General features: G+C 40.6%; 1 protein-coding gene across 3 annotated transcripts; it reads right to left on the bottom strand.

Annotated features, from left to right (window-relative positions):
* Positions 1–5,847: 5,847 nt before the first annotated feature.
* mib2 (MIB E3 ubiquitin protein ligase 2) lies at positions 5,848–57,442 on the bottom strand. 3 transcript variants are annotated; one of them, XM_083920117.1, is made up of 19 exons: positions 57,297–57,442; positions 38,231–38,626; positions 37,497–37,668; positions 27,906–28,012; positions 26,448–26,642; positions 26,003–26,145; positions 25,504–25,611; positions 25,359–25,385; positions 23,882–24,044; positions 23,170–23,303; positions 21,436–21,584; positions 20,804–20,960; positions 19,036–19,190; positions 13,359–13,485; positions 12,991–13,251; positions 9,877–10,055; positions 9,527–9,720; positions 9,286–9,351; positions 5,848–8,502 (listed from the first exon to the last, which is right to left on the bottom strand). In XM_083920117.1, exons 2-19 carry the CDS (start codon positions 38,451–38,453, stop codon positions 8,261–8,263), a joined length of 2,802 nt encoding a protein of 933 aa, XP_083776243.1. In that variant the 5' UTR covers positions 38,454–38,626; positions 57,297–57,442; the 3' UTR covers positions 5,848–8,260. The 3 variants fall into 3 exon arrangements, with proteins under 3 accessions (XP_083776243.1, XP_083776242.1, XP_083776244.1); XM_083920116.1 differs by having other exon boundaries at positions 25,281–25,385; XM_083920118.1 differs by lacking the exon at positions 57,297–57,442 and adding an exon at positions 56,425–56,467 and having other exon boundaries at positions 25,281–25,385.
* Positions 57,443–62,791: the final 5,349 nt, after the last annotated feature.

Below are 62,791 nucleotides of genomic sequence, written 5' to 3' on the forward strand. Positions count from 1 at the left end.
AAGCATAATCATGATGTAAAGATGCTTATGGACAACTGATGCTTATAATTCCTTCACGATCTGTCTTGTTTGTGTGAGGATTATTCTCGTCTCCCTCTTCCCTTTGTCTTCCTTATCATCAACGCTTTTTATCTTGCTGCTCTGACTTCGTAAAAACACGTTCAAAAACAAGAATAACTTCCTCCTTTTATAATCAACATCTGCTCTTTTCTCTCAGATGCTGTAAGATGAAACTCAGGGACTCTGTGGGGACTACACTCACCAAACAATGGCAAAAACAGCATCTCCCTCCACCCCCTTATGACACAAACCACATCAGCAGATCCTCAGACATCTCTCATCTGCTGCTGATTTTTCATTCGCATGTGGAACGAAAAGCAACCGATGCAGCGCAACTTGTTGATGCAACAACAGCCGTTAGTGACAGTGTAAACAAAGCCGCCTCATCTCGAATTGCTGGTTTCTTCCTGCTGCAGGGGAATCCATTAACTAAATCCTAAACCACAGCTGACATCTTGTGATATTTTCCACCAAAACATCTGAACCTGTTAACTGTTTAAAGTTCAGAGGACAAAGAGAGAAGCCACCACTGAACTGAGGGCCTAAAGGAAACTCTGGCCCTTCAAATGCTTTTAAAATATCATTTCCACAAGTTTCATAACATTTAGCCTATAATTTGGTGTAGTAAGTCTTTGCAGCAGCAGTGCTGTCTTACAATATCTTAATGTCTTACATTAACTCCAGTGTGTGTGTTGATGTGTTTTTATAGCACAGAGGAGGAGGTGATACACAGAGCATACCTGTTTGTAAGATCAAGTCACTGTTGGTGTGCGTGTTTTCATGGGATTGATGAGAATTATAGAATATCACCAGAATGATCCAGAATAAACATTTAAATGGTTTAAATATTTGGAGCCAGAGGAGAGAGCTGCTAACGATGTGGTTAGCTGTACTGACAGCTGGCTACTCCACATGGATCTCTTTTTCATGTAAAACCTCGAAACTAAACAATTCCCCCTCATTGTCTTTATATCCACGTTTCAGTTTTTTATTCCTCAGAAAGAAAACATGAACGACTGACAGAACAGCTGTTAACTCTCTGTAGGCTTTAAATGTGTTTCCATGTAATGTCTCTCAACATGAAACGTCCAGTAAAGTGAGAGAAGTCGTCTCTTCCTGTTGAGTCATGAACCGATGGAACAAAAGCTCCAAAGCCAAATGCTTAATGTGAACTGCTACAGAGGACGGACATCTCATGATATGGAGCTACAGTCAGCAGCAGGAGTGTATCTATGATCACAGCTCTTACAATGATGGATTACGGAGACTTTTCCAATGGTTTTATGTTCTCAGTAATGTTTCTTTCCCTAGGTATAATGTTCAGTTTATGTTTCCCTGGATCAATATGTTGAAATCGCCCACAGCTTACAGTCTACTGATGTTGTATAGGTTACCCCTTGAGGGGGTCATCCCTATGTTCCCCGGTTGCATAAGCATTCACTGATTTAATTCAGCATTTTGTTAGGGTTAGGGTTTTAGGGTCTACATACTTTAGGCCTATTTGATGTAGAATTCGGCACTGAAAGTCTGAAAAATAACAGATTGGGGAACATAGGACCCTTTCTGTGAAAAGCTCACATGCAAAGCGGGGAACATAGGACCCATGAAACATAGGACCCGGGGAAAATAGGACCCGGGGAACATAGGACCTGGAGAACATAGGACCCGGGGAACATAGGACCCGGGGAACATAGGACCCGGGGAACATAGGACCCGGGGAACATAGGACCCGGGAAACATAGGACCCAGGAAACATAGGACCCAGGGAACATAGGACCCGGGGAACATAGGACCCAGGGAACATAGGACCCGGGGAACATAGGTACACTCCCCTCCTTGAAACCTTTAACCTCAAATCTGTAGTTTTCTTGACTAAAGACATTCATAGGTGCTCAACATTCATCTCCCCTTGTTCTTGCAGCAGATCACTCTCACCAATCTCTTATAATAAAGACCCCGGGGTCAGAGATAACCTCCCAGCGGCTAGTTAGCTCAGCATAGTTGGAATAATGTAAGCAGGGGTAAACAGGTGGCCTAGCTAGATCCTCTAAAACTCACACATTAACATCTTGTTTTTAACATAGGCTACTCATAATGTGAGTATAAAAACAACATGAAAGCTAGCTTTATTTTAAGGTAAGATTGTGTCTACTGGTTCCAGAGTCGTACTGATCTTTTCAGCCAAAAGCGTGATCAGGGAACAGCCATGCGGGGCTCTGTCTGCAGGGCACAGGATCCATTGACCAGCAGCTGTGAAGCTTATTAACACGTTATTTGTTTAATTCATGAAAACAAACTGAAGTGACAGGTTGTGGTTTCAGAGAGGATTGTATTACAGACGATGACTGAGTAACTGGGCTCCAACTATCACAGGAGCTCAACTGCTCTTCATCTGTTTTTTTGTCTGATGAAGAGCACTGGTGTTCAAAACGTCACCTGGGTGCAATAAGTGGATGGTTGCAGGCCTGCAGTGTGTGCGCTTTTTAGTCACTTAAACGGAGATGTGCTGGTTTTTGGCTCAGCACCTGCCCTCTCTGGTTTGCATGTGTGTGCATTCTCCTAGTGGTGTCAATGTTCTTGTCTAATAAACACATCTCCCTGAATGTAGAGAGGTTTCGGTGTGGATTTGTCTTCAAATATGTCATTCTTTGTGAATCATCAGTGAGACAAGTCATATAGTCTTTAACTTCAATACAACGCTCTGCTTGTGAGCTGGAGGAGTGTAACATCCAGCAGCATGTCAGCGTGCAGGAGAGCGGTGAATGCTGCAGGAGAGGCAGATCTGTGAGCAGGGGCGCCCCCTGTACGCAGCTCTCTTTACCTGTAGGAGATGACTTCCAGCTCCACATGCAGACTCCTTAAGGACATATCATGGATGAAGATCATAATAAACTCCACTCACCGTCTTTTAAGAATGACGGTGAGCTCAATGGATATTTAGTTTGCTGGTTATATATTATATATTATCAGTGAGGTTACACTAGAGGAGACTTTACATATGCACCACTAGATGGTGCTCTCATCACATCCTGTCAACAGGAGCTCTGCAACTCTGGCGGACAAAAGGATAGGAACATCGTACCAGCAAAAAGAACATTTTAGAAAGATTATTTTTATATATAAAATATAATTATTAAGAAGAACAGGCAAAATACTCACAGGAGAAAGAAAACATATGCTGACTAAAATTGTTTTGGGGATATATATTATATGTAAACAATATGGACAAGAAGTACTAACAAATTATACATTCATTCATTTGAAAATTGTCAAAATATTATGTCATTTTATTTAACATCTGATGTATAACCAAAAATAAAATTCATTCATTCATTCATTCATTCACATGAGAAAAATATGAAATAAAATTTTAAAAAAGAACTAAGTTGAAAATAAAGAAGAAAATGTGAAGGTAAAAGACAAAGTGAGAGGGAGAGAAGAAATAGAAAAAACATGCATACATCTATATTTATCCTTATTTGTTATTTAAGCAGCAGAAATATATCTGAGAACTGTTAAATATATTTCATTTAACTGTGTATTTTGTTTGTTTATTTTGCAGATTGTTGTTTTGTAGATTGTTGTTTTGTTGATTGTGTCAGGAGGCCCAATGGATGTGAGATATTGATTTTTCTCCAGACTTTTCTGGTTCAGTAGCATTGTTTTCTTGGTGATATTTAGGGCCAGAAATAAGGTTTATGATTTGTTTGGAACATGTGTTGAGGAGGAGACCGGGGACAGCTTAAATATCTCTGATCAGAAACAAGCTTGATTTCTGCACATGCTCAGTTAAATTGTTTTCTTGATTACAAAAATAAGCCATATTTGAAACTGAAAAGTTTTTTATTTTAAGCCAAAAATGTAACCTTTCCATCAGATGCGGTTTTTTAGATATTGTCCCGAGATCAAATATCTCTAAATCCAAACAAGTTGTATTAGAATGACTGCTTACGTAATAATTATCTGGGTCTTTTTCAGGTTTTTCTTTGGTCAGGTTTGGTCTTAACCCAGTTTTACATTTATATTTTTAAAAACCTCCATAAACTCGATTACATGCTAAATTCAACATTTTTGGGGATGTGTTCTACCCAGGGGTTGAATTGAGATTTGTTATGTGGTTTCTGCCTTGGATGACGTGTGTGTGTGTGCATTAATTACACAATCTGATAGATATCATTTGACAAACTGTAAATAAAACATAACAAGGATAAGTTAGCTCCCAAAGACTGGAGGCAAATTGCCAAAGCCATAGTATCATTTGTAAATATAATTAAATAATTCCTTTGCATTATAGCTTGACGGCTTACCATCATTATTTTAATAAAGAAAAAGAAATGAAGAGTCAAAATACCATGAATGATTAATAATCTTTTCATTTTGAGGATATAACTGTGTATTTTATACATGTTACTGTCCCTGTACACTGGGACAGTTCATTCCGGTAACAGTGGAGACACTGTTTTATATACATTTCCCAACCTGTACATATTTCATCATCGAACCACTCAAATACATTGTTTCAGTAGTTGGCACATTTATAAAATATCAAATTTGCTATGCAGTGAAAATGATTTTTCGATTCATTGGGAACTTCACAAAAAATTGTTACTGTCCCTGGACTCCCCCTATATCCAAATTGCTGAGTGTGCATAAAGAAGGGGATAATGCTACTGCACTGCTGTATGGTGGGCAGAGCCAGTGTGTGGATGTACAGTTGTCAGTTTTGTTTAAATTCCATTTTGTCAAAAGTATAAAGCCTGAATATTTTCATTACAACAGGTCAAAAATAACAAACCAAGCAGAAGTCATTTGAATCAAAACTGATTTGAAATAACTCAGCATGGGGAAAAGTCATTTCATTTCATACGCTAATAACTTCAATAGTTTTTCAAATTGGCCGCTGGTTTTTTAAATAATAGAAATAATATGTTTTGAAATTAAACATTAAACTATCAGTTCACCAAACTGTGATGACAGACCTTACTTCACTGTAAGCTTTTAATTACACTGAATGCACACAGGTTTCTTATTAGCTTTGTAAATATAGAGAAGAAAAGCAGTGGGGTGGCGTTGTGGTCACACTGGTGTTCGAAGCTGTCCCCGTGTCTTCAGAGAGAGCGTCACTAAAGCGCTGAGTCATATGCCAAAGCCATCTGACATAAGACCATAAGACAATTAGGACTAAGAAGTGGCACGCAGCAGCATTTCACTGGAGAGGCTGCGCAGATTAATGTGTTACAAAAGCACAACCTGCTCGCCTCCTGTTTACCTGAACTCAGGAGGATCTCAGTGGGGGTGTGAAGGTGAAACGAGTCCAGAAATGTTGCATTACATCCACGTTCATGCTTCTGATCAACTCAGAAGTGTCAATATTAGTTTTAATTACTTTCTACTTGTTATTACTAGCTTCGTTTTTTTGTTTTTCTTCCTTCATTATTAGTTTTTTATACATAATTTATACTTCCCGCATAATGTTGACACTAGATTTACTCAACAATCTCAAAATCTTAGGTGGGGTTTGATGAAACTGCTCATCTTATATACGTTTAATGTCTAAAACACAAACTGCCTAGAAGAAGACATTCAAGGACAATGCTGAATATTAACTAAGGCCCTGTTTATTTGGGTTCTTTCCAGGGGTTCAGCTTGGTATCACACTGGGGTCACTTAGCTTGTCTGCCGTCTTGTCTGCCTACATTCATGAGACCATTTCCCTCCAGAACATCCTGTAAAAATCTGAATAGTTAAAACAAGGACAAAACATTTACACCAAGTCCTTAGAAAACAGTTCCATATTTATTGCAAAATATTTTTGTACAGAATACAACTGAAAAAACATCAACAGAGGAGGAATGGACAGTAAGGCCAACATCAGAACTCCAAGAGCTGAACTGTACAAACACTGAGTAACATTTGTTGCTTTGATAGTGGTTTTATACAGAAACTGTTTCCCGCCCTCGCAGCAACCTCTCCCGGGGGAGAAAAAGAAAGAACTCAAACATCTTCCACAGTTTTCGAAAAACATTATTGCCTTTGCCTGTAAACCCATCAGCTGAGAACACCAGTGGACAGTCCTTAAAATGCCTGTAAGAAACATGTCCCTTGATTGATAATGTCTCACAAAATATAAATATATATATTGTAAAAAGCTCCAAACAATATGGGAACTGATGATATTTTGGAAGCTAATGTTGCCTCAGAGGGTTCAGGGCTCTACAGTTAGGAGGCTAACATCATTAGCTCAATTTCTAACACCGGTAACTGAGTGTGCTCAGATAACACTTTTCAACTAAATCAAATATTAATGTTTGCTTTTTAAGTTTACTTCACACTGCTGGAATAACTGAACCCTCACTTGAGCTGGGAGGGATTTAGAATAGTGCGTGTAGATAAATTCGGGCGTGCATGCCCATGCACATCCTCATGCTATTTGGCACAGATGTAAAAGTTCTTTCCTCAAAGTAAAACTTGCGGTAAACGCTTCTCAGTCTCTTCGGCTCCTCTGCTTACATTTTTTTTTCTTTACACATAAAAAAAGGCAGAGGGAGACAGGAAACATTTTTCTTCCTCGACATTCAAATGTACATCTTTAACATTGGCTCTCCCAATGAAGACAAAGACACTCCTGTCTCTGGAAGTTGATCATAGAAAACAAAAATTAAATAACGATTAAAATAGATATGATTTTTTTTTTCTCATATGCATAAGCCCTTCAAGAAAACACACCAACACATTAGAAAGGATGAAGATGATGTACAATCCAGAACTCCAGAGGAGAGAGGGGGGTTTCTGCCGAAGGGGGATGTGGAACTAGAGGTGCAACACAACAATATCACGTTTTTGCCCTTCTGGTTCTATATCTTACAATACATCTGTTGGATAAATAACTAAACACGAGTATCCGCTGCTCGTTGGGGTCTCTACACCAGTCAGACGACAGACAGACAGACAGACAGACAGACAGGCTGCGGCCTTTAGACACAAACACAATGCTTTAAAGCGTTGACTGCTGCTCCAAGGTCTTTTTCATTTTTTCTTTTTTTGGAGGAAAATGTCAGTTTTGTTGCAGAAGCTCTTCTGCAAACATTCATTTCACTAATGAGAATGACATTTTGACCGTTGACAAAGTGAATTTTTGAGTCACAATGTACAACTTCATGACCTTTTCTCTCAGTGACCCTCCACTGTAATGGAGAGGGGCTTGTTAACCTGTTACAGATATCACAAGTGCTTTCAATAATTTGATACCCTGAGTAGAGGACATAGGCTTGGGGTGAAGTTCAGTAGAAACAAAAACATTTTTGCTAAGCAAACAGCAACTTAAAAAAAAGGACATTACTAATTAATACCACCTTTCACACATAAATAAGAACCTGTACTGATAGGTACATTAAAAACCACAAATGTAACCAGAGAGAAAGAAAACAACAACAACGACAAATCACCCATGACAACACGTCATTTTCAGCTTTACAATATGCATATATTCATGCATATATAGTTTATATTTCCCCTTGCATACAGGCGAGTGGCTGGGGACTATATAGAGAGCCTTTAGTTATACCAACTCCCTCTGCAGAGACTAACACTGATTATTAAGAGATTGGTACAAATGAGAGCAAACATAATTCACAGGACAGGCTGAGGGGCGAGAAGACATGGACTGATTCTGCGCAGCCTTGTAAACAAAGGAGGCCAGACAGCCAGAGGGGATGATGGGTAACAGACATCCACTTAAAGCAGCAAAGATAGGATAGATTACAGAGGTGGAGGCTGGGCAGGAATAAAGAAAAGAAGATCTGGGGGACCTTTTTCTCCTATCAAAGTCCTCAAAGTGGCAGCATCGCTTCATAACCTCGCCTAGTCTGCTTCCCGTCGGGCTCGGCGGGACAGCAGTTCTGATGCAGAAAATTAAAAGTGATCAACATGTTCCTGCCTGCGCTGCTCGAGAGGAAAACTACTCAAAATGTAACAAACGGTGGACTCTCAGCGATGTAACACGGTGTCTTATAGTAAAGCAACCTATGGGCTGAGTGAGTGTTCGACCAGGGGGAAGAGGGGGAGAGGGGGGAGCAGGAGGATGCGACAGGCAGATATGGGTCACTGGGTCTTCAAAGGTAATATCTGCCCCCCTCCCACTTCTTTCCAGGCCTCTCCCACTCCCTCTTTGGGTCGTTCAGAGCTGAGAGGACAGAGACGCTCAGACGAATAACTGGATGCGCTCGCGGATGGTCTGCCGGCAGATGGGGCAGGTCTTGAGTGCGGCGCTGCAGTCGATGCAGGAGGCGTGTCCGCACTGGAACACCAGCTTGATGTGGTTGTCGATGCAGATGGGGCAGGTGATTCGCTCCTCCATCTGACGGTAGCGAGACTGCAGCTGCTCCAGCAGGTTGTGCTGCTCCGAGTTCTCGGTGCCGGGGCTGCAGTCTACCTCTGTTTGGTCTGGGGGGGGGGGGGGGGTGACATCAACATGAACTGACTGCGTTTGAAGAATTAAGACAATATCTGTACGGTATTGTTTTCTGATGGAGGATCAGACAGCTGCAGCTGAATAAGTATGCTGCTGCTCGAGTCCTCGCTGACACCAAGAAAGTGGATCACATCACTCCAGTTCTGAGACTCTCCCTTGTGTCTGTCAAAGCACTGATTTCAAAATACTGTTGTTTAATAAAATACTGAATGGTTTATTTCTGATCTTCTGCTACAGTATGAGCCATCCAGCATCCTGCGGGTCTGCTGCAACTCTCAGTTCTTTTAAATCAAAGCTGAAGACTTTTCTGTTTGACGCTGCGTTTTATTAAATGAAATAGCCAAATTATTCATTTATTTCAATGCACTGTAACTTCTATTCTTGTATTTTATACCTGCCTCATTTTATTTTAGCTTGTTTTTATTTTATGTTCTCTTTAACGACTTGTTTTAAATGTCCTTTTAATGTTTATGTAAAGCGCTTCGAACTGCCTTGTTGCTGAATGTGCTATATAAATTAACTTACCTTGCCTTTATTGTGCGACTGGTTCAAAGATATTGAGGCTGCATACTACAGGAGCTCATAACAGATAAATCATAACTCAAAATGTCTGATCATTTCCTTGGTGGCTTGTCCATCGACACAGCTGCTTTAATCTACCATCCCAAACTGTATTTTGTCCCAAATATGAGTTCATGTAGACCATTATTTCCTTTTCCTATTAAAACATCCCAGAATAAGAGGATTCTTCTTACCTTGTCTAATCTTCTTGGTGATTGTGACTTGGCATTTGATGCATTTCTTCATTCGATGGGCACACTCTGTTTGGACAAGAACCAGGTCAGCAAGAACAGACAATGTGTGAAGAATATAGAGAAAACAAAACAAGGCCATTCTCTAGGTTTAACTCGTAATCTGCCTATTGATAACAGTGTGGCCCATCTGCTGCCATTGGCGTCATCATCAATGACGGCAATCACAGTGTCCTCCACTAACCTTCACAGGCCACGCTGTGCTGGCAGGGGCAGAAGAGAACCAGCAGAGCCAGCTCAGAGCAGATGAGGCATTCACTGGGCCCCGGCGGCGTGGGAAGAACCAGGTTGGTCATGGTGTTGGGGGTAGTGTGGACCCGCCGCAGGCTGGCACTGCTCAGGCCCTGCCCACATGTGATGGCCTGCAGACGCTGCAACCTGACAGGAAACACAGATATAACAATCTTTCACATAGATACCATTTGCATTTACAAAGGCAAAAAATCGAACTTGCTGTTTATCAAGCCAACCTATTTAGTAATATTATATGCAGGCATTATGAATGTTGACATTCATCTATTGAAAGGCATCTACCTGTGTTTCTCAGAAAAGCTCTTGATGAGCTGCAACATGGTGCCATCTGCCACCAGGTCCAGGGGACTCTTTCCCTTGTGGTTGGCGTAGTTGATGTCAGCCCCTTCCTGCGCTAGAAAACACGCGATAGCTGCGCCAACACTCAGCTCAGTATTCCCCAAAAGACCTGAAGCGCTCAACTGTGGGTACACGATGGGAAGAGAGAGCGGGAAAAACAGAAGAAGGAAGTTGCAGTTAAAATAACAAACACTCTTTTGAGGCAGCAGACCTTCACAAAAATAATCTGGTTAGAAATGATCTTGTGGAAATGATAAGAGATTACTTGGAAAACTTAGTCAAGGACACACACTGCTGATAGTGAGCAACAAAAAGGAAATAGAAGTAAAAACCAGCGCAATCCAGCTGAGGCTGATACATAAACCCAAATCTAATCAGCACTGAAGATCTCATCTGCTGACAGAGGCCAAAACAGCCCTGAGCACTGAAGTCTAGCCACCTACGTGTGTGTGTGTGTGTGTGTGTGTGTGTGTGTGTGTGTGTGTGTGTGTGTGTGTGTGTGTGTGTGTGTGTGTGTGTGTGTGTGTGTGTGTGTGTGTGTGTGTGTGTGTGTGTGTGTGTGTGTGTGTGTGTGTGTGTGTGTGTGTGTGTGTGTGTGTGTGTGTGTGTGTGTGTGTGTGTGTGGGCTTGGCAGGTGCCCAGGATGTTGAGTGGAGCTGCAGTGTTTGCGGTCAAGTAGATCGGAAAAGGACGTACTTCATTGGTGCAGTGACAGAAACACATATTGATAACAGTACTAAAAAAATTATAAAAAAAAGTGCTGCACACAGCAAAGCAGTCAAGGTCTCTTCATGAAGAATATTAATTATGGTTTGTTTCAACCCCAGTCGCCCTGGCGAAACAGATAGCTGAGGCCTCACGCCGGGCTTTACACCAGCCACGTGAGACCACGACTCAGGTGTTTTATAATACCTTTGTTAAGGTTAGGAGTTAACAATGAGCTCAGAGCTAAAATAAAGGTGAATATTGGAGTCACATTTGCTATGTCACCTGAAACACAACAGTTTTTTGCCCTTATTACAAAAAAGTTATTATTCCATTAATATTCAAGTTTACATGTTTACTTTGAGGACTTTTGTGGTGGTGGACTTGTTGGACCGAACACCGCCTCACCTTTTTTTATTCTTTCAATCACCTTCTTGAAAAGTTTGCCGTTGTCCTATTTGCACATTTCCAAAAACCTGTTGATATCCAAGTCTTTCATAGTTAATAAAATGAGGTGTTTTTCTGACCGTAACCAGGCAAGAGGGCGCGTGTCGCAAACTGAGACACATTTTCTGAATGGGCTGTGTACAATACCTGAACAATATTGTCATATCCCACATGGCCTAATCTAAAAATGCAACACTCAGAAAAAGGCCTAATTCAAATTATCCAAAAACAATATGCTGTTTGCTGTTTACATGCCCTGTATACATTTTGGAATATTGTCATATTTGGAATAATAGTGGAATATACAGTAAGTGTGCATTTAAATGTACTCAAGTTGCTATAATGCTTCTGTGTGTGTCCTGTTTAAATAACTTGACGGTGACGGTGTTGACGTGTCAGTTCATGTTTACTTCTTGTTGTTGCCAAAATAATCAATTAATGCCGGTATAATGTTACTAATGTTATCTCGGGTCCATTCAAGGGCTTCATTCAGGTAAACTCTTTCTGCTAGCAAGAGCATTATCCTTACTTGCCATAATGAGTTTAAATATCATAGTTAATTGTTGGTGACTGCATCAGAGCGATTCAAAAATGTCAAAGTGTCACTTAAAGGGCAGACATACTAGAGAATTCACACAGTAATTGACGTGCCTCTGAGGATGAATAAAGGCACGAGATTCCCAGCGGAAGTTCAAGACATCCTCGGGGGAAAAACTGACATGATGTGTTTATATCTCTCCTAAATATATCACAGACATCTTAACTAGCTCCATCAAATCCATATTTCGACAGTCATTTTCCTCATTCCCTTCATAACACCATCGCACTCGAAACGTGCCAGTATTTGCTCTGAAAAGATTAAAGTCAAAGACGAGGTTATCTCTATTTAAGAAAAGAAATCCTCTATGTTGAGACTTAGTGGCGTAGATTGATGTGGATATTAACATGTACAATTATTTAATGTTTAGAAAATGAGGCAGCAACTGCTTTGACTTGCACAGAGTGCCCCTTCAGTGCTCTCCTATCTGATGACTTTCTCCTCAGTTAACCCCTCTCTCGTCTCCTGTTTACACAATAACGCAAAGCCCTTTCTTCTCAGTAATCCCACGTGACTTCTTTTCCCTCTCCCAATTCATCCCCTTATTTACCTGGCAAAGCCAACTAACTGCTTTATCCTAAATCAACCCCCCAGACTGTTTTTGTTTACCATTACCACCCTGCTTCAATATTAGGTCTGCTCTTATTCCTCAAGCCTGTATTTACCCTGCTTTGAGTCTTTTTTTACCTTCTTAAGACTGCATTAATCCTCCCCCGCCACCTTTAGTCTTAATCACCCTGCCTTTCAGTGTCTATGTACCCCTCATTCAGTCTATATTTATTCTTCTTTGAATGTTTAATGGACTCTTCCTTTGTTGTGGATCGTCTCTTTAGTAACAATCTCTCGGGTTTCTATTTACACCTATCACCAGACTCAAGTGTTCAGACATCTCTTGAGAGTTGCGTTATCTCTCTTTAGCTCTTTCAGTCCAGGTAATGCATTATTTGCAGCTGTAGTTACATGATAGCTCCTTCCCTTATAATGAAGAATAAACTTAAATAAAAAAATAGTTTCTGTGGCCTGTAAGTATAGGCAGATATATCATTAGCAGGCTTGGTGAAGTACAGTATAGTAAAGTAGTACTTCATGTGTTTTATCACTACTTTGATGAAAAACAGCCAGTTTGAGCTTTTCAATCAATCACAAAAACAATGCTTTGTGTTGATGAATGTGCATGTACATACCCCCAAACACTACAAACAGTTCTTGGTTTGATAGTAGTTTCTTAATGCAGCCCTTTACTTTAAAAATAAGTAACAGGTTTTAAGGACAACAACAACAACACGGCCCTCCCTGCCAGTTCTCACCCTGCAGTAGAGCGATGAGGAGGAGCATCCCTCGCTGCTCTCTTCGGTGCTGCTGGTACCGACGGCAGGGCTGAGCATGACATTGGCCAGCTGCGGGCGTAGGAGGGCAACGTGCATGGCCGTGTCGCCGTCCTCGTCCTCCATGTTGACGTCGGCACCCTCAGACACCAGCAGCTGCACCAGGTCGGTGTGGCCCTGGGTCACCGCCAACTGCAAAGGCGTCTGGTTCCGGTTGTTGCGGATGTTGATGTCGCAGCGTCCCTGCGGAAGAGGAGGTGAATTAAATAAAGAAAACAGTGATGGGTGTATAGTGTATTGTGATGAAACAGCAGCAATGAAGAAAAGACTGATGTGCTCCTTCAGCTCACCTCCTTGACGAGGATCTCAGCGACGTCCCGGTGGTTGTTGAGTGAGGCCAGATGCAGCGCAGAGAAGCCGTCCTCCTTCTTAACGTCCACCAGCTGCCGTGCTCTGGCCAGGATCTTCTCTGTGGCACTGCCGCCAGGACAAACAAGACCCAGTCAGGCAGAGTGCACAACACAATATCACATCAATCAGCACCTCACAGCTCAACACAACTGAAAGCATTAAACGCTAAAATCTTTCAATTTTAACCATCCTGTTTGACATTTTGTCAGATACCGGCTTGTTATCTTTAATGCGAAGGGAAGAAGTTCTGTGAAGGATGACACCACGCTCAGTGAAGTGAGACTTTTACAACTGCTTCTGTGATTCATGCAGTGGGCTGATGCTGCAGTGTGAGGCCGGCCTGCACTAGCTGAGCTGCTTTATGACGGGTGAAATTGAAGCTGACAGTCTATAGCGAGCTCCCAGGAGGCTGGCAGGCTACCATGGAGGCTTTAGTGCGACGTGACCCGACCTTTCTATGGTTATTTGGGCTAGCTTTAATGTTAGCTCTGCCCAATTTCACTGGTTGCTGATAGATGAAGATAGTTTTCAGATGAATCAAAATATCAGAATGAAGCAGACTGAGTGACAGCACAGAGATGATTGTTGTAATGTTATTTTAAACCTAGTAGATGCATTTCAGATGCATCACAGAGGGCTTGACCACTGAGAGCATGTATAGTCCCTTATGGTCAGGATCTCCTCTGGGTGGATTACTAAGGATGAAGGCTGTTGGCGGGGCATTGTGTTAGAGGTCATTTGTATCTGCAATGCAGCTCCGCATTTATGTGTGGTGAAGGTATTGATAGAGAGAAATATCATTCCTGCTTTTACATCGTCTCCAGAGCACCTCCGTACCACCTTCAATAATCACTATTAATCCTGTGTGTTCATGAATATTCAGACATGGACTGACGTTTTGGAGCAGTTTTGTACAAACACGCCTTCAAACACAACAGCTAGAGGGCATCTGTACTCGAGCATGCTGCTGATGACTTTGCTGGAGACTGGAGTCATCATTTGGTTATTTTTGAGAGTTTGCATCATGCGTGTTTGTAACTTGCTTCATGATCAAAGGAGACGAAATGTGTCGTGATGAGCGTGATTCTGGAAGTGACAAAAGTAATGAAAAATTAAGGATTTTATGAATAATGAGCTATGAAAGTAAGTATGTGGTAAAATCTATGCGATGCGTGTCAGACAGTTTACAGTGCAATCAAAATGCACGATGAAACTTCAGATAGACAGCAGTAAATAGGAAGAATAGAGGAAGCTATTGGGAACAAAAGGGATCAGGGGAAAGGGAGGAGGAAAAAAGGAAGCTATGAGGATTTGAGACCACAGGAAAGAGGGAGAGATCAGTAAACAGACTAACTCTCCTATCCTAGCTATCCATTTGTGTCGTCTGTCAAGCTGAAAACCCCAGAAGAATCCTGGCTGCTTGCCTCATTTCTTTTCTTTCCCAGGACTGTTTGTGAACTTGGCCTCTAGCCCTCTTTTTCCATTTCCTCACGATAAATAAATACGCTAATAAACAAAGCATTCTCATCTTTCTGCCACACAAAAAAAAAAACGGGCAAAGCTGCTCACAGGAACTCCAAACAGTGTTGCGTCAAACAAAAACTCTATGACAGTAAATCAATCACCAACTGACCAAAGAGGGGAAAGATCCAGGCAGAGAGGCAGATTATACTTTGGTAGCAGTTTTGTTTGAATTCACTCAACAAAGATGAATCTAATCTTAAATAGAAAATAAACTGTGATGTATTTAAACTCAGTCTCATGCTTGCACACATTCACACTGTATATTACAATCTGCATTTAAGCCAGAACCAACACACAGCAGCACCTGTGCTGTATAAAAGTGCTGCTGGTGATATATGAATGAACTGGTGAACCATCCCGAACACTGTAAATCCTGTGCCTCTACTTTTGGCGCAGTGGCTGATGTCAAGCTAAATGAATGCAGCCTAAACTCCCAGCACTGCACATATGACACTTGCCAGAACAGATCGGACTTTTATTAAATGACTGTCTACTGCGACCTCCGCTCACGTTCTTTTTCCTCTCTCACTTGCAGCTTTTTCCCCCTCTGCTCAGTCGACATTTGAACACTTAACTGCAGTCATGTGCAGGACTTTGAGATTAGATTTTCTGCAGGATCATTTTCAAGCTGTGTACGGTGAGATGTAAAGGGGATGGATGTTGAAGTGGTGAGGACGTGTGGATCACTGGCAGGTCAGAATTTAGCACTTCAAAGCTTTCCTTTGATGAGAAAAAGGATTGACTTATGGTCATTTTTCACTGGTTTAGTATTTGACAGACCGTAGAAGTGGATGGTGGAGAACCTGCAGGAAAATTTACCAGAGGACCAAGCTGAAAGTATCTACTAATGACAAAAACAGGACTCACACTCTTTGAAATATTATTTTCAACATTAGTATCCATCAATTTACAAAAAAATGCACTTTAAAATGTTCCAATTGAAACTTTGAATGAAGTGGCAGAAAATTTATTGTGATGCTGGTGTTTTTCATTCCTGCTTCCTTTCCTTAATGGCACCTCTTTAAAAAGAGCCAGGGACCATTTTCCATTACATGCTTTTGTTTTAATTTTGGAAGGAAAGTTCATACGAGGTCGTAAAAGCCCCAGAACAGAGAAGTAGGAAGCTGTTCATGGGCAGCCTGATGTGTTTCATGACCTGAACGCAGATCAGATGTTCACTTGAATAAATAAGAACTGAAGGTGGTTTTCAAATCATTTTACAGTAATGAATCTGCTGAAAATAGCCATGGAAATAATATGACAGGTCAGATCAACACAGGTCAGATGCAGTAATGTATGCAGTCATCAGCACAGTGCACAATGTAAACAGTTAGGGCTAAAAGATTATGGCCAAAATGACAATCATGATTATTTTGACTAATACCAACATCACTGTTGTTTGTAATGATTACTCATTGATTAAAGGGACAAATATCTTTATTTATCTTTCACATTTAAATAAACAGAGTGCTGACTTCACTTCCATATTGTGCTACATTCCTGCTAATGTTTCGATCTTTGCATCAAAATAAGACTTGGCTTTATTCACAGTGCATTGGAAACAAAATAGAAATAAAATTGGACCCAAAAGGGACTAGCTGTTAGCCCCCTGCTTTCACGAGGAGAGAATGTTGTGAGTGCGGTTTACGCTGTGTGTGATAAAAGACGTCACTGCCAGAGCGTTAGGCTGTCAGAGCTAGATCGTCAGTTTAACAAGTTGGACTTGAATGCCTCACCGTGATGCTCTCTGGGGCAGACGCTATTCAGACCACAGTCAAAGTCACACCGCTCCAGCCAATTGACACCTGCACTGTTGTTGTTGAGGATCCATCCAACAACAACCTTAACTGAACTGAGGTAAGATGACAGAGCTTGCCGCTCACAAGAGTTGAGACCAGGCTAACCGCTAATCCTCATTGGTAAGCAAACGTGCCTCTGCCTATTCTCTCTGGTGTTTGAAAGCAACCCTTACGTGTGTTTTCCTCGCTTTCAACCTCTTCAGCTCACTCTAGGTTAGGACAGATAAAAGCCATAGTTTTAACCCCCCAGACCAAACTAGTTCAACACATATTACACTTCTACTATGTACTGCAGCATTCAGAAATGTTTTTCACAGGCTGCCACGGCTGGGTGCGAGCACAGTGACGACAAAGCTTCCCAAAAGTGACGCCAAAACATCTGACTGGATCGCCCTGTGGTGGCCCACTTGACTTGATATGCAGTGGAACAAGCCTTTTAAACACCAATATCACAACATTCAATTAACTATTAACTATTAATATTAATCGATCTTTACAGTATTTTTTTAGTTAATAGCAGACAATGCTATTTCTCAAATATGGAGATTCCCTGCGTTTCTCTGTTGTATATCATATTAATATGATCTTTGGCTTTTGTACCAAAGAAAACATTTAAAGTGTCACCCTCACTTTCAGAAACTTGGATGAACATTTTTTACTATTTTCTGACATTTTATAGTCCAAGTGATTAATGGAGAAAATAGTCAGAAGATAAATCAATAATGAAAATAATTGTTAGTTAAATATTTCAATTTTTTATTAATCAATAACATTATTTTGAAATAAATTCAGAGTACTGTGAGAACTGTGATCATTTCTCTCCATATTTCTAGGCTGTTTTCCTTCTCCCTCCCAATAAGCACTGTGACACAGCAGTAACACAAGCCAAGCCATGAAGGCTTTCACAGCTGCTGAGATGATGAGTAGGTATTTCCTGGGGTAAAGGATCTAGTACACAGTTTGGTTGTTTTTTTTAAACTTTTTGTTCAGTCATGAATCCCTGGTTCTACACTGCTGAAAGATTACTACCCTACATGTAGTTTGACTTGTCCTCCAAAACTTTCCCAATGTGTAGGGAATGCGTGCCTGATATTGGCTGCCGGCCTGCTGACAGCAGCAGAAGCTGTGTGGGAGATCAGCTCTCGATCTGTGATGGAAAGTGTTGACCTTTGAGACCTCATTTGAACACACAAGAGAGATTCCCACACACACCCCCATAACCATCATTTCCGAAGCTCACATCAGCTACGTGCATTCAAACTACAGAGATGCTGAGAACAACTGAGCAGACATCAGACTCATCTTAGAGATGCACACTGCTAATAAGCATTACATTTATTTGGTGCACACATGCTTGATGGCACGCTGGATGTGAGAAGTGCACACCTAGAAAACATGGTTTCATATGTCCATACTGACCGGCTAACAAGCTCCCATTATAGTAATTTACTGTCCAGATGTGTGTGGTTTAAAACATATAATAAAACACTAGTGCTCATTAGTCCCTACTTTTATTATTGACTTTATTAACCATTATCTAATTGTGGTAAATCACATGGAATATTTTCCAAGCTCAGTCCCAAGTAGCTGTATCAATGTTTAAAGTCCCACTCCAGACACATTTTAAAATATATATAAACTTACATAAACTCACACTTACTTCTCCCCAAGTTGAAGCAGGCCGGAAGTGAAAGAGAAGTGCGCAACCCGCCCATCATGATGACTTTACAAATCTGAGAGAATCGGCCTAAAATCAGTGACTAGCAGAGAATGGTAAATGTAGTTAGCCTCTTTTATTATTTCCTGTTGCTCTTTAGCTTGTAACTGTCAGTGGCTGACAGCTATGATGGCACTGTGTTTTTCGGTCTGTCCGTTGTGAGCTGAAGGTTTCAGGTTTTTTTGCCAGTGTTGCGTCAGTCATACCCCCATCGAACATGGTTTCCCCTATTAGACAGTGATTTGTTTATGGATTAATGACATACATACTAAAGCTTAAATTGCAGAGAAATCTCCTACTTCAGGAAAGGAATGTGAAAACACCTAATTTTATAGGACAGACACTGAAGAAAAACACATTTTGGAGTGGAGGGGGGCTTTAAGATGGTAAAGTATCATAGGATGCAGTTTGACTCATCCTAGATGATGACAGAAATTTCCAACTATACTTAAGTACCTGGGTACGTTTGTGTTTCAACAGCTAATGTAATTTCAGAATACTGTATGTGTGCTTCCTGGGTCACAGCTAAGCTTTGAAACAAACTTGCAGAAAGTTTCGGATGCGATTTCGACTCACAGTTTGTTTCCTTTGAGGGCAGCGTGGTGCAGCAGGTTGAAGCCTCTGTGGTTCTGCTGTGTGAAGTCAATGTTGGGCACCAACACCAGGATCTCGATGATGTTGCGGAAATCTTTAGCGATGGCGTCATGGAGTGGTGTGTCCCCATACGAATCCTGATTGGGGGAAGAAGTGGCACAGTGAGTCAGGCTGTTGCACATATTGGAACTAAACAAGTACTACAGGTTTTTGAGGCGTGTTGAGACACGTCGACACAGCTAAATGTTAAATACCTTTCAAATTGGTTATAATGGCAAAAGTAAGCATCGCTGTGTTTTAGTAGAGGGAAGCAGGGAATGCAAATTTGTTTTCCAAACAGCATCATTGATCACTGAGTATCTTTATAACTCCGCTTTGGTCAACGGCATTCTACGGTCTGTTATTTCTGAATAACAGGCTTTGCTATGGACGTAGTTCTGATCATAGAAGAGAACCATTGTCATCATTATAATATTTTTTTCTTTTGTGAGTAGCCATGTAACAAGCGGGAAAATGTAGAGCAAGCAAGTCATTTTTGCGAACTGAACCCTTTCAGGATCATTCTAGTCCGGCATCAACCTGTCTGGGTTTAATTTGCAATAATATCGCCTGAAACTTTTGAACCTCTCCTTATCTCATGAACGAAATTCTGTGTCGAGATTGATTGTCGGCCATTTTGAATTATGCTAAATCTATTTTTTTCACTACTCCTACACATTTTGAGCAATCGTTAAATTGATACGGAACATCTCTGAACCAAGCACATTTGCAGTGATCCATACAGTTTTGCTATAGCTGTCACTCAAAGTTTGCTCAAATGCTGTGGGCGGGGCTTTTAATGTAATGTCATGAAAGAAATGTCATGAAACCTTTGTGCTATTGCAAGCACATTAGGGACATGAGTAGATACGATATCTAATTGGACATGACAAATTTGGTACAATTTGTCCAATCAGTAACAATGAAGCAGCCTCATCTATAAATGGATGGAATCTCTGCCGTCAATGTATGTATGCATGACTGTCCTTCACATATCTCAAGAAACGTTCATCCAATCGACTTCACACTTGGTCGGTATATTGCTGAGGACCAAAGGAGTTCAGCGTTGAGTGCGATCAGATAAGTGGTTCTCGAGAAAACTTTCGGCACTTCCAGGGGCCAAACAATCGGCCCACTATGAACTCACATGCCCTGAACGGGGCATTTTATGCTTATATTAGTAGTGTGATGGATGCATGTGGCACAAACAATTACAAACTGTGAGCTACAATACTCTATGTTTTCATCTTGGCAACCACACCACTCAAGCAGAAAGAAAATGCTGTTAGTGAATTGGATGCAGGCATGTTACACAGTCTGGAAGATGGCCCTACACTGCTTTAATGAGTATTAGGGCTGAAATGAAGCAGAGTCACAGTCAACACTTTCCAGGCTATCCAAGCTTAGTAGTAGCAAGTACATTCATTCATGACTTTCATAATCTAAGTATGGGCTAAACCATGAAGTGGATGGACTGTGCCATGCACCTCTTATCACACATGATAACAATGTGAGCAACTGGCTAATCATTTCAGGTCTACAAAGTCAATGTTACACCGTACCTACTACTAAAACTACACCAGCACAGTTTACACTCATATTTTAGAATCAACCAATATAATTTCATGTTGTTAAATAACATGAAAGAAGTGAAATACATGTTGTTAATCAAAGGCCAATCAGAGGTGTAAGGCATGCCAGTCCCTCTTACCTGGAGATTGACATCAGCCGAATGTTCGGTCAGCACTCGCACCACATCGGTGAAGCCCTTGTTGACAGCAATGTGAAGTGCTGTGCACATGGCGTTGTTCAGGAGGTTGACATTTGCCCCTTTGCTCAACAGAAGCCTTGTGATCTCTGCCTGATTACTAAACCCAAAGACACCATAAACAGAAAAAGACACAGATTAGTCCTTGAGGTCATCCGTTGAGTGATTCAACATGTCCGAGCAGTGGTTTCATTTAAGTTAATTCAAACCAGTACATACAATTTGAAATGCTAATTCCCCACTGGAAGCTACACAAAGTTGCATGTTAAGTTACACAAATATCACCCTTTTCAAACCTTGTCATTGTCTTTGCATGGTGAGATTTTGTGAAATGCTGACTTCCTGAGCATGTGTTAATGTGATGAGATACAGCTGACTGATTAGGCAACACTTTAATGCTGTCACTTCTGTTAATGGATTATCACATAAGGATGAAAGAGACAGAAGAGCTCTACTGTACACCTGTCAATCTGCAGGTCTTTCTAAAGCCACAAGGAGAAAGCTGCATCTTGTGTGTGTTACCTTTGCATCTTTGTACACACAAATGTATGCAGGCAAACTGTGTGTGTCCTTACCCGAAGGCAGTGTAGTGCAATGCTGTGTCTCCATCTTCATCCTTGACCTCGATGGAGCTGTTGGCCTGCAGCAGGGCCTTCACTACTTCCATGTGGCCTTGATGAGCAGCAACCTGCAGTGCAGTCTTGCCCTGGTTCTTTATATCCACCTGCCAGGAACACAAACGTGGTTGAAGATTCATCACAGGTGAAGAGGGCCCCGACAACGACAGAGCTGGGCATCGACTGGCTAGAAATAATCTGAGCATGAACAACAACCACGTCTGTCATACACTTCAAACATAATCCTAATACGTAGTGGAGTCATCACAGAGTAGAGACGTGGTCAGGAAAAAGAACAAAACAAGTGCTTATAATTGACTCTGAGTTTAGTGTGCAACAAGTTTTCTTTTCTCACTAATTCTAAATAACAAATACGACTCAGACAATTGTATACATTATAATATGAGTCATGTTTAAAGACAATTATAATATGTGTTGTATTACAATATAAACCCACAGTAGGTCATAATAATAATAATGTGTAAATTATGGTTGGTATACGTACATACATTTACATTCAATAATCTGCTGTTTATTTTAGCAATTGATCGTTTGGTCTATAAAATGTCAGAAAATGTCCATCCTAATTTCTCCAGTCCAAGGTTGTGTCTTTAAATGTATTGTCAAAAAATCAAACAGAGAAAAGCAGGAAATATCCACATTTGAGGTGCCCTTTTTTTTTTAAAATCAAAAATGAATTTTATAATGAATCAATTATCAAAACAGATTTTATATATATATATTTTAATATATATATATTTTTTTTTGTTGATCGGCTTATCGATTAGTTGACTAATCATCGCAGCTCTGAATATTAAATACTTTATACAAAATTAGATATATAGAAAAAGAATCATACATGTTCATACATATTTAGCATGAAGTTCAAACTGCAGTTGCACATTGTGCTTGAACCAGACTCATATGGGGCAACTGATTGATTGACAATTGATTAAAATTGACTAGAAAAACAGTTCAGAACGAATTTGATCATCTCTTAGTTGGGTCACATACACATACAAACAACTACAACGGTCTATTTTCTCTCTATTCTCTGATGGGTCAATGTTACCGGTCCTATGATAAAGCTATTTTAACGCCTGATAAAGTTACGCCTGGCTACAGTACATTGATCAAGATCCATGTCATTTCTCATATTTCTCTCTATTCATTAATAATAATAATAATAATAATAATAATGTTAATAATAATGAGAAGAAGAATAATCAATTGTTTTTCATAGCGCTTTTCTAAGTGCTCAAAGACGCTTCAAAAAGAATACACACAGACACAGACACTCACACAGAAGCCGAGTAAACAACACAACAATAGCAACAATAGCCAACACATTAAGAGAAAGAAAAACTGTCTGTATACATACAGTATATACATACAGTGTGGAGTCACTGGCATTACATACACAGTACTATATTCACTACAAGGATGAGTGGAATGACAAATGCTGTGCTGTAGCATAATAGCCCAGAGCCAATAGTTTGAATGATATTAGAGAGGTGTGTGAAAATATGGATAGTCCAGAGTCGTTTCATCATACGGACGGGCCCCTTGCCTCATCTGATTAACCAAGTGACTCTGGCCTTAAATTCCCCACCCCCAGTCTTGGTGTCCTGGTGGAAAGAGCTCTTGGAACAGGCAGTGAACTGTAGCAAAGCGATGGAGTGCTGCATTTACCTTGTCAGGATACTTCTGCACCAATTCCCGCACTTTGTTGGCACTGCCGTGTGCTGCCTCAATGACTAGCCGGCTGGGATTGTCCTGCTCCGTGGACTGAGACAACAGCTTCTCCAATACCGAGATGACAGTACCTGGACAGAGACAGAGACAAAAGGATTAGTTTAGCTTAATAAGTCTGATGTGAACAGTATGATTGGTATGATAAGAAATGAGTCCCAAAGCTTTCCAGAGGGCTAAAATAGCAGAGGCATGGGTTAGCTGAGCTCAATGCTAAACCACAGGAATGAGTCAAAATGCCCTCCATGCAGTGAATTCCGACCAAACAAACATTCACAAACACACACATCAGTGTCAAGCTCCCATCTGCTGAGGTGAACACATGCACAGAACAGATTTGGTCATGATTATGAGACTGCTGGGATCTCCTGACATGATGACAAATGTCTGCTGTGCTGCCAAAGCCCCTCGCTGTCAGCATGCAGGATCATGACATTCTATGGAGAAGAACATTTCAAGAAATTACACCCCAAGCACAAATTGCTGAAAAAAAAGGCAGACGGGAATGGTCGTTACTGTTGCAGCCTGTATGTGAAAGCATGGCAGAGGCAGAGCTGCAATGAGGGCAGGATGGATGGTTGAATGCATGCAGAAGGTAAAGCCTGCGCTGCAGAGTTAAAGATGAGCCCACTCGTCTCGACAGAGGCCTTACTTCCAGATTCGTTGGGGTTCTCAGCTGTCATGAGGTTGGCGTCCACCTCCACAGTCTGGCCCGAGAGGCACGCTGGGTTGAACGTCCATGTCTGGCCTCCAAACGCCACCCGTAGGTCACCATCCGCGTATACTTTCAACACCTTCCCGGCCTGGCCAAGCACCTTGGAGAAAACAGTAAGTAAGGTTGATGTGGCATTGGTCGGTAAAAGCAAGGGAGAAGGTTCAAAGGGACAAATATTGAAATATAGAATAAAAAATTAATCCACCAGGAACTATTTATCTTTTTTAGAGAAGTGCCTCTTTAGTTTACGTAAATATCCAGGCCACATTATAGGAAGCACCTGGAAACTTGATTACTTCCTGATGTACTATACACTTATTTTTCAGGAAGTAGGTCACTTTTAATTCTGAGGGATGCCAAACAAAGTCTTTACTTTAGCAAACAACACTGTTAACATCATGCACACAAACAGGGAGTAAGCTGGAGATACCAGAACACAGAGGTGAGACGAAGTCATTGTTTTGCAAGTCTCAAGCCTTAGGCTACATCCACACGCTTGTTATATCCATTAGCACAGTTTCAGAAATAATCTCTGTCCATATCAACACACCCAAAGAAGCATACCACAGACCATTCACATAGTGTGCCAGTGTAAACACAGAGTAGGACTGATAACAGAGATGGGCACGACAATAGTCGCAAATTGGTAAATAATAGCTTCTTCTACATTTCTAATTAAACACCAGTTGTCAGGGCTGTCTTTTGGGTTTTTTTTCTGGAAAAAGGTCATGTGATATGTGTGCAACAGAGAAGGACACATCGGGACCCAATCAGAAAGCATGTGTGGGTGTCTGCATCCCTGTTTTAAAAGGCTTCTGTTTCCACACGTCCAGATTAAAAATAACTAATAATAACTAAATTGTCACAGCGTTTCCAAATGAAGGGGTTCTAAAACGGCGTAGTAGTGGCTTTAGTGTAGACGCCAGGGGTAAACATAGCAATAGATATTAGCTTTAAAATGGAAAGACATTAGTGTGGATGTAGCCTGAGTTATGAAATCCCAATACAAGTAGCACATCCAGACATGAGGCCAGAGTCAAGACTTAAAGTCCTAAACACATTATCATGCCCCTTCAAAAAATGTAATGTCCCTTATAGTAACAGATGGTGTAGTAAATTAATATAGTTAAAATTAATACCTGGGTGGCCATCCCAAGTCAAAACACTTTCTTTTAAGTTATCATGATGTTAGTCTGAAGGTTCATAACACAAGTCATGAGACCCTCGTCCACACCTCTGACACAGCATGGCATTAATACAGCCTTGATAAATAGGGCCGAAACACCATGAAGAGTTAGTACTATCAGGCATCTATTATCAGGCTAAATGAGCATACAGGAGCCATGCTGTCTGTCCACTCTCCATGGCCAGCCTGCAGTCTCTTCACACTCTCGATGTCCTCCAATACTCTTACTAGTTCGCCAACTCCGAAAGTGTTCACCTAGTGGAGAGAAAGATGGAAATATTATTAACAAACAGATCATCCTCCACTCCTGTTAAAGTGAAGTTCTGAATCATGTAAGATCCTACAGAAAGAAATCTCGTGGGTAACTCCGTACCTTGGTGAGGGCCCCAGGATGGAAAGTCCAGCGGATGTTGTTGCTGTACTGGACTCTGACATCCCCTCGGTCAGTGATTCTATGAACACTCCCGATCCGGCAAATGTACTGCAAACACAAATAGGCTGTGTCACCCTGGGTCTCCCTCTGAAGGGCTGTGACCTTAATGTTCCCTTTAGCAGCTGTGATTTGAGAGTTGGATGCTCTGTTTCCTTTCACTCTGTTGCACGTCAACGTCCATCTGAGCCATTTATATAAATATTCTGTTTGCCAGGCTCAAGAGGCACATGTGTTTTGCCTGTGAGGCCATGTTTGTCTAAAACATAAAGAGCACATACTATGCACAAAGTACAAAGAGTTCATTGCAAAAACAAGGGAAGTTCACTTTGTACTTCTACGCTATAGGGGAACTCAGCAGGGAGTTATGTAAAGCTTTCTATTGTTAATATGTTTGGCACTGTGTGATTTGTCTGTCTGGCAGATGGGAAGACTTTAATACCTCAGCCATTTTGGGGTTCCAGCCTCCGTGTCCCTCCTGCATCTGTCGCAGGATGTCCACCTCCAAAAGACATTTGACCTTGTCACCCTGCTGGAAGGAGTGGCCGTCAGCACTCTCCTGGCGCTGCAGCTCTGCATGCTCTCCTGCATGGACAGGTGTTATGTTGGAGACTTACAAGGATTTCCAAAAGCCAATACTAACCACAGTGGATTTGTAGTCAGCATGTCTGCTTTCTGCAGGCATACATATTTACACTGTTTTAAGGTTTTTGATTAACCAATTCCTACATCAAACAGAATGTATTTATAGGTTGATGATGAAGCGGAGGGCTGACCTAGTTGTAGTAACATGACAGACCAGATTTTTCATGAAGTCCAATATCTCTCATATACACTGCTTTTCTCTGCGAAATAAATGACTTAGAGTATACTGTACTTTGTCTTACCGAGCTTTGGTAGGTGGTCTTTGTAGTAGAAGCCTCCTTGGCTGTCAGACACGTATTTGAGGTCTACCTTTCCCTTGTGGCCCATTCGGTAGACATTGGTGGTGCCATTAGACCAGGTGACACTGGCCACGCTGCGACCAGACTCTGTGTCCCAGCCGCGAATGTCCACTACCTTCCCAACCTTACCCTCCCCGCCTACACACACATGATCGATCCACACACACAAACACACACACACAAATATGCAAGAAACAATAATGCATCAGTGTGTGGGACAAGAGGAAGCTAAAGACAAGTTTGCTCATTAAAGAAAGGAAAGGTTGTTAGATAAAGAGGTTGGAGTTTGGTGTGTTTTGAGTACACATGTAATCATCCATGATAAAATTTGACAAATGCGATGACAGGTGAGAGGTATGTGAGGAGCAGTTTCCCTGTAGCGACATAAGCTGACAAGTTTCATTCACTTTCATTTTCTAGAGCCGGCTCAGTCCTTAATGATTTCTCCATGAATCAATACAGTTCCCCTCCTTGATTCAAACACAAAAACAAATCACCATTAAACAATAAAACATTTCACATGAGGATTTCAGATCTATACATGATGTAAGGACATTCTTGTTAAGCCATTAAAGGCATCGAGCGACCTCAGTGCCTTATCACACCAGCTAAACCAGTGACCCGTAAGACTACATGGTGGGCTGGGGGTTTCTGAGCATGCTCAGAGCTTACCGCATACACCATTTAAGCCTGATGAGTGACTTAACCAAACCGCAGGGCGTTGATTTCAAAGACACCAAAAGGACATTTTGACTCATTCGCTCCAGCCCAGAAAAGGCAGCATTGCTATCCTCAGAGATAAACCCCGGACCAGGAAACATTAAGACATGTAAGCATTCCCTCTCTCCCTAATGGGAACATTTGAGGGATTTAATTGAACCCACTAATGTGGAAGATTGCCTTACAATTATTATTTAAACTATTCCAAACATCATCATGCTGTCTGTGTCTGAAAGAGAACAAAACACCAACAGTGTAGACCCATAGGTTGTCACATAATGTAAAGCTGCAGACATCCACAATCTACATTCTCTACTTTCTTGCAACACAGACTATCTTTTAAGCGAATGGACTTCTCAGTTTATGCCACCAGACAGGGCTGGAAAAAGAAAAACAAAGAAGATAAACGTTATGGAATGAGGACTCCATAAAGACACTTGCAGACAGGCACATCTGTGGAGCAGACTCAGCTGAGTCACTGGCAATATAAATGCACGCAGACACATACAAACAAGACATTTCTGGGGTTAATGAGAAGTGAGGTTAGAATGTTAATATGGGTCATGGATGGTGAAACACTTTGATGAGGTACAGCTTCATGCTCGAGAAGGTAGGGGTGCTGCTGAGTTGGCAACACCAGGTTAGTGGTTAAGAACAGTCCCCGCCACACAAACCACTCACCGTCTTGGTTGCCCCAGTCCCAGTCAGGTCCACGAACCACTTTAACCCCTTGGAAGATTCCTTTGAGGATGATCCGCGGGAGGTTCTGCCTCGGTGCCAAGCTCACTCTGTGATAGGAGCACGGAGACATAGCTGAACAAACTGCTCTACGGACCATTGAAGAAATCCTTAATACAAAACTTGGTCCAAGTATGCACGTTCAACCCAGACAAAACATGTAAAGCCAAGGCAGATACGAGCTCCAAAAGACAGAAATGATGCTGCATTGCAATATTTCAGAGAAAATATTTACTTCATTATATACTGATCATGATTAGGGATTCCAAGTATTAGGTGTAAACATTTGTCAGCCATGTATCAGGCTGATAATCAATTACTCATTATAAGCTTACGAAATACAAATCATCAAAGAAAAAAATGACCATGGGCAATGGCTACATTTGCTGCAAAACCACAATACATTCATTGTATGAATCATAAATTCAAATTTAGCAAAATGCTGTTGTCATGAAAAATTCCAATAACAGATGAAGAAAATCCCAATCAATTAAACATAATTTTTACCACTTTTCCAAACAATGTGATACCCACATTCAAAAGTATCAATGCTATAATAAAAAAAGAGCAGATCTAAAATCAGATTTCCAAGCCAAGGCTGCACAAACGAAACAACGGGCAAGAAAATCAATTTTCTGAACCAGCACCGTGTGCAGGTATTTAATCTATTTTTCTATAAAAGGGAATAAATTATCCTATTTTTGTGTAGGCCATGGAATTTTCCTTCTTTTGGTCATGGTATTGAAAGAGGTATCAAGTATTGTTTTACTTAATACTAGTATTGTATCAAAGTTTAAAATCCTGCTATCATGGCAACCTTAACACATACAAATGTGTGTTTGTAACCAGACGACTTCTCATTGGTTTAATGAACAATTTCTATTCTGTGGTAGTTCTTCCAAGTGGCCAAGCGATAAGCAGGATATACCTGACTTACAAGCTCTTTTTTCTGACAGGATTTCATGAATGTGAACGGCCAAACTCAAAAAACAAATAGAGGAAACCCGTGCATAGCTGCCGACATCAGTCAACATTTTATCTAACAAACTAAACAACAGCCTCAACTGCAACTACAGATTCAGACACTCAGGTAAGACAGTCATATCCTCGAAATCTGACATACCTTATGGTAAAGATTTGATCAGATCTTGGTGCAAAGGAGCTGCCTATTCCCATCCTTTCTTGATGAGCTTTTTGGATAGACTCAAAGTCATATAAAATCCAGAAGTGGTTAAAAGAAAAGAAGCGTGGCTAGAGCTGTCGTCATCAGGGAGCCTCATAGAGGCTTTGCTGCTCCTACATCTTTATCTCATGCTGGGGTTTTGCCTAAAGTTAACCTTGGCTAACTTCACGACCAGATTTTCCAAGTTCCTGGGAAACAGCCGCACATTTGGCTCATAGAGCAGATTGACAGTAAGTCTCAGCATGGGACCGGGCTTGGACAGGTCTGTATCTGTAAACAAAGCCTTGAGCCTAATCCCGGGATAGCCAAGCTATCAGAAAGCAGGCCACCTTAGGGCACAGTGCATGTACATGCCTGTATATGTGAATGTGTGTGTATCTAAATACAGCATACAGACCTTTGCTGTCAGAGCACAAAGACACTTTCTTCTTCTAAAAGCCTTCTTAAAACGTTCTTTTATAGAAAAGTAGATATTTAATATGTTGCTCTGTCTTTTCATCCCTCCTTGGCCATTTTATTTTATTTTTTTATTTTAACCTCTGGTGTTTTATGTTTTCATGATCCTCTATCTCTGTCTGTTTTTCTGAAAAGCACTTTGTAAGCTTATTAAGAAGCATGCTATATAGATAACATTTATGATTATTATTTTTTATAAATGAAAGTATGAGAAAAAATGCTGTACATACAGTTAATAAGGTCTGTACAAGCATGTTTTCTTGCATTACACCAATGCATTCAAATTGATTGTGTTGCTGTACTAGGATATAAATGCTACAACTGTGATAAGGACAACTAAAACAATGTTGGTTACAGTACCAGACTTCCTGAACTTGCAGTATTGAGGGTCAAGAAGAGAATGCAGCAGGGTGTGTCCTGATTCAGCTCAAATGTTACAAGAATTATTAGTAACTAGTAAAGAGGATGTAAACTAACAGATGTCCCTTGAAACATGACCTTAGAGTTTGACGTGTTTCTCTTCTCTGAAAAAGACAACAGCGCTTTCAAGGGATCAAGATTTCTAATCCTGCTTGGCAAAATGTCACCACTGCTCCCAGACAGGATCAGGAAAAGAGACCTACACCTACAGGAAACACAGAAGGCTGTGTCAGCAGTCGGCCAAGGGTAAGTTTGGAATAAAGGCAGTGGAATACACAGAATAACCATTTGTTTGGCAAAATCAAAAAGGTTGGCACCTTTACTTCAACTGCGACACACTGCAAGGGCACACTGATACACATACATCAAGACGTTGGTTTCTGAATGCATGAACAACTCTGCTTTGGTCCACACTTCACCTTTATCTTGCACGGCAGCTGGACTCTCGCCAAATTACAGGATTACTCAAGAATCACTAGATCACAAGATCTATTGTACGTCATATGGTTTGTTGATCTGAATAGTCGTTGGCCGTCTTCAATAGACGTTTATAGGCAGTGGTTTTATCCAATCACCAATGCTAAGGGTTTGCCTTTTTCCAAACAGTTTTCAATGACGATTGGTCAGTCAATCATCAATTGACCAATTGTCAACCATCAATAAGACGGTTCTGTGTAACAGACCTTCTAAGGTGTCGGGTTAACTTTCCCTAACAAAGCACCAAAACCCAAAACAAAATTAAAGGAGACAGCAGTGAGTGGAAATGAGGAAAAAGTGTGAAAATCTGAAAAATCTATGTATGTACAGTAGATTTTCAGACCAGCAATTCCAGTTAGCTCACTAGAAACAAATTCAGTTAGGCATTTCTGTCTAGAAGACAGAGAACGCACCGGAAACCTCTGCTCAGATAGGTTGGGTTGGATGTGCCTTAACGTGACTACTATCTACAGTGTGGCGTGATGTGCAACGGAAGGATTAGGCATTGAGTTGACAGGATACGTTCCCTGGAAGTGCGTGTGTGTGTTGTTTGTGTGTTGAAGAGCCGATTAACCAGCCGCATACCAACCATCTCCTCGTAAACATATGGTGCACGCATATGCTGCCCTAAGCACTGTCAGCAAGCACATACGTGTCATTGTAGTGTTATCTATAATGTTCTCATACACGCAGACAACAGAGTCAAACAATGTAACACTGGTACACAGCTTTATGCTTTATGAGCAGCACCAGTTATTTGCTGCTAAACTGATACCTGTTATCTAATGCATGTCTTCTAGGAAGTTGAAAATATGGTAACTGCACAGCTGAGAATGCAGGCATACTAATCCAGTTAAATCTGTTTAAATAACAATGGGCGACTTATGTACAGTACATCCGGCTCAGGTCTCACACCATGTTTGTGTCGCTGCAGATCGGGTGTCTGTGAGCTGCAGGAGAAACTTTATAGTGTTGACAACTTCTCACTGTCCCCTCAGGACACCAACAGTTTCTGCCTACAGCATGTCTATTAACTCCAAATAGATCTACCCTCTTAAATCGACACTAAAGCATCACACATGTTTGGTCCACATGAAAGGAGTCCCTCTTAACTATACTAAGCCCAAACCCCAGTCTCCTCACATAAATCACTGTTGGCACAACAAGAAGCTCCACTCATTATGAAACCAAGCTAAATTTGCCTTTCCAGGCAAATATCAAGTGTGTCCCATGACTGCCAGATTATAAATTAGTCTTTTGAAATGCTGTCAGTGAAATTTGGGTCAGTGTGGACTGGAAATAAAGAAGCACTGTGTGTGTTCAGCATCACATACTGTAGAGTGTGATTCATCCGACAAGAAAAGAAGTGACTTTCATGTGATGTTCCCCCACATGTACACTCCGTCCCACTGCAGGGTGAAGATCACAACTCCGTTTTCACTAAGATTGCGCAAAGATGACGATGATATAAGGATAGAGAGAAGACAAAGACTGGATGTAATGAATGGAAAATTACATTTAATTATGATGAGCAGTGAATTACGTTGATATGTTTCGATTTATTGGTCTTTGCAGTGCTGCACAATCTGCAGATATTCACACGTTTCTTCATCACTACCAGACTAAAAGCTTAACACTGACTACGTGTTGACAGCCATTAAAAATGCAAGAATGGATTTACTATGAAATGTTAAAATGAATATTTGATGTGAGGTCTGGGAAACAGCAAGCAACGTTTCTTCTGATTTTATGCCTTTGAGTTTGAAAATGTTGTGATAGCTAAGGAGGCCATAAAGAATAATCACTAATGTATTCTTTAATATTTGAATTTAGGTCTCAATTTCATTCAAAGTCTGAAGTTTAAAAAAAACTTTGACCACGTAGATTTCATTTCAATCCAATTTAACACCAGTTAATAAGTAAGGAGTATAAATGCAAATAGGACACTGATTGGAGAAGTTAAAGCAATGATTGAAATACTGAGTGGAGCAGAACAAGCAACGATTAATAAAATACAGGTAATCATAAAGGAGTCTGTCTGAAGGACACTGCTGTCAACGAGTGGTCAATGATGAACACCATTTCAACGTCCTAAGCACTGTCTAAAATATCATGTACACATTAAAATAAACAATATATAACATATTAACATTTACATAAACAATATAAAATTATAAATACAACTGAATTGCATTCCACAACCTTCTTTAGAGAAGTAAACATATATATAATATATGCCATAATACTTAATACATGAGATCAAAATAATTACGATCGAATATGTCAATGCCACAACTGACTGAAATATGTTGAATATATGTTTAGCAATTTTCAGTTGTCAGTTACTCAAAGCACCACTGTGAAGCAGAATGCAGCACAGTGATCATTTTAAGTTGATTATCTTGTTTTCATAAGATGCCAAAAACATAACTGAAAAGAGAATTTTATTCATCACCCGCCCTGCTGGCTGACTGAACTCAGATTACTCACGGTCTTTTCTGCCACTTATGAACATCATCCATATACTATTCATGTTTCTGAGTCCATAAAAAGAATCTCCCCGAGTGGTTCTGCTTGAAAATCTCTAAACTTTTCAGAAAAGTGTTGGTGTCGTCACTGTCGCTGTTATTCAGGAAACTATCACAACAAAGACAGAAAAGCCTATTTATGGGAGCAGATCGGCCGGACCCTGAATGTTACTGATGAGTGTTGTGGTTTTATAACTGTATGCCTTGTAAGCTTATTGTTAGCTGTGTAGGCGACACTTTTTTAACATAGCATTATCCATAATGTTGAAGTTATTGTCATAGAAGCAAAACCTATGAGCAGCGTTTTTGAAGCATTGGGATAAAGCGCTCTCCATCGCCCTGCCAGCGCCCTGCCAGCGCCCTGCCAGCGCCAAGCCAGCGCCCTGCCAGCGCCAAGCCAGCAACTTTCTGCCACAGAACAATGTAGAAACAAGCCCTAAGTGTACGCTGTATTTTGAATATTTTCACTGCTTTACCTTGCTGTCAGACAGCCATGTTTATTTTTAAGCAGTGGGAACTGCAGGCTCTCATTAATGCCACCAGATTCCATTGACAAATAATTTAAAGTGTTTAAAAAAAATAAAAAATAAAAAAGTTATTTTACCTCACAGAATATTGGAGTTGCTGGTCTTTTGCTGCATCCTTCGGTTAGTTAGTTAGTTAGTTAGTTAGTTAGTTAGTTTAGTTCGTTCCAAACCCTTTAAAAACACCAAAGTCACACAATAACAACCCAAAAAAGTAGAAACTTATTTCAAGTTTTCAAGTTTATCTTTGCCTCACTCAGCTGTTACATACTACATTAGTTTGGGATTACTGTGCAAACAGCCTTTAAATAACTCAGATTAAGGATTTGTCCGTAAAGGCACGTTACTATAAATACACACAGCATCTTTTCCAACTGACGTCAGCACTGATCAAACACATGGGATCATCATCCTTCCAGGTATTGAAACCTTAATTCAACATACTGTAAATCAACTGTGTACTATACTGTAAATTACCAGAAACCATTTCACTAATTAACACGTCTCCAAAACATTCTTCCCCAATTAAAATAAACCTGGCTTGTCAATGAGAATGTGTGTGTATATATGCAATGATGGAAGGCAGAGACCCAACTGGAGGGTCACATAAAGGTGTTTGTTCCACCAAAACTACTCTGAAATGAAGGACACTGCTGAGCCACATATTTGGGCCTCAGTGATAAATCAATACTTCTGAGGAGAAACTGAGGTGGGAAATGAAATGAGATTCCATTTACTGTCAGAATGTTTAATGAACGCTGCAGGCCAGGTTTCACTAAAAGCCCATATCTGCAGCTCCATTTCCACCCCAACCATCAGAGTCATAATGCTCCTTAATCAAAAGGTGCACCAAACATCAAACCAAAATTACTTTATTAAAGATGTTTCTCATATCCAGCAAGAAAGGGATCACAGAAAATAAGAGTAGCATTGCTGTTTTAACCCAATCACGAATGTTTACAATAACCTCCAGATAGAAAACCCCTGTGTTCCGTACATTCAATTAAATGGCGCTGAGTAAACAGGGGCAAGGAACAACTGGATATACCCTACCTTTGTGTCGTCACTGCTATTCAGGAAACTATCACATCACAGACCATTTGTGGGAGGCGACTGGCAGGACACTGAATGTTGATGGTGAGTGTTGTTGTTTTATAACTGTATGCCTTGTAAGCTTGTTGTTAGCTCTGTAGTCGACTCTTTGTTAACATAGCATTAACCATAATGTTGAAGAAGCAAAACCCGGGCAGCGTTTCGAAGCACTGGGATAAAGCACACCGGAGCCCTGCCTGCGCCGTTCTGCCAAAGAAAAAGGCCCTAAGTATATGCTATATTCGGAATATTTTCACTGCTTTACCTTGGTGTTAGACAGCCCTGTTTATGCAGGGGGAACTGCAGGCTCTCATCAAAGCCACCAGATTCCATTGACAAATTTTTTTGTATTTAGTTATTTAAAAAACAAAAGTTTAAAATCTCAGCTTGAGCCAACATTTCTCACCACTATCCTTGGGCCGGGTGTTAATTTTCTTTATTACCCTACTTATAATTAGGTGGGGAGAAGTATGTGATAATCAGAAATGTTATATATTAAAAGTAAGTTTGTAACAAAGTAAGTTAGGGTAAATTAGGGCTCAGGCTCATAATTACAGATAATGGGTCCGACCAGGCCAGGCTTGGACAGAACGTGCGCTGGCTCAGATAGGGTCAAGCTAGATTTTTTTGGCTCTACTGCATCACTCAGCAGTAAGATGTCGCTGTTCGTAACACTAGACTTGATTTATCAAAGACTCTGGCAAAACAAGAGAGTACATGAGATATGCAGAGAGGAAACATCAGATAGGTGAAACCACCATGTGTTAATACGAAAGTTACAGTTATGGTTGAAAATGAGAACAGAAAACAAGTAAATGAACCGCCAGTTATCTACCTGGAAGTGATTGTTGTTAACATGTCATCACAGTGATTTGGTCTATAAATGAAACCATTTCAATGACATGTAAAAATTGTGAATTTGTCGTGTTTTTGATAGACTTATTAGTAGGAGTAAAAGTCAGTAATCGCCAAATCCCACACATAGGGGCTTTAATGGATCATCCTGACTGGATCAAATTGTGATTTGCAAATGTGGTTTTTTTTTTTGTAGGAAAAATAATAACCGCCACCACTCTTAAACCCAATATCTAACTAGAAGAAAGCCAAGCTAAAGAGTAAAAAGTCTTGATTATTTGCACCAGAATAAATGGAACTGTGTCGGACCTGGACCGGGCTAAACTATAGAAGAAATCTGGGTCATACATATCACCTCGTTAAAACGAGAACAGGCCATCCAGCTGACATTCACACAGTGCCTGAAGCAGTTTGGAGCTCTACTGTGCACTGATGCAGAACAGTGGTTTGTGAAGGGACAACTTACTCCAGTTAATCTGGATACATAGGACACTTGGAATCAGCTCACTAAACATTTATCCACAGCAAGGCCCAGTGTTATTTGCCAAATCTGACTTAAAGCTGCAGTAGGCAGTTTATTTTTTGTGTCATTGGGCAAAAACTCCACAACAACCTTTCTTCATATTGTAATTCAAGTCATCTGAGAGAAAAATAAACTTCTGTTCTTCCTCTTGGCTCCATTTTCAGGCTTTAGAACATCTAGCCCGTGATGGGAGATATTGGACAATCATAGGTCATTTCAGAGAGAGGGCGTTCCTATTGGCTGTTCTCCAAATGCAGATGTGCATGCATGTCCCTTCAGACGGTGAAAGCCTGATTCAAGGGAGGAAAATCCTTCAGAAAATGTTGCTACTCCAGCATTAGCAACAACAGTACACTGTAAAGTAACGAGGGATTGGCATTAAAAGTCATTTCTATATTTGAGTACTCGCACATCATAATTATAGAGCAGTCTCAAAAACAAAAAAACTACCTAACTAACTTACAGTAAGTTCGGTCTGGAATGAGATATTGATGACGTCTTGACTCAAGCGGAAACATTGTTCATGGACAAGTTCATGTATTAGTTTCATTCATGTTACGGATGCAGTTACGGATGCATTAACAACTTGTATTCATCCGGCACTAAACCTAGTGACGGGAGACTGATGAATTAATATAATTTATTAAATAATTAATACAACTTAATGCTTCATCCTCACACACAGTCAGTGAAGGAAAGCATATTGCGATCACCCAATGAGCTCATGTTTTGAAACCAGTGTAAAGCATGAGAGAATTAGCAAGCTAGCTAGTTAGCCAGCCATCCATATGTTACAGACATCGCCTCTCTTCTGGGCGAGATCTCCCAGTGGCAGGGAAATGTGGCGTAAGCTAGCTATCTAGCCAACTAACATTGCTAATTTACCATTAGATGAAACAATAACCCATCTACTGAAGCTAATGTTTTGTAGCAAAAGTCAACTGTAGGGTAGCCCAATGCTGTCATCCGTGGTCAAAACATTCATTCTTAAAATAACTAAGAGCATGTTGAACGTTGTTGTAATGTTATAACGTTACCGTTCACAAACACGTGTCCGATATCAGCAAATGGTTTCAGAGATGGAGAGAAAATGTTGCTAATAGTTTAGCCTTCTGCTTACCGTAGCCAAAGGGTGCAAGAGGAGGGCTGGATTTATTTACTTTTGTCCATTTTCCAACAAAACTGCCTACCATAACTAATATTGTTTTGCAAATAAAAAATGATAATACTTGGATAGGTAACTGTGCAGAGATCCTGGCCATAACCAGGCAATATATTAGACCTGACAGCCTGTGTAGACAGACACCAGACTAATGAAAGTTAATTGTAGGAAACACTAATAAGGTCGTACCTCCTTTGAGTCAAACTGGATTTGAACAGAGCAAGCCATTCAAACAGATGTAATAGATGACACCATAATTAGAATATAAATGAGGATCAATTATGCTTCTGGGGAAGTGGGGGTGCAGTACTCACGGCTGGGAGTGTGCAGTCTCGTAGCGCTCAAAAGCGTGGCTCAGGTCGTGCTTGTTGTTCATGTAACACTGGGTGCACAGGTCATAGTCGAAGCACACCTTGCACTTCCATCGCATTCCCATGATGCCGTGCTTCTTGCAGCTGTCACAGATGATGTTGGAGTGACGCACGCCTTAAAGGGGAAGGAGTAGTGGTTGAAGAAAGGTGAGCTGGGTTATAAATTCAATGTGCCTGAGGTTTCTATAGATGCACAAATGTCTCTCATACGCAAATCACTGAAGCAGTCAAGGCATATGTCATGTCCTTACCGATGTTACTTATCACAGTGGCTCATTTCATGAGATGTGAAAGAACTGAGGCACAAACACCATTACAAAAATACCCCCACCCCCTTAGCTCCTTATCTCTTCTCTCGCTCCATTAATTGAAGGGCAGACTTCTGAGGCAGAAAAATGGAGCAAAATGCTAATGAGTGCCGATTACTGTATGCGTCATTCAAGTCCAGAATAGAGCTGGATGGCTGACTGTAGAGTCAGACCGATACATCAGTCGGCTGATATTATTGGCTGATATTGGCCTTTCACAGACATATCGGTATCCAACGGTATGGTTATGCATGAAAATCACTTTGGTATACAGAAACTCAGGCATCACATTGCCACTAGTACACTTCAAACTAGACTCAGCTCTAGTTGACCGGGTGTTTTAGAATAACCTTAGTCACGAGTGCTTACCGACTTGAGCATTATCATAAAGCAGCAGGTCAAAGGAGCCCTGGTAGCCAGTGCGGTAGTTGGTTCGCGTGCCACTGTCCCACTGCACCACCACTGTTTTGTCTGGCGTGGTAGTGCTGCCCTGCCGCCCGATCTCCACCACAGTGCCTACATGGCCCTCGCCGTCATCCTGGTTTCCCCATTTCCAGTCCAGGCCACGCACCACGCGCATGCCAACCTCCATGCTGCCTCTGCTGGGGCCTGGCTTGGGGGCTGAGCGCAACGGCCGGGGCCTGGCCGCGCTGTCACTTCCGCTGCTGCGCCTCCGGGGCTTCTGAGGGATGGAGCCGATTCGTGCCGTCGATACTGCGGGCAGGGACGGCACCAGGGGTGTTTCCGGGAACAGATCAGGCGTGACTAGAGGTAAGAGAAGATGAAAGTTCAATGAAACCTGGGGAGCAACTTTACAGGAGGATACTGCAAGTACAAATGAAGTGGAGGAATTGTAACAGTTATAATGCATTAAATAATGGCATCTTCTTTTAGTTAATACATGTAGGTGCAACCGGCGCCCAAAGATGATTGTTCATTTTCTGGATTAACTCAAACTGTCAGTTTGATTACAGTAGGCCCACAGCCTGTTGGAACAAAGACCTCAAAATGCCTTCACCCCCACAACAGGTCACACCCAGGTGTGAATCCTCCAAGGCACCCAAACTGTTCATTGGCTGAATTGACCCCCAGTTGATGACATCATCCAGGCCTATATAAAGTGAAGCACACAATCTCTAACTCTCTTTCTACTGAATCTTTTCTACTGGATCTTTCGACCGGATCCTCCTGCTCTTCTCCAACTCTACGCGTCCCTGCGGATCCAGGAGACCAGCTGCCCGCTGTCCCCTCGGCCCTGGACCTGGCCTACGGCGTGGGATCACCACGAAGGTTAACCAACCGGTTATCCTCAACTGAGCACAGCACAGAGCGATCCGAATCCTCTTTTGCCTAAGAGCCATAAATAAGACAAGAACCTCTTCACCACGGAGCTTCCTTTCTTCACCCAGCCACTGGCATCAAGCAACGCAAAACATCTCCCATCTCATGGACTGGTAATTAATCACCAACTGGGCATTACTACATGTTATAGGACTTTATGAACGGCTTGATCCCATTGTAACTTTGTCATAAGAACTGAGAGATCAGGCTTCCGGCCTTTGTGTAACAAAGAGAATGTTCACACCTTCTTCGAGCCCCCACCTCTTCTCTTTGTCTCTCTCTCTCTCACACACACACACACACACACACGCACACACACACACATACACACAAACATACGTTTGCTGTTAGCTTTAGTTAGTTTATTGTGTTTTGTTTGTTGCATTTATTAATTTGTTAATAAATGTTTGTGTTTACCATATGTCTGATTATTTAATATTACACAAAGATGAATGAGCCAGCTTCTACTAAGAAAAGAACTTCTTAAATCCTTCAACTAGTTAAACTATTATATTTATTGGTGTTTAACCCTTAATTAGTAGTTTAATATATTTTATGAGACTTTAATATTAGTTATCACTCCGTCTATGACGGTGGTGCCCCGAGGAACTCTGGTTTAACTAGAGTCATTTTTATTATTATCTTTGATAATTATTGGTGATAACTAATATTTACTTGATTAACGGTAAGTTTATTGAGAATACTCAATCTCATAATCTGAACGTGAGTCAAGGCACAATATTTGATTGGTTCTCCGTGTGACGTTTTTAATAAATTGAAGTTATTAATTTTTAGTAATTTTTCTTTATTAATTTTCCTTATCAAATATTTCATTTGATAGTCACTATTGATCCAATTAAACCCAAAGTACCTACATTGGTGCCCCGTGTGAGGCTTAGTTATGTTGGCTTGGCAATAATTCATAATTGTGTGATATTAATATTGGTCATATTTTTTTGACATTTTACAATTTTTGGATTTTCGTCCAAAATTTTCCAAAAGTCGTTCCATTTAACCCCACTTGTCTTCTACAGGAGTAGACATCCAGCTGTACTTACAAACAAGTACAAAGTGGTGTTATTTGATTAATTCTCCAAATTTAGCTAAAGCGATTTGAGAATATTGATAACCTCTGTAAGCCTGATAGTTACCCTTAAGATTTTGCTATTGCTGCTAGCTAGTCAAGTTTGGTTTAGCATTTGAATATCACATATTCAATGCAATCTAATGAGTCTTGTCATAAGTTGTTGCTAAATTAAGTGCTCCTTCCCCTTTACTCATAGCGTGCCCCCGGCCCTATGAACCCGAGAGTTTGAACTGTTGGAACTGCCTTGCATTTCAACCTGAGTGGAGATAGATAGAGCCACAGTGTGCTACCAGCCCCTGTGAAATAAAGTTACATGCCCAGCTGTTTCTTCCACGTGTCTCAGCTTGAGTAGTACTTTATAGATATTATTCCCTGACTGACTGCCCTGCATCTCAGTTAGTGTAAATTCTGGTCCCAGAACCACATGGTGCTGTAGTTGCCCCTCCCCGCGCAGGAAGCAAGCTACCCACAAAGTGTAGATCAGAGGAACTGTTGTTTTAGGCTAGTGTACTACCCAATTTACATCACAAGGTGTCTGCCAAGCAACACCAGAGCCAAAACAATTGCATTGTTGTACTAGACAACAAGTTTTTATCTCACCTTCCATTTTAACACAATGGAGAACCCAAGTGTAGAGAATTTCATTTCTTCCCTAGCACAGGGCCTTAAACCTGGCTACCCTGAGTTCATTAACACATTGAACTTAAGTGAGTGCAGCAAAGAAATAGAATCACTTCTCAGCGACACATCTAAAGGGTCAGTGTTGAGATGTTTGCTCCTGAACTTTCACCGGCAAATTAACATTGTCTGTCAGAGCAAAATAGCATTAGAAAAGGAGATAGAATCCCTTAAAGCTCAAAATGCTAATCTCATCAGTGAAGTTCAGATAGCAAATCACAAAGTCCTGCGTTATTTGGAAGATTTGCACTCAGCAGAGTCACAACTCTTCTCCCACAAAAAGGAATTGTTAGGGCTTAGATCAGAAGCTCTTGCCCCACCAAAGTCGTTCAGCCTTGCTGATTCTGGCTTTTCAAATTCAAATTCCTCCCTCAATGAGAGATTAACGCCCTCTCCAGAGCCGACCAAGGAAGTTCAGTCCTGCTCTACCTCTTCACTGCATCACTTTGAGAGTGTTGACAGAGCTAGCATAGTCTCGCCTTCACAAATGGTGACCTCACAATGTCCCCGCCTTGAAGAGCTTGAGCTTATAGCTAAAGATATGGACGTGTTTGATCCAGACAACTGCGATCATAACATTGAGGACCATTTTAGGGAATTAGATCAAAATCTAATTGACCTGCCCAATGCAACACAGAGAGAGAAAGTTAAACTTGTGTGGAAAACCAGCTCAAAAGCTGTCCGCAAAGTTATACAGTCTCAACCTGCCAGAGTCAGAAATGACTACAATGAGCTCCGTCATGCACTGACAGAAGAATTTGCTTCTACTGCAGACGAAATCACTTCTTTGGTTGCAGCTAGTCAAATAAAACATTCCCGTCAAGAGAGTCCCAGAGACTATTACAGACGTTTGAGACACGTATACTTCCAAGGAAGGAATGCACCAGGCTTAGAGGAGAACCCAACCTTTAAGTCCCTGTACTTGCAGAATCTTCATCCTTGTATACGTACACACGTTATTCTTGAGACAAGAAAAGATAACCTCTCTCTTAACGAGGTTAGGAAAATAGCACAGGTGGCTTGGGAAACTGTTGTCAATTGCAAAGCAAGGGAAACAACATCTGCTTCCAGCAGCTCAAACACCGTGAGGTCACACAGACCTTCTGTCTCAGAACCCCATCCTCAGAACAGATCGAAATGGGGGGACAAAACACAGCATAGGGACGCAGAGCGTAAACGCCATGTCCGCCAGCTGCCACGGGATAGTCATGCCCAGAGCAGGAGCTGTAGAAGGCCATACTCTGAGATCCTGGCCCAGCATAATGACCTGCCAAACCACTGCTCAGATGATGACCACAGCATCTCTGACCGCAGTTCAGAACCCGACAGTGACAGCGCCTCTGAGTGTCTTTCTGTACACGGCTACAGGCAGCGTTACAGCCCTGAGCCACGAGTTAAGAAGAACTTCAAACAACAGAGCTCCAGAGTCCGCTCCTCTCGGTTTTGTAGGTAACAGTCCTTCTGCACTGATAGTAAGATTAATGCAATCTCAGCAGCCTTACTTTTCTCACAGTTAAATTGGTAAACTTTGATTTGTTAGCAGCCGCAGCAAACTCAATAAGACCCAAATTGTAATTGGACTTAACACCTTGTACAAACTTTGCAAATACTTTTGGATCAACTCCTTGTATTTTGTAATAAGCTCACTGGTAAACACTAGTTTAGGACACATCTTGGATTGACACACCAATCATACAACTGTCCTCATGCAACTGACAGCTGAATCTCATCTGTATCTCACCCCAAGTCATTTACATAACTAACACTTCTGTTCTCACTAACCTGAAGAGTAGCTGAGAAACAATGTTTATTATGTATTTCGTATAGTGCCATTGTCATGTTTAGATTTTGTTTTGTAGCTTTTGTTCTTGCCTAGTCGAGATATTAGTAGTGTTTAGCCAATTCCCAGTTGGTGAAATAACTGCCCAAAATGTTGCAAACACTAAATGAACTGACAAATGAACTCTGTACATCTATGGACTGTGAAAGATGCCCTTAAAACCGCACATCGGGTGCAGTCTCAAGGACATCGGGGGGATATGTAGGTGCAACCGGCGCCCAAAGATGATTGTTCATTTTCTGGATTAACTCAAACTGTCAGTTTGATTACAGTAGGCCCACAGCCTGTTGGAACAAAGACCTCAAAATGCCTTCACCCCCACAACAGGTCACACCCAGGTGTGAATCCTCCAAGGCACCCAAACTGTTCATTGGCTGAATTGACCCCCAGTTGATGACATCATCCAGGCCTATATAAAGTGAAGCACACAATCTCTAACTCTCTTTCTACTGAATCTTTTCTACTGGATCTTTCGACCGGATCCTCCTGCTCTTCTCCAACTCTACGCGTCCCTGCGGATCCAGGAGACCAGCTGCCCGCTGTCCCCTCGGCCCTGGACCTGGCCTACGGCGTGGGATCACCACGAAGGTTAACCAACCGGTTATCCTCAACTGAGCACAGCACAGAGCGATCCGAATCCTCTTTTGCCTAAGAGCCATAAATAAGACAAGAACCTCTTCACCACGGAGCTTCCTTTCTTCACCCAGCCACTGGCATCAAGCAACGCAAAACATCTCCCATCTCATGGACTGGTAATTAATCACCAACTGGGCATTACTACATGTTATAGGACTTTATGAACGGCTTGATCCCATTGTAACTTTGTCATAAGAACTGAGAGATCAGGCTTCCGGCCTTTGTGTAACAAAGAGAATGTTCACACCTTCTTCGAGCCCCCACCTCTTCTCTTTGTCTCTCTCTCTCTCACACACACACACACACACACACGCACACACACACACATACACACAAACATACGTTTGCTGTTAGCTTTAGTTAGTTTATTGTGTTTTGTTTGTTGCATTTATTAATTTGTTAATAAATGTTTGTGTTTACCATATGTCTGATTATTTAATATTACACAAAGATGAATGAGCCAGCTTCTACTAAGAAAAGAACTTCTTAAATCCTTCAACTAGTTAAACTATTATATTTATTGGTGTTTAACCCTTAATTAGTAGTTTAATATATTTTATGAGACTTTAATATTAGTTATCACTCCGTCTATGACGGTGGTGCCCCGAGGAACTCTGGTTTAACTAGAGTCATTTTTATTATTATCTTTGATAATTATTGGTGATAACTAATATTTACTTGATTAACGGTAAGTTTATTGAGAATACTCAATCTCATAATCTGAACGTGAGTCAAGGCACAATATTTGATTGGTTCTCCGTGTGACGTTTTTAATAAATTGAAGTTATTAATTTTTAGTAATTTTTCTTTATTAATTTTCCTTATCAAATATTTCATTTGATAGTCACTATTGATCCAATTAAACCCAAAGTACCTACATACAGAACATAACACACAGCTGATCCGTGCCAACTTTCACGTTCATTTCAAAGCTTTGTTCTGGCCACAGGAAAGATTGGGTTCATTCCACTGCTTTTAAACAAGGAAATCACACAACCTGTGTGTTATCTGGCTACAGGTCTGTCTGCGGCTGCTGAGGGACTCATAAAGCAACATGCCATATGTCTCGTTCCTTTCTGAGCAGTGTTTTCGTCTTTGCTGGTGGATCATTCTGGAGAGAGCAGCTGGACACGACTGCTACGCCCTGCTGTGCTAATCAAGCCCTGACCTGACACACACACACACTTGTAGGGCTGCACGAATATGGCCAAAATATTAATCACATGACAATAACGGTAATTATTTTGGGGGATTTATAAGGAGGTCCAAAATATTTTTTTTTGCCCTTTCACATTAGAATAACCACATCACTTCTTTCACTTCTATGGTGGGCTACGATCCTGCCTATGTACAAAATGTTTCATCACAATAACACTTAAAATAAGGTGCTTCTTCACCTGAATTCAGTGCATTTACTAGAAGCAAAATATAGATAAAATTGTACTCGCACTAGGAATTAGCTATTCTCCTTCTGTTCCAAACATTTGATTTTTCTCTTCTGCTTGTTGTTGTATTCTACACTCTAACTTGCCACAACATTCAGGAACGTTTTTAATTTTAGGAATTACTTGATTTGATATGCAGCAGAATTTAAAATATCGCAGTCGATCATATTCAAGTAATCGTGGGAAGCCAAAATTGTGATCCCGATGAATATTCAATTCATTGTAGGCCCTACACACTTGTACTTACACCCTTAGCAAGACAGTCCATTGGCTTCATTCATGTCAAAACTAGTGATCATGGGGTGTGAGTTGTAAGCATGTAAGCTGAGTATCTTACACCAAAAAACAAACCTATTGTGACATGGGAGGCAAAGATTTCAAGTGGAAGCTATTTACCAACTCCAAAACAAAATGATTTGGTGAAAAGTTCTCATGTAGCATAGTACATAGTTGTGCCTAGATTTGCATAAACTTGTAAAAACTCTTGTTAGACTCGTTTCTCAACTACCTATCTAACCGTAATAGTCCAATGCCTAACCCAAACCATCTTGCAAGACATTGGGAATTCTTGGATTACCATCTCGACCATTGTACATGTGAAGTATCAATTTCTGTCGACGTGCACGGATCTCATTTTAGTGACAATATTTACCCTTAAGCCTAGGACTGAAATATATATTTAAATAAAGAATTAGACAAAGCTGGACAACAAGCACACATTCACAACCTTGAGATGACTCCAATGTTTTGAATAAATGCTGCTGGTTGCTAGAAACCAGAACTAATAGGGGAAGGAAGCAGCTTTTATGTGGCCGCTTGAGTCAGCAGAGATGAGGGGAGGAACTTTTGCTGAGGAGCATGACATCCGATCACATCCATTAATCACATATGGTCCGAAATATCCTTGTATACAGCCATGGAGCACTGTTCCATCTACACCATTATTATTATTATTATATGACAAGATTAATATAAAGCATTCCTTGTTTCAAACTGCAGTGCTAAAATAATGTTTGTTAGGGTGCACAAAAGGAAAACTGCAGGCTAGTAGAATTGAAGGACAATGCGTAACATTTGTCCATATGTACTACTATATAACTATAGCTTTGAAATTACAGCTCAACAGAATGCACACTGTGACTGCCTGCCTGCGTTTAAGTTTCTCTCTAGCGTTGGGCGATATGGTGCAAATCTTCTATCCCCATGTAGGTCATTTAATTTCAAATCTCGATAACGATATATATTATGATATCGTCCCGCCCTAAACATTGTTTAAGAAAAGAAGAAAGTCTGCTGGGGAAATCTGAAATGACATCTGACTGAGGCAACTATCCTAACTGTTGTCACTTTTCCCTGTAAAGACAGGCTCACATTCAGATCCTGCTGTGTATGAACAACCCATTCGAACAGCATAACCTAGGAGGTCTCACATGCTGTAGTGTTGAGGAAGTAAAATGTGATAAACCTTTCACAAACATTAAGAATAGAAATGCAGCCAAACAAGGCCAATCTATTCAATTCTATAAATTCAGAAAATACATATTTGTGTATTTATTTGTTAAATTTGTTTCATATAAAGCAATGTTTAAGTCAAGCTTGATGTATCCTTACACATAAAAAATACATCTTATTAATCAAACACTGGCATCAAACCGGTACTCAGCAGAACAACAGCACCTATAAGTGACTGAACATATTCTTAGACAAAAGAAGTAATTACAGAGATAGTCAAAAGGTCACAGAAATCAAATGCCTTGTTTGTCAGAGTCAATACATCTGTCAACATTCCTCAGCAGATGGTGGTGTTAATCCATCATTTCTCTGTTTACAACCACCATCAATCTACATTACAAGGACTTAAGCTGTTTCTGTGGACAGCTAAAATTTAGTAAATGATCTATAAATGCTGGTGTAGACAAGATACTTTCAACCAGTAAACATTGTTTTAGTCTGTGTGAACATAGCCTTAAGATCGCCAAATGCCCTCCATTTATCTGGTAAAAGGTTTTTTAGTATATTGACTGATAGTTCAGTCACAGGATTTCAATAATAGGTCAGACAGATGTCTGTAATGCGGGTGAGATTACACTTGCACGCTTATCAAGATTACAATGTCATTTTGGTATTAAATGCATCTGCTTAAGCATGAAAAACATATGGGATGCAAGGGATCAAAGCAGAAAAGCAGGCTTCTTATACTCCATTTTCTGTCCAAAAAAGACAGCTTAACCTCTTTTATGCAGTGAAATAATATCTAAGCTAATCATCAGCGTGCAAACAGAGGCGCTTTCATGGGCAGTGGATGGCTCCTGATATTCTGGGTGTGGATGGATGTGCCAGTAACTGAGAATACAATCATGATGAATCTCAGACTGACCTAAAAACACTCCCCACTTAGAGATTCCAACTTACTGAAACGCCTTACTTCAACATTTGCAGTGAAACAGGTTGAAATGATAACTTGACCTACCACCTAAATTTAAAGTACAAACCATCCTTCTCCCACACTACCAACTCTGCTGCCCCCACACCGTGTGTTCCAGAGAGAATCCAGGCCGAACTCTCTGATACTTAATCATTATTTAACAGACCAGGACTGGTACTGACAAGTAGATGCGACACAGGGGATTCAAGGGATGACACCACCTACACAACAAGCTCCTCTCCATGCTACAGGGAGATCAATTATTACCGTGAGCCTCTACAAAAACTCTACTTACAAATAAATATGTGTGGCACAAATCTCTCGTCAGTGTTTAATCAGGATTCCATCAGTTCTGTCACAAAAGGGTACACTGTTCATGCTTCACTTGGCAAAAGCATCTTCTGAAATCCCAATGCACGTTATTGTTAGGTGTTGACAGATGGTCTCTGCTAGAAATGAGTGAATCCCAAAATTGCATCCTAAACAGCAGTGAGCCATTAACCTGACTCTCGCCAGATCACTTCGTTCTGCATTGCTTCCGTCTTGACCCCGCCTAGCTCCACTCAACCATCTGGATTCACTCCATAGGAAAGCGATTTCAGGGTCCGCAAAAAAATAGTCAGGCCAATCAGAACCGCCAGGCGGGTTTTTGCAGATGTGACGTAGCGGAGAACGACTGTGGCGGCTCGCATCCAAGAATCAGGTACCAACATCAATGCTGCTTTTTCATCCGTGTTGTCCAATCTAGAGAATATTTCTTCTTTAAAAGAACACCAGAGAACGGCTCTGAAGGCTTTCGTTGGTGTAAACGATGCCGGTCGTTCTGTTTGGCTTTTCCCTGCGTCACTCATCAGCGTCACGGATTGGTTTCGATGTGAGTGTTTGAAGTAGCACGTCAATAAAGATGACCGAAAAGTGGTTTATCCAATCATATGCAAGGATTTTTGATAAGGTCCAGCCTCCTGAAATCGCTTTCCTATGGAGCAATCCCAGATGTATGAGTGAAGCGGAACAAAATTCATCTGGCGAGAGTCAGGTTAGTGAGCCATTACTACATACCAACAAAGCTATTACCGTGTGTGGAATTTCAATAAAGTATTTCTATTCTATTCTATGAAATTTGGGACGGCCAGTGTCTAAATCAAAGCAGCCTCACTTGCGTGTTTGCATTTCCATGTGTCTAAAGTTATCTGCAGCAACAGCAAAGTCTAGCAGCTTTATAAGGGTAAACCACTAAAATGTATTTGTAGCAAAAATTCTAATTTGTTTTGTCATTATTAATTATTTCCCTAAAGTCAAATGTTACCCCTATTAACAAGATTAACAACTTCACCTGAACACTAAAGGACATGGATACAGTCAGCTGGTTTATAAATGGAAAGTGGAAATGGTAAAGATTCAACAAATTACAGTTTACAGACAGACTGAGGGCAGGATTACAGCTCTCTGCCTGCAACAACAGATGGGCTGGCTTCTGTCACACACACTGCTGAGCGCCAATCTGGGAGGAAACGTCAACCTCCACACAAACAACCAGACAGGCGTTTGGCCACAACACAAATAAACACATACCATGAACAAATGCTCAAAAAGTGCGTATGCTTAAAAATTGCTCAGGGATATTGTGTAATTCCCATAAAGGTGTAATAGCCTAATGCAGGTTCAACTAAAAAGTTGTTGGGGTTTTTTTAAACTGCTACACATGAATATATAATTGACAATATCATTGGGAAATTTTATTTTTTGTAAACAAATAAGGTGGATATCATCAAAAAACAATGCATTTTGAATTTGAATGATCATCAGCAGACTACGTTGTGCTTTTGCTTTCTGTAAAGCGGATGAAATATCGTCACTGTTTGCAGTCAAATGTGTACTGTACTGTACCATTTTGTTCTAACTGGGTGTGAACAACAAGTTGGGGGTTTGACCTAAATCAAACTGTAAACTTTAAACGCTACAAATACAAGATTTCGGAGGGCTGTAACCACATGTGAATTCGTCATTTTAAAGTATGAATGTACTGTATATTAAAAACATACAGTAGCTAAAGCGAGTGCATAGTGTATAGTATTACTTGCGATAAATAAACAGATATTAAAGTGTACTCAGTTCTGCCTTTTGGTTGCTCTCAAATTGCCTGTTCAATTTAAAAATATTAGACTTTCCCGATGTGTCTATTAAAGTTGACCTAGCGATGCTGATGGATTAAACAATATATATATTATGCAGCCCTAGTGTATTCCACAATCAGAATACATGGTGTCAGATCTTAAGGCTAACTGTAGTACCACCTACAAGTGGGATGGTGGATCAGTGGGAACAGGAAGTGATGATGCAAACCCTGCGGGTGCAAGACTCAGAAATAGTCCATCACAGGATTGTGTGTTGTTAGTCTTCTCTGTGGTTGTCTGTGTGATTTGACGGGCTTAAACACAGAATCATCACAATAGTGGTGCAAATGTCCCCGCTTCAGATTTAAGGAAGGCAGCGGCGGAAGGCCCAGGGACCCACATGGATGGTTTCACTACGCAGAAAAAGCATGTTTAAAATTCTTCACCCGGCATACAGGCACCTAGATCCACACACTGATAAAAGTCACTGAGCAGCCTCGAAATGTAAAATGAGTCGGGAGTATTATCACTGGCGGATCCGGTGCCATCAGATATGTGCTACTGCATGAAGCAGCAAAGACCTGCTTGTGCTGTCTGTCCTGTGACACGTGGCCTGACTGGCTTATATCCTCACTCTAATGTCTAATAAGAAGAGGCTGTTTGCCTGTGCTGGTGGTTGGTTTTTTTTTTTTTCATATCACTGCCACTTGACCTAAATGCTTAGCAAAGTGCAATCTACACACAAGCTCTACGGCTTTAGCCTTAATATTAGAAATAAGCAAAAGCCTGCTGGAACTGGTTCATGTCAGAAACATCTGGTAGCAAGAGGACTTTCAGGAAAATCAATAAGGACCCTGAGTAAATAACACATTCACAAAGATCTCTTGAGAGTGGGCGACAGGCCTAAAATTAGACTCTCCATTTTCCATTTCAGGCTTCTGCTTCCCTTTCTCGTATCTTACTCAAACTGTGTACGGTGGAAAATAATTCATAACGATCACATATAATTTGCTCCAAAAAGAACTACACAGCCATCTTTGAATATCTATTGTCTTGTCAGCTTTGTCCAAAAGCATCCTTACAAAGCTTAAAGGCTGCGACGACAGATTTAAAAAAGCAACTTGATACTTCTTCCTATCAGCAAACTTTATCCCTGGTGCCTTTTACAAATGCCTACCACAGCAAACCACGATATACCCTGAGGTCACTTACTGTACGTTTGACGACACTGCGCTGAGATTATCATATTAAATTATCCTCGATTATCATACTCACGCCCCATGATCTTCAGCCCACTTTTGAACATGTTGGAAGCTGTATGATTCCAGTGTGCCTTGCAATGCTATTATCCCAGTTCAACCAGTAAGACCATCTGAGGTCCTGAGCACTATGAAACGGTCATCCTGCTAACAGGGGAGTGAACCCTTCCTGGCACAGTATTTGGTTTGCTGTGAACTTTGCTCTTTGTTTTGTAACATGCAGTTCTATTCTCCTCTGTTTGGTTGATTTTTTTTTTTGCGGACAGATGTTGCTCAAGGACTGGACGAGCCTGATGCTTTATCTGTAAAAAGCAAACAAACAAAAAAAAACATACTGGTTGCATACTGTAAGGTAAAATAAAAAAAAATATTTTTGTCTAAAAGAGCAATGATCCTACAGAGGACTATGATTCAGTTCAATACATTAATTGTAAAATAGTGGAGCCTTGTCATGTCACATGATCAGTAGTGTAAGGAAGCTTTGATCATAACCTGTTTGCTGAGAAAGGCTAGTCTCTTGTAAAACTAGCCTAATTTACACAGTAGATTTAACAGTAAATCCAAAGAGCTGTGCTCTATCAGTCTAGGCAAAACGCCCCTTCCAAAGTCAATATTGAGTCACATGTAGCTACATGTGCATAAAGCCCTAAACCACAATTTGTACTAATTTAGCTTGAAACAAACACATCATTCAATCTTATCTCAGCCGTGTCTGGAAAAGATCATTTCGTTCAGTGCTTGAAAGATGAAAATGAAGTATTCTCAGTAATGCAATCGCCTTCCTGAAATGACAGTTACACTATATTATTTTAATCTTTTTGATACTGATTCTCACAGCACTGTTGCTGTTGTCTATATGATACCGTATCTAATGTTGTAATAGCTACTCAAATACCTCTAACCTGGGCACTAAACATGCTGTAATAAGGCTACTTGCAATAAATAATCTACACGCTACAACCTAAAACTACTTGCACAACTCTGACGTCACCAAGGCAAGACAAACATTTTTTGCCTGTTTGGTCGTCACCAATCTGTTACACAAACAGTGACAGAAGCAGCCAAGCCAGCCAGATGTCTGCCCGACTGCTAAGCACGTCTACTTGCTTTACTACAGACTGCAGTGCCATGTGGCACAATTTTAGCAGCATGGCCGTTTACAGACTGCATGCGTGTTGTCTTTGCATGTGACCATTTCACCTTTCTTGAAGGTAAACAAGTGTAACAAGGTAAACTATGACAGGGAACATAGAAGCAGCCATATTTCATTTAACATGGATTTCAGTGTCTCACAAAAAAGATGTGCTAGCATTACCCAAATAGTCAAGAATGAAACTGCATCACTTTATAATAAATAAAGTGCAGTAAGGTGAATAGAGAGGTCGACAACAATAGGGAAGGAGAGGAAGCAGCTCATACCTCCTGCTACATAAATGTACCAGATGGTGAAGAAAAAATAAAGCTACCAGTGGTCCTTCCAGCTTTCAACAAAAATAAAAAAACACCTCCTGAGGGCTGAATCCCTGTTCTGATGCACTCCCTGAATGAACTGACCGAGGAGGAGGAGGGGATACAGGGGGGCGGAGGAAGAGGACAGCCAGGCCGGTATTCCAGAGATGTGATATACAGTTGCAAGCAGTCTTAGAAACAGTGTCCTGCTGTCCAGGCAAAAAGCCTGGCTGAAAAGGATCAGAGCTGGAGGAGGAAGAGGAGAGAGCCCTGCTGCTGGAGGATGCAGCCCGCATTTAGTCCTTTGTGCGTTGTGTCAGCAAGGATTAACACCATGGAGGAGGAGGAGAGGAGAGGAGAGGGAAGAGGATAGCCAGGGAGAGCGGCTGCCCGGCGAGCACTGCATTCAGGTCGACGTTGCTTCGCTCTCGCATAAAGAAGCGGCAATGAGCTTTGCTGCGCATAGGACTCCTCTGATGCTATATTCCATCACCACGGACGTGAGCGTCAGTAACACGCATGTGAAGCAGACACACCGGGTTTACTGATCAATATGTACAAGCATATGCGCATCAAGCTCTACATAAGGATGCACAGCCCTCTCTTTCATAGCGCGTGGGGACAGCGTTTGCTCTGCTGCCAATGAGCAGACAGGCAGAGAACAGAGGGGAAGGGGGAGGGGCAATATGTTTTGGGGGGAGGGTCTGGGTGTTGTTATTTTTTTGGGGTCCCACACTGTCTTGATGCAACCGCTGGTGTGTGTGTGTGTGTGTGTGTGTGTGTGTGTGTGTGTGTGTGTGTGTGTGTGTGTGTGTGTGTGTGTGTGTGTGTGTGTGTGTGTGTGTGTGTGTGTGTGTGTGTGTGTGTGTGTGTGTGTGTGTGTGTGTGTGTGTGTGTGTGTGTGTGCGTGCGTGCGTGCGTGCGTGCGTGCGTGCGTGCGTGTGTGTGTGTGTGTGTGTTTTGTGGGCTAATGCTTTACTAACCTTGAACAATACTCTAATGTATCCACAGAAGTGGAAGTCCTCATCAATATGGTTCCAAAAATGACCCTCTGTTGATGCTGGCACACACACACCCAGACACACACACACACACGCACACACACACAGATACACACAGACACACAGACACACACAGACACCCACAGACACACACAGCTGATATCGGCAGGATATGAGTAACCAGAAAATGAATGAATGGGTGCTTAGCTAGTGGCCGAGACACAGGCTTATAATGAAGTTTATCACACTGCTCTCCCATATTGTAAACAAAGCTGTTGCTGTCTGTGTAATAGACTTGATGGTCTACACATCAAATAAGGAGGGCATTCATTCATAAAGCCCCTCTTCAATTGGACAGTGACACATACACAGGCACACGCATGGATGACCATGGCATTCATCGGACCGGGTAGACTGTTGAAATATGGCTGCAGCCTGGGAACAACAAAAAGCCTAAACTGGAATATAGCTGCGAGGTGTGTCTGATTAAACAAGCATTCTGGCAGGTAACCAAACATCATGAATGAGTACATTACAAAAGGGTCTGTCTGTTTCTGTCTTGTGTGCTCTGGCCTGGACTACGTGAGCAAGCCATCCTTACGGTTCAGGCTGAACCCCTTATCAGCTTTTCCTTGTGTATTCAAACCACACTATCACTTTGATGGCGTGTCACCCTTCACCTTACATAACATTAATGTGGACCTGCTGCTTCAAATGAAGGTATCCTACTGCATCCTCTTACAAACTGCTGCCACGAGCACCACATATTCTCACAGAGATCAATGCTCAGTCTTTAGCAATTTGGATGAGTCTCTCAGGGAAGCACAACACATTTCAAATCAAACTTTCTTCTTTGTAACTTTAACAGAACTGGCTTGTGGCCAGAGGGGTGGCTAAACAGTAAACAAGTTGCAGTCTCCCTTCTTCAACTTGTATCAACTGACTATTAGGCAAAGCTCAGGTTAGGCGATAAGATAGATAAGACTGCCACAGGATAAATTAGATAACTTCTGGTGATCAATATACATTGAGATCTGGTGCCTTTTCTGGAAATTCAAACTGAAACAGACTTATGCTTTACAAACTGTTCAAATATTATCCTATTGCCCAACCTTTCCCCTAGTCTGGACTGCACACTTTGCATCAGTAGCACAGCCGAGTATTACGAAACGTTGAACCGAAAAGGAACAGCCAAACTTTCTGTGCAGTTTTCCTTTGACACTATACAATGTTGCTAATGCTGACGTCTTCTTATCAGTTGGTCGATCTGCTATTGTCGGATACAATTTTTATTGATCAGACACTTGCTAGGGGGACTTTCACAAGGCTGTGTGTCAAATAAAGCAGCTATCTCATATGAAAAGGCCTCTGAAAACACCCAGCGGAGACTGCCAGCGCACTTTGTAGATTATTTTTCAGCGGAGACGCCTTGATCCTGCGACTCACGCGTGATCTTGTCACATTGCGAGAATCCAGCTGCCCTGCAAAGTAATTGGAGTGTTGTGATACAGAATATCTCCAGCAGTAAAATATGGTAGAGTACTGTGACAGTTGGTCTTTGTGGCATGTGACCGCCCCCTCCTCCACTGTGATTGGATGGCTGGGTAAAAGCAGTGAGAGTGATTGAACATTTTTCAACTAATAAACTATTACAATCAAAAAACATGGTTAGACAATGAGAAAATAAAGATATTATGAAATAAAAAAATATGATAAAAGCCTTAAATATGGAGTAAATTGTATTTGAGTAGTAAAAATAGACTTGCGGCATAAATCAACGCCTCAGCTTACAGATACGCCTGTGATGCACAGCTGAGACGTGAGCATTCACAGAGTCTATGCAGACAGCTGCAGAGATTAAAATGAGAGTGTATCTGTTGTGTGAGGCATGCAAGTAAAAACATTTCTAACACTAACATACTTGCCGTCTAGACGGGGGGTTAGGGAAATTACACTACAGAAACTCACTGGTCAACATTTCAAGTCTGGCTGCACCCGTAGTTTGCAAGCTTAAGCTGAAATTTTGAATTGCCAAAAATGCAAAAAAAAACATCAGTGTTATCGGGTACATATAATGGATATGAGGGGGTTTTACTGATAAGGCATACATATTATATATAGCTGAATCAATATCATTGGTCAGCTACTAAGACATTAAACTGACTGACCCTAAAAAAATGTCATGGAGTTTCATCGTGCTTCAGCTCGATGATCTTGAAACCGTTTCAGAGGAATCACACTCCCCTGGAAAGTTGAATAGCACAACACACATTAAAAGCAAAGCCAGTGGCTATTTGGCCCAAATTCTTCTTTCTACAACCTCAGTCAAAAAAGTACTGGTTCTGGCCTGAAGCTAAGCATACTGGTTACTGTGGGAACTGCCACTCTTTCGTGATAACAGCTACTGTCATGCTCCACTGTCATGCTGTCAATCTGTCAACAAGGAATGCCTAGTTCCTTTAAATTTCGGTCAGATAGTTTTCATAATAAACACAATGCATGTTTTCAGAGTGATATGGAAACATAGTTAGCATTCCACGGTTAAACAAAAGGTTCCCATAATCCACACGATCGCTTCTGTACTTATTTCTGTCACCCAAAAATTCCCCTGTACGGATCAATACAAGCTTAATTTATCTTATTAACTTAAATAACTCTTTTTTAACACAATTCAAAAAAGAAAATCTCCATCTGGAGTTATTTTGTAAAAGTCGCTTGCTTTTTAGTCTTACTGCTAAAAAGAACACGTGCTGAGACGAATGCATACCAAGTATTTATGGGGAAAGGTCTATTCAGAGGCCAAGAATATAAAAACTAACAGACAAAACGAGGCCCCATACAACTGCAGGCTAGTTTAGAGCAATGTACCTTTAAATTACCAATAGATATACAGTATAAACGCACTGGTAACCCCTCTTCAAAAGTTATCCCATGAGCCTGTGAATGTTCTCATTCGTCCAGGTCATCGTTATCCTCAAAGCAATTTCAGTCAAAAACAACCAGTCCAGTTGTTGTTGACTGAAATTGCTTTGAGGATGGGTTATCCCATGACTTACCTTGATAATTTCCACACAATATTCTTCCCATTTCTTCTCAACTGCAATCACCTTACCCCCTCGGTTTCTCTAAACCACTAGTCGACATGTCTGTGATGTGTGCCAGCGAGCGTTTCAAGAATGATTCCTGTGATTTAGATTTTGTGGACGCAAGAAGGGACAACAAGACAAAGAAAACAGCAGATGACTGAAACTTTGCTCCTAAGTAGGTGTGGCTGAGAGCAATCCTGACCATGTCCAGTTGCAGCTCCAGCGTGTGGCAGCAGCTGCAGCTTCATCACTACCAAATGACCAGAGAGATGACAGGTGTAAGGGGTCTTGTGTAACAGCTACAGGTCTCAATGCAGCATAATGTCATAGCCTTAAAGTGTCACTTCAGCATGCTGCCACTCAGGCAACAAATCATATCATATATTAGGTAAAATGGGTTTAGGTTGTGCTACTTATCCTCCCATACTTCTGTCTTTTCCATCCAACAGTATGTACATTTCAGACTGACAACTTGACCAATGCTTACAGGTAAAAAAACAGTAACATCCCACTGCTCAGCTAGCCGAATTGATCTTACTTGCTAGTTGAGAGAAAGCCCACATACTGGATAAAACATCACACCAGACCTCGTTCACACTTAGGCCAATTTAATTACTTGGTTGGGTGAAGGGCACGTGTACAACATAAAAATAACAGACTCATAAGAAATTGAAACATGAAACTCATCAGTTCAATCGGCAAACACACCACCACCATTATTTATTCGTACAGTTCAAGTTTCGGTTTCTAAAAAATGAACAGCTAGCTGCTTCCTACCGCCCACCATAGTGTAACCTAGCGCTACTTTGATGTAGGAATTGACAGAGACACGGTTCGTCTTCATTGAAGAGAAGCTTTGCCGGGTGGATCCAATGCAAATATATCACCAGCCAGCAACATGCCACAATATATAACGACACTTAATAATGCAATATTGTGAACTGTTCTTTGCGTGGCTTCACAATACGAGAGGACGTTATTAGCTTGTATTACGTTGATGCTAGCTAGCTAACTCATGTTTGACCATCCTTCATTGGTATAAAAAACAACCTGTTTCGGGGTGTAGCTACTTACCGGGCCTTCCTCAACAATGTTTACTCTGAGGTCAAATATATTCCCATGTTGCTGTCCGCCGTCAACGCTGACATGGCTTGTTTTATGTCAAATAAGTATTTACTATATTGGGAGGTTTTGCAGCTCACAGCCATGACAACACGCCCATGCATTGCGTCACTGCTAATGCTGCCTTCACGTGCCGCTCGTAATAAACAACGACCATATATATAATGTATTATGCTGGCGTTCGCCCAACCTGAACTCTTCCTCTTCTCTTCCTACTGTGGAGACATTAGCGCTCCTGTTTGTAGGCCTATAGGTAAAAGTGCATAAGATGATTTTGTTCTGCTTAATTATGCTGTTACAGGCCAAGTCTGCCGGGGGATAACACTGTCCCCAGTTTCTCTATCTGTATCATTCATGCCTCATCAGTGCATGTCACTAGTTTAACTTCTTGTTTGTGCTTTGTCTTGCTGTGGTCCTGCAGGACGCTTCCTGCTGTTATTATCACTATTACTCATGTATACTGTCATTACTTTAATCAATTATACAATTTGTAGCCATAAAAACATCATTAGTAATACATCTCATTGTATCACAGCTGTAGCACATATTGATCATATTTACCAACATAATTATTATTATTATTATTATTATTGTTGTTGTTGTTGTTATTGTTATTATTATTATGTCATATTCTGTTACCTTAGCTGTACTTGTTTCTACTATTCTACTATATTAACTGCCATAACATATAAGTCATATTCACATTACTACAGATATTATTATGGTTACTGTTACTTTTGTGGTTGCTTGCATCTCTAGAAGTGTGTCTCTGTCTGTCTTTGTGTCTGTCTTTGTCTCTCTCTCTGTCTATCTGTCTGTCTTGTCTCTCTTTCTCTCTCCTTTGCTTCTCTCTTTCTTCTTTTCTTCCTCCCCAACCAGTGCAGACAGATGTCCGTCTTCCACAGAGCTGGTTCCTGCTGTTAAAGGGAAGGTTTTCATTGCCCCTGTGTACTCTACGGGGGAATAGTTGGGTCTGTGTAAATCATAAATAAGTCATAGAGTGTAATCTGTACCTGCTCCTTATGTAAAGTGTCCTGAGATAACTTGTGTTATGAATTGGCACTGTAAATAAAATGGAATTGAATTGAATTGAAGGTTGTTGACCTTTTATTGATGTGTTTATTTTTATAAATTGTAGTTTATATTAATTGCTATTATTTTGTATTTATTGTGCTACTTTTTATTGTACTATGGACATCCCATTGTGTCCTGAATAAAAGGTACTAATTTTGTTATTATTATTGTTATTATTAGAAACCTTTAAACTTTTATTTGAAATAAATAAAAAAAAACGTCTTCTGAGGTAGACGCAGTGATGGAAAGTAACTAAGTAGGCTAAATTTACTCAAATATTGTACCTAAGGACACTCGAAGTATGAGTACTTTACTGGAGTAATTCTATTTTCTTGCTATTTCATAAAGTATAAGTATGTTTTGTTGCATAATTTTCAGTGCAATAGAAAACACAAGATCACATTATTCATAATAGAGCATTATTCATGGAAATATTTAAAAGAAAATGTCCATAACATTACTCTACTACTGCTATTCTGCCCATCCTTCTATTCCTCCCTGCTGGTTGCTTAGTAAACTTTACTTGTTTGTATTTTATTTTGTTGTTTGTGAATTGTTGTTTGCATAATGATTTCATCAAGGTATTGTATGCTATTCTATATTTTGTCAGTCTGTGTTTAATTTGATCCTTCCTGTGTTATAATCTCTGTAAATCTATTTGGTAAACACTTGATTTTTATGTATATTTCTATGGAAAAGCTGAAATAAGTTACGTGAGACATATAAACTTATAATGTACAGTTTAGATTCAAATCAAAGAGAGAAAACAAACAAAGAACAAACCAACAGAAAAACACAGAATACCACAAATTGTACTGGGAAGATAAAAAATAAATGAATAAACAAAAACAAAACAAAAAGCCCACCATGGCTTAGTCGGGAATTACACAACAAAGTATAACAAACCAAAATTTAGTCTGGTGAGACCTGCAAGTCTGCAAAATATGATGGAAAAGGCTGCCATATGTGAAATCAGCATTTATTATCATGGTGTACTTTATTTTTTCAAGTTTTAGAAAGAACACAGCGTCTTTGAGCCACTGTGAAACCGAGGGAGGTTTTGGAGACTTCCACTTTAAGAGAATTCAACATCAAGTAAAGATGTGAAGGTGAGAATTTCTTTCTGAACCCAACTGAATCAACCTGGCTCTTCTGGGGTCCCCAAAAAAGCAACTAAGGGCATGGGTGAAGATGTTTTCCAATGGGATGTTTATAAATGTACAGAGAAATAAACCTGACTGGACTAAAATAGGCCTATTTAATCACATAGGTTACTTACTGACAAGTACTACTCAAGATTTAGAACATTATTAAATAAACAACAAGCAACTACAATGTATTTATAATTAAACCAATGCAAATATCATAATATCTGTCAGATTTACTTTAGAAATTAAACTGTAGGGGAGACCGGGGCCACTTGTAAATAAAAAAATGCCACAGAAACTCAATTCAATTCAAAATTATTTTATAAACTACACAAACACAAATTTGAAAGCAGTTGGAAAAACGCAAAGAAAATCTCAGAGGTTTACAGAACCCCTTTTCAGAAACAAAGCAGCGCATTGAGATTACTTTAATCAATCGTGCGTGTGTCGTATGACAACGTGATGAAGTATAAGCAAGAAGCAATCGTGTCTATGCCCAGATCCTGTGAAACAGTGCGAGTGCAGACCAGGCCAGAAGAGGAGGAGGGCGGAGGGACAATCGCGCTTAAGCACGGCTCAAATCAACCGGGCCAACTGTGCTCGAACTGAATATGTGCAGAACTCAAGCTTGGTACTGATTGGAGATATAGACTCAGACTTCTCTTTATTGATTCCTTTGGGATGACTCCCGCAAGGAAATTGAATTTCCAGCAGCTTACAAAAACACAAGGGAGGTATAAAAATATACAGTATAGGATAACCAATAAAGTCTTAGCTAAATGAATACAGAAAGTATAAAAAAAAAACAATAAACAGTAAACAATAAACTCTTAGTTAAATATATATATATATATATATATATATATATATATATATATATATATGTATGAAGTAGATGTAAGAATACGGGTAAAACAAAATTCACGGAAAATGAAATCGGAGAAGTTAAATGTAGAGAAAATGTACCAGAGAAGATATGTTTGACTGTGTATGACAGAAATGAGCAGTAAGATTAGATTATTGCACTTAATAGTTGGATTAAGTTATTTCAGTGTCCGGGTATGTAAGAGTAGATTATTCATTGCACAGTGAGTGGCTCGCACTCCTTCCCTTCTGTCCTTTTTGATGGTGTTACAACCATCCCATGTTACCACGGTAACCCTGGTCTCCCCTAATTCTGCTGCACACTCAGAGGGGTGCGTACTAAAAGATAACCATTGTCAACAATGTCCTCATATTACCCCCAAAGCAGATTGGACTCCATAGGTTACTAGGATGTAACTTGTATAACTCAATAGGAATGTAGTACGGTATGTTTTAACTTTGCAAAACCAAACGAAAATTATTTAAAATTAATTTTAATCAAACAAGAAAGAAAGTCACTTGTAACCTGTTTGGTATATTTGCCTTTTTATGTAAAGTGCATCTATAAAAACAGCACAAAACATGTCACTGATGACCCCAAATCATCCCTCGTAATGAGGTCTGTGTCGGCCCCTGGTGGCCAACAGTCAGCCGTGCCTCAGGCCTGATGTGTCCTCTTTCATTGCTCATCATGGTAAATGAACTCATTATGTCTGCAGGGAGTCACAGGTTAAAGATCTAAATGGGCTGTACTTCATAAAAGCCATAGCTACAAATTAAAGCCTGTTTATATCCTGAAACTCAGACCAAGGCTGATGTGAAAGTGTTTATTAGAGTTTTAATTCACTAGTTACAATATTTACCACACGGTATGAAACGGGGGGGGGGGGGGGGGGGGGGGGTAATGGGGTTGTATTAAATGCAATTTCTAATTTCCAATTCATTTCTGAGGGTTGTGCGAGTGCCCACAGAAGCAGTGAGATGCATGTACTAATTAAAAAAGAAGCTTCGCATTGAAACACTATTTTAGAGTCTAAATGTGCTCATTGTAACTAACAGGGACATGTTTTTCCAAAAGCAGTGAATCAATAAAGGACAATGAATAGGACACACTGCACAGATTACATGTAAATTAATACAATGTAACATCAGAAACATGCTATAATGTCTGACAATGGGGATTCTGTTCTTTCTTCTCTTTTGTTTCACAATAACTTTCCTCCCACCTTGTGTTTTATGTTTCAGGATGACACAAACAATGATATACTGTATGTTACAGCAGAGGAAAAAAAAAAGAAAAGGTCAACTAGAGCTGCTATGTTAAGTCAATTAATCAATCGACAGAAAATGATTTCTTACTGTTTTCGATGGTCATTTAATCAAAGTCATTTTGGGCAGAAAATGCCCTTTTCAGCCCCTCAAATACGGAGATTTTGTGCTTTTCTCTGTTTTATATCATAAAACAGAACTGAATATATTTGGGTTGCGGACAAAACAAGATAATTAAAGACATCACCTTTAGAAACTGGGATGGATTTACTAGTTTATGACATTTTATAGACCAAACAATTAATCTTCAGATTAATTGAAAATGAAAATAATTGTTGCGGCCCTATTAAGAAAAAATAAAAATGGTCTAATGAAAAGATGTGACAAAGCTGTGGTGTAGCCATATACAGTATAATTATTTATATAAATGTATATTATTATTGAATGGATTTATTAATGCAAGCTGATTTCTTCGAAGACACAGAAAGTGGAAAAAATGGACTCATGGACTAATAACCATCAGACAACCGTCCAACACTGACCCCTGCTGCCAAATACCATGCTGCACACATCCAGAGGTCTTCGTAAATGTACACTTGTTATAGGGATGCACCGATCTATTGGCCGAACATCACTATCCACCAATTTATCACTTTAATTGATAATATTAAACGATGATGGTAGCGTGTTTTTATCTGCTGTGTTGCATCATTTTTGCTCTTACTAAATGTGTTAAAAGGTTAAAAAGGGCTTTTGAAGCAATTATGTCCATTTAATATAAAGGTTAATAATTGTTTGGTTAAATTTCAAAGATAGTGTAATGAAGGGCACAAGTAAAACCACACACAAAAACATTGCTACCGGCCAAATTGTTTTTTCCTAAACATCGGTGGATCTCTAATTTTCAAACACAGACTCTCATAGAAACAATAAATGATATGGTAAACTTTATCTCTATTGACTCTAATGACTGGGTTCTCTTCCGATCAAATGAAACAAGTGTACAATTCAGTACGACCAAAACGGACAGGGAAAGGGGGTGGCATGCTATATGTCGAGTCACTCAAAGAATTTAAATCTGATTCCCGCGGT

Source organism: Echiichthys vipera, assembly GCF_963691815.1.
Source record: "Echiichthys vipera genome assembly, chromosome: 9".
In the NCBI taxonomy this organism is placed as follows: domain Eukaryota; kingdom Metazoa; phylum Chordata; class Actinopteri; order Perciformes; family Trachinidae; genus Echiichthys; species Echiichthys vipera.

Excerpts from the sequence above, each read along its gene's own strand:
- mib2 (XM_083920116.1), bottom strand. The coding sequence starts at position 38,453 with ATGGAGGTTGGCATGCGCGTGGTGCGTGGCCTGGACTGGAAATGGGGA. Across the intron at positions 24,045-25,280 it reads GGACAGACAGCATGGCTCCT|GTGCTTGGCCAGGCCGGGAA; the intron begins GTATGCTCATTT and ends GTTTTCTCCAAG. Across the intron at positions 21,585-23,169 it reads TGCAGAAGTATCCTGACAAG|GTGGATATAAAGAACCAGGG; the intron begins GTAAATGCAGCA and ends TGTTCCTGGCAG.